Source organism: Melitaea cinxia, chromosome 22, assembly GCF_905220565.1.
Source record: "Melitaea cinxia chromosome 22, ilMelCinx1.1, whole genome shotgun sequence".
NCBI classification, from domain to species: domain Eukaryota; kingdom Metazoa; phylum Arthropoda; class Insecta; order Lepidoptera; family Nymphalidae; genus Melitaea; species Melitaea cinxia.
In genome coordinates this window covers 5,780,533-5,852,621 of record NC_059415.1, presented here as the reverse complement: position 1 = coordinate 5,852,621, position 72,089 = coordinate 5,780,533, and the positions used below count along the sequence as shown (strand labels likewise).

Below are 72,089 nucleotides of genomic sequence, written 5' to 3'. Positions count from 1 at the left end.
GCTTTGTCGCACCGAAGACGCTGCTCGTCTTCGGCCTGTGTATTTCAAAGCCAGCAGTTGGATGGTTATCCCGCCATCGGTCGGCTTCTTAAGTTCCAAGGTGGTTGTGGAACCTTGTTATCCCTTAGTCGCCTCTTACGACACCCACGGGAAGAGAGGGGGTGGCTAAATTCTTTAGTGCCGTAGCCACACAGCACTATTATACACACAAATTATATTAGAATTATTAAAATTAGTTCAAAAGTTCTACTGTTTTAAATAACACTGATACAAGCAAATCTACATTTTTTTCCATTATAGTTCACTTCATTACAGGTTGAAGTGTATTTTTTTTTCTATATATAATACTGTGTAAAAGTAGCAATGAAACATTAAGAAAATTAAATGTTTATTTAAAAACTAAACGACTATTTAAACTTATTGCATCTGTCTTTGACAATCTGTCATTCAATAAATATTTCGTTCGTTATGTACTCAATTGGCAATACCTTAGTAACTCTTTGAATGTATCCAAGTAAAACTCCACATTTACTAGAATTTATTGCGTCCTTCGATACACAAACTTTCACAGTTACTTGTTTGTTAACACTCTTTACTTCTCTAGGTTCGGAATCTACTTTACGATTCACTGAATCAGTTAAAACTTCGACTCGTACCGTTGTATTTTGAATTTAAGAAACATTTTTATTTACTTCTGTTATGATTGTTAGGAAACTTTTGTGATAATAATGATTATTGTCACTTAATAATGATGTCAGCAAAGGAAGGATATAATTTTGATTGATTTGACAAACTGTTCGAAAAAATACTATAGTCATAAAGGTCATTAAAACCGTTTTTTATTTATTTATAATATCAATATTCATTGTAACTTAATAGTTAATTATAAAATGTGAAAATTAAAACATGGCTTTTAATTTTGCACCAATTAAAAATGAAATTCGCGCGCGAATAAATAACGTTTACAAATGAATCGTAATGAATAATTCTTTAACGGAAAATGCGTTCTTTTTTCGTTAAAAGAGTTTCGAAATAAAACTGAAAAGTTTTATTAAAAGCTACCGCCATGATTTACTTATTTTTTATTTTTTTATTTTTTATATAAAATGTCATTTGATATTTTCCTTTTTGGAACTTTACTACTAAGATATATTATACGTGTGGAACCAAAACGCGAGGCGAACAGAAGTTGAGACGTAGATATAAGTTAGATGAAGCTAAACAAGTTTTACTTCAGTCATGTGGTCTAAAGCACACTCGTTTTTGAAGTAAAACTTCTTTACGCACGCTTAACTTGGGGCGTAAGCTGGTGTATCTGTGACGAGAGCGTTACGAAAAGCGTCATCGACCGAGGCGAACGGAAGTTGAAAGCGAAATATAAGTTAGATGGAGCTAAAGAAGTTTTACTTCATTTGTGTGATCTAAACAAGCTTATGAGATGTGCCTGATGTACATTTATATTATATCTTTTTTAATCACTATAAAAAGCAGGATGTTCTACCGTATTTTTAAGTGTACTACATCATATATTTGTACTGGTTGTATCGATTTTGATGATTCTCTTTTCAATCTAAATTTGGTTCTTGTCGTGTGTTATTAAATTAGATAAATAAGATCTGACAATCACTTTTTGAACTATCTCTAATAATGCATATATCATTGATTATTATTTTTTTATGTTAATGTAGTTTATTATCACTTTTATTTATTAATATAAATAAAAAAAGAATATAAATTAAAAATATCATATCTCATTCATGTTTTAACGGACGTCTTTTGTCGATGTTAATGAAAGTCCGTTTTATTTCGTACGCGCCATAACAATTATTGCAGACTTTCTTTGAAAGAGTAACCCAGACCGTGGTCGTGTGGCATTGCGAATATTATGAAATGTGACAATGTTTAGATGTGGTGACATGGCAATCTATAATACGTAGCACTCCCAATATTATGTTTTGTTATCTGTGACAGTTGAAATATAAGATTGATATATTACTTGTGTGCGGTGGGTTCTTTATCAACAGTAAGGTAAATATGTATGAAAAGAATCATATATATTATAATAGTTAAGTATAAGAAATAAGAGACTAAGGCAAAGATAACAATGGTAATCTCTAAGAAAGCATGATTGAGAGGAATTGAATATCATCATTATCATCATCATCATCATTTTAGCCTAATACAGTCCACTGCTGGACATAGGCCTCCACAAGTTCACGCCATACGCTGGGCAGGCGGGTTGGTGACCGTGGGGCCTGCTTTGTCACACCGAAGACGCTGCTGCCCGTCTTCGGCCTGTGTATTTTAAAGCCAGCAGTTGGATGGTTATCCCGCAATCGGTCGGTTTTTTATGTTCCAAGGTGGTAGTGGAACTGTGTTATACCTTATTCGCCTTTTAAGACTCCCACGGGAAGAGAGGGAGTGGCTATATTCTTAGTACCGTAACCACACAGCATATCTATCTATCTATCACAGCTAAATAACACTGGTCTCAAATAGTGTTCTATTTCTGTGGCAAGGCTCTCAGGCCAGAGCTCCTGGGAAGGCTATATGCTATAGCCTATAGCCTTCCTCGATACATGGGCTATCTATACCTCAAAGAATTTTTCAAACCTGACCAGTAGTTTCTGAGATTAGCGCGTTTAAGCCAACAAACAAACGGATTCTTCAGCTTTATAATCTTAGTAGAGAAAAATTTTCTGTTGTTTTTTTGCCTTACAATTTTCTTAATAATACGCTTCAGCCTGTAATATCCACTTTTTTTTACTTACTACTAGACATAGGCCTCTTTCCCCATGTAGGAGAAGGATCAGAGCTTAATCCACCACGCTGCTCCAATGCGGGTGGGCGGATATATTCCCTACTATGAGTAACGATCGCTATCAGGTGTACATAATAACAACCGGGACCGACAGCTTAACGTGCTCTCCGAGGCACGGTGGGAAGACCTACAAGGACTGCACAAACACCCAGACCACGGCAAACACCTGTATGGCCAGTACAAATGTTTGTCATTGCGGGGATCGAACTCGCAACCGCCAGCGCAACAGGCACAATCTATAGCTGTGACCTTTGCGCCAACGTCACATTATTTTTATATATACATATTTTATATTTAATAATAATATGATTTATATATAACTTAATTTTATTTCAAATTTAATCGTCACTAAATGCAAACAACGACAAAATCAATCAAAAACAAAATGTAGAAGAGTAAAATGTGTTAAAATATCAAATAAATAAATTAATGATGTCTAAATAAACAGCTAAAAACAAAAGCCGAAAAGTCTATTCAGTACTCGTGGCTTCAATGAGGTCCTTAACAGTAGCAATTAAGGGAACAAAAGGGGCGGAGTAAAACCTCTAATGCCCGGGTAGGAGACAATGTGTCAGGAAATTCAGCGTGAATTATTTTAAGGTGTTCGCACACTAGGGATGGGATTATCGATAATTGTTTATTGCAGCTTCCATTCGCGGTATTGGGAATATACGTTACGCTTTTGAAAATACTACAGTAGGTATTGTACTATGTACTACTACAAGTATATTATAATATAAGTCTTTGATGATTTGACTACTCACGTAGTTTTTAATTTTTAACACTACTGATCCTTAAGTATATAATAATACATATCGAAAGTTTGAGAGCAAAAAATGTCTTTTTTTACCTTAATATTTGCTTAATACGAATCTTTTGAATTTGGAATTGTTTTTTGATAAAGCAGAGCAATTATTTCAACGACTTGCTAGTGCTGTTATAATAGTGTCCACGGAGTATACCTACAAAATTAGAAATGTTTAAAGCTAGTATAAGAATAAACATGTAGCTTTATAAAGTAGTATATCTAATTATAGTAGGTAGTATAGTTATTGATATCAGATACTTCATTGGTATTGAATACGTAATTTAAATTGCCTAATTTTTCTTTTCAAGCTGTCACTTCTAACACCGCCTTAAGGCACGCACCTGTCTCAAAGAACATTAACCTTCTGACAAAATAGCTATTTTTCACGGAACACTGACAAATAACCACGCAAGTGTGTCTCGCTACATACTTTGTAAAACATCTGTGAAATTTTAGTAAATATGTGAACGTTAGTGATGTTACACATATTTAAACCAACCGAGGCGTTAAGGAGTTACAGAATAATAAACCCCGCATAGGTAAGTACAAAATCCCCGAAAGGTTTGGTTACTTTGTACAATAACGACAAATACCAAGTACTCGATTATGTAATTCGAGCCCCGCGGTCGAATCGTAAATTTTACAACAACCATTCGTTTTAGCGCGGAATAAAATTTGAACTTCTTTACAACATTCATCAAAACGTCAAGAGCAAAGCTTTTGAATAATAAAAACCATCGCCCGGAGCTTGCGAGAAACTGGAGCCGCGACATGTTCCTTTGTTACTTGCTTTATTACTTGAGAAATTTAATTCGAAGCTATTATCAAAATGTTAAATAAAATTTTATGTTGAGGTTGTATTTCACATGAGTGGGAATGCGTTCATAGTGCTGTAATAGTTTCTCATACAATATTCTGTACATATTACCCACACATCAATGTATTTTTTAACATGGTGAGTTCCAAATATTTTAAATTTGCTCGTATTTTGTATGCTACATTCGTCGATATGTATTTTTATATTCTACATAAAGATCTAACTTATATTTATATCACTATAATGTATATTTTTCATAAGTTTCCAAAATATATTATAATTTAAAAAAATTTATTAATTTATTCTATTTTAAAAATAAATTTTAGATAGGACTGCTTAGTAAAGACTTTAAGGATACAGAAAATGTTATTACACCATTTTAGTGCAGCTAAAACAGATAAGATATCAAACCTACCCATTCTAGACTCCATTCCCATAATGTAAATTACAGCCGCGCCGTAGTGAGTTAATACTTGAAAGTTGCCAGAAATCTAATAGAGTATTACAGTGAATTCGTTTTAGTATATTACAGAAAGTGTTATAACCAGTATTTGAATATCTGACTATTGCATAACAATTTTGAATATTGATCTTGTTAGTTTCAAATATTAAAATCTTGTAAATAACTGTCTCAACGTAAATTTAAAGTTTTTATTAAAAAGTAATTAATTTATTTATTTGAAAGAAATTAATTTATTTTATTGATTAAGAATATTATTTTATGTTTATTTTATCTGTATTTCATACAAGATATTACTACTTTCGTATTTTCAAAAGAGTAACTGCCTAGTTTTTTGCTGATTTTTCTCTGCAGTCGCTACATTAAATTAATTTTAATTACATTTACTTTTTTAATAACATTAAATTAAACTTTTAATTTGTAAAATGATGATTTTAAAGTGCTTTTGAAGCCTATTTGAATAAAGTTGTTTTTGATTTAGATCTTGATTTTGAAGTATAGGTAGAACACAAGAGCTTACTACATTTTCGGCGCGAACTTGTGGAGGCCTATGTCCAGTAGTGGAATGCATTAGGCTAAAATGATGATAGGGTTAGTTTTTGTAATTATAATGTTTATTATTAAGCTTAGAAAACTTTACCAATATCATGATATTATTATAGGTAAACTCTAGTTTTTCTGTCGTTCATTCATTTATTAAAGCAGTATTCATAGTAATTGTTAAATTATAAATATGTTAATACTTTATGTAGGACACAACGGTTAAACTCTATACACTACTTATCAGATAAATTGTATTTTTTTTTCTATAAATAAATAAACTTTAAATATTTAGTTAAAATTATAAATTATAAAAAAATAGCCACGATTTTATTTTTTGTGTTACCCACACATTAGGGATTCTAAACATTTTTGAATATCATATCAAAAATTGACCGCTCCAGCAGGGTTCGAACCCGCGTCTCCGACTGACCGTGTTGGCGCTCTAGCCATTTTCGATATGATATTGAAAGTGTTTAGAATCCCTAATGTGTGGGTAACACAAAAATAAAATCGTGGATATAAAAAAAATTGCATGGTGTCGTCTCCTGTCAAAGATTTTCATTGTAATATGAAACTTTGAATAGTTACGGGTTTCTGTAAAGAGCTCACTATAGACGGCGCCACGGTTCGCTTAAACCGAATATAAAAATCATCATATCAAAAATTTCGATCTAGCGGGTACATCGTTCCATAGCTTAATTGGCTAGAGCGCCGACACGGTCAGTCGGAGACGCGGGTTCGACCCCGCTGGAGCGGTCAATTTTTGATATGATATTCAAAAATGTTTATAAATAAATAATAATAATATAATAAATAATATAGTAATTTTCTTGATAAATTCTTAATGTATAACGCATTAAGTAACCTTTACCTAAAATATATAGCAGTGGACGAAAATGTTTTTGAATTTCGGCTAAAGGTAAGGAAGACTATATCCGCAACTTAAGTGATTAACTATTGTTTGGAGTTTGGAGGTTGGGAAGTACAGCGGAGTAAAAGTTTACGCATATTTTGGAACGTAAATGGGATCTTACGTTTATACACGCTGATTTAAAATAATTTATGAGATATTTCCTGTTTTATGCGTATATTAATATATAAAAAAACACACGGGCAACAATATATCACTAGTGCACGTACATACTTTTTCTAAACGAAACAATACAAGTTTCCTGTAAATACAATATGCAAAATGTCATCATTAAAATGCATGCGTCACAATGATTATAGCAAAGTTTCGCTGTAAGTAATTAAATGTTGTGATGTGTAAATAGGTGCTGTGTGGTTACGGCATTAAAGAATATAGCCACCCCCTCTCTTCCCGTGGGTGTCGTAAGAGGCGATTAAGGGATAACACAGTTCCACTACTACCTTGAGACTTTAAAAGCCGACCGATGGCGGGATAACGATTCTACTGCTGGTTTTGAAATACACAGGCCAAAGGCGGGAAGCAGCGTCTTCGGTGCGACAAAGCAGGCCCTGCGGTCACCAACCCGCCTGCCCAGCGTGGTGACTATGGGCAAAACAAATGAGTTCACGCAATTTTTGGCGTGAACTTGTGGAGGCCTATGTTTAGCAGTGGACTGTGGTAGGCTGAAATGATGATGATGATGATAATAATGAAGTAATTAAATACGGATTGCTTACAGGGTAGTGTGGTTCTATCATATAAAATGTACTTAAAGTTCTTTAGGTACATTTTATATAATGACTAAAATTATCTAATAATTGTGTTTGCTCGCAAACGAAAAAAAACCGACTTCAGTCACATCGACGAGTAAGTAATACAACGTAGATCGACGTAAAAATAGTCAAGTAACTACGCGTTATCAAAGATTACTCAAAAAGTATTTATCAGATCTCGATAAAATTTATATGTGACCACATGATAAATATCAGCTTTCGATTAAATTAAAAATTACCAAAATCGGTATACCCAGTAAAAAGTTATTGCAAATTTTCGAGAGTTTCCCTCGATTTCTTCAGAATCCCATCATCAGATCCTGGTTTCCTTACCATGGTACCAAACTAGAGATATCCTCTTTCCAACAAAAAAAGAATTATCAAAATCGGTACATCTAGTAGAAAGTTATGTGGTATAATACAACGTAGGTCGACGAAAAAAGCGTCAAGTAAAAACGCATTATTAGATATAACTCGAAAAGTAGTTGTTAGATCTCAAATAAATTTAAATGGGACCAATTGGCACACGCCACCTTTCGATTAAAACAAAATTTGTCGAAATCGGTCCACCCGGTCAAAAGTTCTGATGTAACATACATAAAAAAAAAAAAAAAAAAAAATACAGTCGAATTGAGAACCTCCTCCTTTTTTGGAAGTCGGTTAAAAACGACCAACGCTCCCTTTCTTTAAACTTTTCTTCGTCCTGTATCACTCAACACTTTTAAATAGATTTGCTCAACCACTTTCTCCTCTAGTATAGCGAATATTTATGAACAAAGTTTTTTGTATGAATAAAAATCGACATCTTATAACAAGGTAATTTCTTACAGTTATGAATCTAGTGGGCTATTTATTTACCCTTCAAAGCTATTACGAAAATTGATATTACGGTTTATCCTTATTACACTATATATAGTACACTATATATTAGTATCGACAAATTAACAAATTCTATTCAAGAGAGGGATTCAATATCAAATATTACTATTATTAATACTAAGTTATTAATATTAAGAACTAACCATTTCCATCACATATGTATTATCTTTATAAATGATACTAATAAAAGATGAGTTCTGGAAATATTCTCCAAGCGCTCACTTTGTAATTAAACAGGAATTTTGTGCAAATTAAACTTCTAGGCCTACTAAAATAGCTTATGCTATATATTTATATATATATAAACTTAGTAACGATAAATATTATGCAAGATTTTTATTTTATAATAACACAGTTTTTTTAATATACGTTCTCTCATTGCGACTCAGTGTTGACTTCACTCTTAATTACGATTGATTAATAAACAATAGAGTGTGCTTTAGTCCACGCGACTAAAGTAAAACTTCGTAACAATGTAACTCTCTCTCTTTCTATCTTCAATCTATATATATCTTAACTCATATCTCCTTCTCAACTTCCGTTTGCCTCGGTCGAACACACTGTTCGTAACGCCCTCGTCACGCATTCACCAGCTTACTACTCAAGTCAAGCATGCGTAAAGAAGTCTTACTTTAAAAACAAATAAAATTTTAATAATAATAATAATAATGATAAATATTTACACAATATACACACGGTCGTCTGTTCCTAAAGTAAGCAACTTAATGCTTGTGTTATAGGTTACAGCCGACTGTTATACAGCTACATATTTTTTTTTTGTGATAAACATACTTATAAATAATACATATATAAATATATAAATAAATATTTATATTACACCCAGACTCGGGGTGGGAATCGAACCCACAACCCTCGGAGCAGAAAGCAGGGTCACTACAAACTGCGCCAACGGGCTAGTCAAATTCAAAATCAATTTTAAATTGTAAAATGACGATTTTAAAGTGCTTTTAAAGCTTACTTGAGTTATGGTATTTGATTTTCATAGTCTCTTAGTTGATGTTCATTTTCGTTTAAGGTAAAGCTAAATATAAGGTAAACGTAAATGTATGTAAGCTTAAATTACTTTAAGCATCATTTCCTGATGTCGTGTAAGCGTGAGGTTAATGGAGTGAATCATTTTTAGTAAATTTGAGCTGCCGAAGTGGAAGGGAGATAAATTGGATCTCTATATTTAACCGAATAATAAATCGGAAGCTTATCTGTTTCGATAGATTTGGTATCCAATAATGTTGTTGTTAATGTATTTTTAAAGAGCTTTTTTATGTTTATTTAAAGTGTTTTTTAAGATATTATTTTGAACAAAAAATAAGATTTTATGTCAAAAATATTGTGTACGAGTATGCGAACACATAAAAATAATAACACGAAATTTATTAGTTCTATTGGTCTATACCCATCCGTCAACCCGCAGTGGAGCAGCATGGTGGATTAAGCTACTATCCTTTTCCTGCATGGAGAAAGAGGTCTATGCTCTGCAGTGAAATGAATACAGGATAAGATAAGGATAGAGGCTGAATGCAATGCTATAATATATTCCAAATTCAATTTTAGATATGAAAATAATGCATTGCGATAATAATTAATTTAATAATGTCATTATTATTATTATTAATAATAATAATAATAAATACTTCTAAAAACCTGACTTTTGATTTGTCACATTGTTGAATGTAAAAGATCGTGTAATTAATTTTCGGTTTTTGGAATAAATAGCTTTATTTACTTTATACAACTAGGTCAGCAAACAAGCGTACGGGTCACCTGATGGTAAGAAAATACCGTAGCTTATAGACGCCTGCGACTGAATATATTTGCCTACCCGTAGTGTAGCAGATTGATGGATTACTCGTAAGCTTCGAGCCTAGTCCTATATCAAAAAAGAGGTTTATGCCCAGCTGTGGGGTGTTACAGATTAAATCGTGATCATGATCAGATTCAGTTAGACGTTCTTTTTTGATTGATTTAGACTGCACATCCTTAGGTTATAAATCAGCTGAAATCAACTTATAAAAACTAAAATCAACTAACTAACAAGCTCAACAATAAAACTAAATCGTGTGACCTCTCATCAACATTTTTTTTTATTTCACTTCGTTTATTCAACGGAAACCAGTGCGGAATTGAAATGAATCAAGTTATTTTAAAAAACGGAGCAAAATTTTCTCTTCGAGAAAAACTCATCGCTATTTCATAAAATAGAAATAAAAAAGATTTATAAAACAAGATCGCAACAAGCACTCTATCCACTTTCGTGGTTTTTTTACCTTTTGCTATAAAACACTCTGCTCTCCGTGTATCGATATCTTTCAACACCACTTCTCTCACCGCGAAGATAATTAATTTTAACAAAATAACGGCTAATAATAATAATAATAATTTATTTCAGACGTATGTCCATATTTTTGTTAGTTACATTTTTTTTTTCCTTAACTATGTTAGCTTCAATAATTGTGACAAAACAAATAATATTAAATCAAAAATCCAATCAAACAACACTAAAATTAGAATCATCATCAATTAACTAAAATTCAATAATTACCGAAATTTAAATCATCACCGAATTCAATACTAAAATTCAATCAATATTATACAATATTTAAAATTAAAAACTAAAACAAATGCTAAAATTCAACCTAAATTACAATATTTAACATTAAAAACAGAATCAATACTAAAATTATATCTAAAATGCAATTAAAATCAAAAACAAAAATTAATATTAAAATTCAATGAAAATTAAAACTAAAATCGAAATTCAATCAATACTAAATTTAAATAACAATTTCAACTAAATTAAAAAGTAAAATTCAATCGATTAAAAGCTTAAAATAATGACTTACTCAAATTAATTCAAATAAAAATAAAAATATGTCAATAATAAATTGTCTCAAATTATCACCGTATTCAATATAAATTCAAAATTAAAATCATAATCAAATATCAAAACTAAAATCAAAATTAAAATTAAATAATAACAATAACAACAATTATAATTTATTTAAAATTTTCATGCATAAAAATTGTGTAAAAATGCTAATAAAATGTTAGAGAATTTAATGTATAAGAAATTGTTTGTATTTTATAGCGATAGTGCACAGAAAATATATCTTGCTCCGAGCTTTCGGACTGAGATAGGCTTTATTTGAGATAGGGCACAGCAGGAAATCATCATTACAGCCTATCACAGTCCACTGCTGGATATAGGCCTCCATAAGTTTACGCCAAAAATAGCGTGAACTCATGTGTTTTGCCCATAGTCACCACGCTGGGCAGGCAGGTTGGTGCGGTCACCAACCTGCCTGTGCTGTGCAGTGCTGGCTTTGTCACACCGAAGACGCTGCTGCCCGTCTTCGGCCTGTGTATTTCAAAGCTAGCAGTTGGATGGTTATCCCGCCACCGGTCGACTTTTTAAGTTCCAATGTGGTAGTGGAACTGTGTTATCCCTTAGTCGCCTCTTACGACACCCACGGGAAGAGAAATACGGGGTATACGGGGGTAGCTAAATTCTTTAGTACCGTAGCCACACAGTACACAGCAGAAACTATCCTGGTCGAAATCCGGAGTAATCCGACTGGAGAAGTAGCTTGACCTACCAGAAATTTACAGTTAAATAATACCGCTTTCAAGCAGTGTTATGGTCCTGTTATGACTAAGGACCAGGAAATGAGGGTAGGGTCGGCAACACGCTTCCAATGTTTCTCTATAAGCTACGTTAATCGTTCACGATCAGGTCAGCCGTACGTTTGTTGTTGATCTAGATGTATAAAAAAAAGTATACCTATCGAAAAAGTACGTCAAGCTTACAGAAGATCAAAGCCAAAACATAGTTCAAACGCCTGTCCTCAAAAGTATCCAACTTTCTTATATTAAAAGTGTTGAAGAATGATATCCCTACTAGAAGTATGATATATGAAATATTAAAGATTAATATCGTTACTAGGAGTAACAACTGGTACTTGGTAGTTGTTAGATATTAATAATAATAAATTAGATCGACAAACATGCTCTCAGGCAAACTCTGAGCACAACCTACAAGCACAGATCAGAACCAAATAATTGTACAAAGATCAATTCTCTCTCCGCACGGAAATTGGACACGTGACCATCGGCAAATACCAACTTGTAAACTTCCTTCACACCTGTGACTGAACTGATAAATTTTATTAATAACAGAGGTACATGCAATAATAATCATGATACTAACTCATTATATTTTGACAAATGAAATGAAGAATCCCGGAAACCTTAACATAAAACATTCAATATTTAATCTCTCGATGGATGTAAAAAAACAAACGACTCGACCCTAAAAGAAAAAAGGTCACTGTTAAAAAAAAAGATTTATATCATAACAGATATAACAGCTATTTGTATTATGAAGACCTTGTCACGAGATGATTAATGGCAGCTCTCAACTTTTGTCGCTTTGAGGGATCAGTTTTTAATGCTCCTTAGAATTTGCTGAAACGCTCTTATTTAAAGTTATTACAATAAGTATCAAGGGGAAAATATTTTCGAAGCCAAAGTGTGACTTTTTAATTAAATAATTTTGGAATTTCTTACAAGTTAAATTTAAATATGTCTCCTTTTATGTTACGTATCTCTACCAATATTTTAAAAATGGATATTTCATATAAAACTGAAGATTATCCAGCAAGCAAGTGTCCTACTGCTGGGCAATCTCTTCCTCATGTAGCGGAATGATTGGAGCTTGATGATCCACTGTGGGTTAGCGGTTAAGCTTACTGCCATTACTAACAATTGCCATCAGGTGAAGTCGTCGGAGAAATTTCGTTGACGCCGGCGATTCCAGGTGCGTTTTGATTTGTTTTTGTTCCGGGTGGGATCCTTGGAGCTGTATCATAAACAACTCGTAACGAATATTGCTGGAAAGGAAGAATGAAAATGAAAGAAATATTTCTGGAAAGTCTCCAATCCACAGTTAAGCATCAAGGCGGATTAAGCTTTAACCTTTCTTTCTATACAGAAGAAGATACCTGTGCCCTATAACATGAACCAGTGTTGGGTCGCATGAGAGTTAAATATGTACAGAATGCTTTAGTTAAATTCAGTTACGAAAAATGAATAGCCATTTTTAAGATATTGAGAAATTATTAAAAAAACTTCATTTTCTATTATTGAGAAAAAAGCATTTGTTTAAAAAAAATCAATATTTTTAGAGAATTTTCAATTTTTAGAGAATTTATTACCAATTAAAGGTGCTTCATCAATCTCATATAAAAGACATGTCAATGTGACGTAACAGGATGGTATGCTGTAATGCGTTGGTAGTAGAAAAATGGTGATGACTAGGTACTAGCTATATTTTATAAAAGAGTAACCTTTATGTTTCTTACTAATTACACTTAGCAGAATCAATTTAGTGAATTAGTGGTATCTCTACATAATTATTATTTACCGAAATAAAAAAAAGAATTCTATAACAAATTAACGTACTTTTAACCCTTAGTAAATAACTTGGTAAATAAATTTTAACTTTAAATTATGACTGACAGCCATCGGTGAGATTAAAAGAAGATGGATTGTGATAGATCTTTGTCACAATATAAATTTCATTGCTTAATGGGATAACTTTAACTAAAAGTAACGACTTTGTTACAACTTTTATATCATATTTTTTGAGATAGTAGCTAGTTGTAAAATGAATTCCCACTCCCAACACAAAAAAATCGAAATAATACTGATGAAAGATAACTGTTTGCCTAAAATCATAATTTCAAAAGGACGTTAAAAGTAATTTATCTCAAGCAACTCTCATGCTTCCACTTGTCAACGCGCTGACACTCTGCGTCTGTCAAAATAAAATGGACGGTAAACGTCGAAAGCGGAAAACCAATTTCACGTCGATCGCACTAAAACTCTTTCAGCGTTACGAGTTTTGAATAAAACTAACGGCTTGTTACTTATTTTGGTTTTGTTTTGTCTCTGCTTTGTTTTCAGAGCAACTATTGTTTTATACGAGTAGTTCGCGAGAGTTTAGTCCCAATAGTAACGTGTCAGACAAGACGTATTTATATTTTACAAATCATCAGCCTAGAAATATCGTTCTGTTGGACAACGGAATACTCTCCCAATAGAGAGACGATTAAAACGTAAGCCGTCACTATATTCAAGTTTCAGTTGACAATATATCCTTACATATATCTTATGTATAAAATCTAGTCACAATGTTACTTAAAATACTCCTCCAAAACGGCTGGACCGATTTTTATGAAATTTTTTGTGAGTATCGGGTAGGTTTGAAAATCGGCCAACATCTATTTTTCATATCCCTAAGTTAGGGGGGATTAATGGGATTAATAATATATATATGGCAAAACAACGTTTGCGGGGTCAGCTAGTATGTGTGTGTGTGAATGTGTGTGTGTGTGTGTGTGTGTGTGTGTGTGTGTGTGTGTGTATGTGTGTGTGTGTACCAACATCTCCCCATATTAAAAGTAGTCAAAATTTTATATAAGTAAAACATGTTATGTATTTAACACCTTAATTTTTTTTATTAACCTATCTATAATATGAAGTTTCAAAAGTCCATGAAAAAGAAATCAAATAGTTCGTAATATTAAAATAAACACGAGTCTCTTCTCTCTCTCGAATCTTTAAAATTTTCATAAAACAGAAATTATTGTTGTTTTCTATCACAAACATAGCAGCACAAATAACCAAAGCGCATAAACGGTTACGTGCAAACATTCACTTAACACAAGGGTGTGTACCCTTTCACTTTGAATATTAGTTGCAAACGCTTAACTGGAGGCAGCGTGGAACCCAATGATGCACTCTCCATGCATTTTCATTTTATATATTTTTTTCCATTTATTCCGAATGAAAATAAAATCCATTCACAAATATATTGACCATTAGATTTTGTTTTAAAATCGATAAAACCTATTTCCATGTATAGCTCTCACGCCTAACGTTTGTGTAAACGGGAAGTTGTGCGTTCGCAAATAGTTTGCGAATATATTCGAGGTACTGAAATTATTACTTTGCACATTTTCTTCAATATCGATACGAAAATTACGTTCTAAAAAGTAATCTTTACATTGAAATGTTATGAATGCATTTGTTTTCTCTATTGTATGATGTAGTACTAATAAACAGACATTTGCAAGTAAACAAATTAAGTAATTGTAAAAGTGAAACAGAGATTACTTAAAGCAATGTTAGTTTTTGATTTATATTTAAATATATTAGTATTTCTTTATCCTGCCACAATACAATGTATATATATATCAGAAGCAATTTGTCATAGCGCCTATTGAATATGGAGAAAATTAGATACTTCACACCTGGAGGGTTCATTTTTCAAAATATTCGCTATGCCTACAGTAAATCTGAGGAAGCGTAAATTATAATTCCACCATTTACTAATTGTCTTTTGTAGATATCCATATACACACATTTTTTTGCTGAATTACGAGAGTAGTGACAAAAGAAAATGACGCTTAAATGTTGACAGCCCTAATGATATGCGATATTCTTTTGCCTTTTGCGATATTATTTTTTTTTTGTCAAAATTAACAAAAATAAAGCAAGATATATAAGAGTTATTGAGAATTGTTTACTCCCTCTACTTGTAACCGGCTAATCATCATCAACGTATCACTCCTTCCATTCTATATATTGTACTATAAATTTATTCAGTGATTGAAAAACTTACTTCAGATTTTAATTACAAGTATATTGCATAATATAATATTGCATAATTATTAAAATATTTTATTTCATTCGCAATTTTAATACCAATATTTATATAAATTAGCTTACATTGCTTTATTGTTGTATAATTTAGCCGGTATAAAGGGATACTTAGATTTCCAGAAGACAATTGACAGGACACTTTTATTTGACATAGTTTGTTTAGTTGCCTTAAACACTTACCACTGCACGTTGTATCAGGGGTCCAAAGATTGATACTGGAACTTTAACGGAAACTTCGAAGATAAGTTAAGGTAGGTTAAAAAAGTCCGTTGTTTTGTTTTCTTGCTTATTTTCCATCACACATGATGTGGGTCTAAAGATGAGTCAGATGATTGCCACTGGAACTTTTGGATGGAAACTACTAAGATAGTCGAGTTTTTGGATACTCTATTTTGATGTAATGTGCACTTTCAACTACATTTAGTGACGAAGGTCCAAACATGAGTCGTTGGACACCAGAACTTCGCAATTGAAAATTCTAAGACAGTGAAGTTAGGCGTCATTTACCGGACACATTGTCCGTTTCATGCGACATTTCATTTATCGTCATGTGACGTTTTTTATGAGACGTGACGATTAGAATTCAAAGATGAGTCTGATACTGGATAGAAGACCAACTCCGGAGAAGTAGTTCCTTATTATATATGACCAATAACGAAAAAAATACCTAAAATAATTTTAAAGGTTATTAATATCACACGTAAAACTACACTTTTTAACAGTTCAAAAGGAAGAAATATCAATATTTTTCGTATTAAGCACTAGATTATCTCTGCTCGGACATCGAATGTCATTTTGTTTTTCACTCCGGCTATCTGTTTATGGTCCAACGAGTGCAGTTGTACAATTGTGTCGATTTATTTCTGTCCTCGTATTAACACATTGGTTACGGTTAACCAGTTTGAGTGATGTTTGCTTGTTGGTGGAAAACAGCTTGTTTCCTTTATACTTTGTCGGTATTTTGACTTGTTTTAATCCTTCTATGTTTCTTTTACAAGGATTATTTACTCGTTTATCCTGTTTTATGGCTACCGCTAGAACTAAAATGGCATTTTTGATTTAAACAATGTCACATGGGACTGAAGTTATACTGTGACTCTATTTACTTGTGATTAGTCAAAACTTTGTTTAAACAAAAAATAACAGAATTCCTACGAAATGTAATTGTAACAAATCCATTGCCAAATGTGCGATGTCATTTAAAATGCCCATTGGTTTCATGAAAAATAAATATTATTATCACACAAACAATAAAAAAATAAATAAAAACAGAACAAACAAAACGAAATTTTTATAACAATTCGTGTAAATATTAATAAAACAAACGGCGTGAACGAATTCTATTTCCAAAAACTGTATTTGGATGTAAAATAAAATCGCGACAGTACTAAAAACTAAAAATAGTTTTTGGCAACACAACGAAACGTACAACTAAAATGTATATCTGGATCACGTTCAACAGTATGATGCCGATACCACTATCGTATGCCAAAACACAACAGTTTTTCAAACTGACACCGATAAGGGGGAGTTTCACCCATCTCTATGAAATATAGTAAAGTGTTATCTCTTTAGTTTGACCCAGAGAGATATTTATAAAACGGAATGTTGGGGTAAGAACATTGAATAGTCTTGAAGATAGATTAGAGACGTGTATTATCTTTTATGTATTTATTAAATATTGCGAACTAGCTGTGCTCGCGACTTCGTCCGCGTAGAATTGTGACATTTGACAGCATATATCTTTCGGTTTTAGTTTAGACATCAGAATAGCTTTAATATTTTGTCTCTTGTCGCAAACTTATAAAACACTCACATAAACCTTATATATTTCCATACTAACTTTCATCCTCTATTCCCTATTATTATTATATTATGTTATTTTACACCCTTGAGGGTGAAACTTGTACAAACTTTGAATGTCATATTTATTAATATCGAATCAAACAGTTTAAAAAATAAGTTTAAAGCTCCTAGCTCTAAAAATGACGATACTTCCATATAACTTTCCATCCTCACCTTTCTTACCGCTCTAGACAAACTGTGTACAAAATTTTATTTAAATCGGTTCAATAGTTTTGGCGTGAAAGCGCGACAGAGACAGCCAGACAGATTAACTTTCGAATTTTTTTTTTATAAATAAATAAATGTCATGTAACATTAGTAGGATTATTAAAAGTCAGGATAAATTATTATTATATATTTTTATTGTTAGTAATATATAAACACTAAAACTTGAAATAGCTGGCGGTTTTTAAAAACAATATCGGATAGCATCACGCTAAAATTCAAACCTTTAGTTATTTCTTGAAAACGTTGATTTTAAAAAGTATCCAAATACGAATTAGTCAAATATTTCACATATCTTAAGAAAAAAAAAATTGTCTTACATCTAAAGTTAGTTTGAGATGTATTCGAACGCTTATATTATGTAAATATACATGTAAAACTAAAAGTAAATGTAAATTTAAAAGTAAAAAAAATATTATAAGAAATATTACTCATAAATATTTCAGTATTTTACGACCATATCCTTAAAAATATCAACTTTCAATGTTCATTTAAGTATATGCCGAAATTGATAAGAGAACCACGTACGCCTTACGAGAAGTTGACTGAAATATATTTACTTAAAACGTAACATTGTTAAAAGTTATTATGTTCAAGTGCTTCTAACAAAAATACAGCTTTCCTTGGTAAGTTTTGCTATTAAAAGTTTTACGAAATACAACATCGAAGATGAAAATACAGAGTGAAAATAACATTATTAACACGCTTAATGTGGCACATAGTTCGTCAACAGCATGTAATACATTTAGGACTTAAAAAGCACCAGTTGTTACATCTCTACTTGGGTTCTTTTTGTGCGGTCGCCTTATTCTATTTTTAAAATGAAAGTAACCGAGGCTATTTATTACAACATCAATTGTATGCCTTAGTGAAAGTTCTGTCAAACTTTTTCTAATCTTTTTTTTTTAATTCCATCTTTGACCGTTACAAGTGGTAGATTAAATATACACATATTTGTATTAACCTAAAGGTGTAACCACCTGTTAAAACAGACTTTACGTGATGTATTCAATGAAAATAAGCGAATTCAGCCTGTAAAACAAATATCTGAATGTCACCGATAAGGTTATATACAGTAATTTTTGCGGTTAAGTTTAAATTCTTTAAGAGCACTATTTAAAACGTAAAACTCGAAAACCGGAAACGTGATATCGCATAAACACATATCGTCGCGTATTAAAATAATATTGCAGGTTCTAGATACTCCAAATAGTATTCCATTCGTACAAACAAATCGTAAATTTGGAGATTTAAAAAGCTTTTATCTCTTTGTTTGCCGCGTTGCTCCCGCAATACGTCGAATAAAACGCGACGTTCAAAGTTATGGGTATTTTAAATGGTTTACATACAATTTTGTATAATGTAGCTCTATAGTAAATCTGATAAGAGAATATAAAACTAGATAAACCGCTTTTTACTTACTTAGTACATGTGGATGTATACATGGTACATATACCAAAATGACGTTTTTTACAATTTTTGTCTGTCTGTCTAGACCGACAGAAAGACAAAAATTGTAAACACCGCTAATCTCTGAAATGGCTGGACCGATTTGGCGGGACTTTCACCTGGTGTACTAAGGAGTAACTTAGGCTACTTTTATTTTAGAAATATCTTCATATTGTAACTCGTGTAATAAAAAATAAATGTAAAAGTCGATACGAGGAAATGTGTCATTATTATGCTATTTCATTTATGATGTAACAATGCTATTAAGTACAAATATCATTGACAATAAAATGATTAGTAGTATAAGATCTGAACTATACGTGATCTTCACCTATCTGCATAATGGATAAAAATTGGATAATTATTTGTAGTTAAAATCTTCTTCTTGGTTCTTGAGTGGTTTTTATTCTATTTCCATTTATTTTATTTTCATATATACAGAATACTAAGTCATAGCTAAAATAATAATCAGTATTAATTTATTATCAGGCGTTTGCACCTTCGCGCTAGGAATAGAAAATTGTACATTTTTCTAATAACAATATTACTACTGACAGTAATTAGTAACTTTACTCAACCAACATTTGCTAACGTTATACCCACTATCAACAGTCCATTCCCAAGAGTTCTGACTATTTTACTCACCACAGCAATTCAGAACTGCTCCAATGGTCGAGCAAGGTATTTCCTTCAAAGCCATACCTTAATGAAAGATACTTTACTTATGTAACCACTTTTGCAGTAACGAACAAATTATGACATTTTTAAATTCGCTTTGCTTCGTCAACCAGAATAAACAGAAGTGTGTGTTCAGCGTCAAATTTAACATTGTCACTATGTATAACAATGTATGCAACATTGTTTCAACGTTCCTCTTTTTTAAACGGTTTTATTTAGCTCAGCCCGTTTGTTTTATTTATTTTTTATTATTTATTCTTGGGTCAAATTTAGTAATTCAAATTTCACCCTCTTCCTGTCAACCGATTAATCTGAAATTTTGTATACACTTTGGATTTTGGTGACAATACAATTATGTTTATTCATTATCATTATAAATTCAAGATGGCCGCCGCTACAAAATGGCGGATAATTTATGTTTTATTAATCCCATCAATATGGGTATCAAATGAAAGGGCTCAACAAGCAGAATACAATATACTATAAAAAATTGAAATCCAAGATGGCGGCCGCTACAAAATGGCGGATAACGTAGGTTTTATCAATCCCATCAATATGAGTATCAAATGAAAGGGCTCAACAAGTAGAATACAATATACTATAAAAAATTGAAATACAAGATGGCGGCCGCTACAAAATGGCAGATAACGTAGGTTTTATCGATCCCATCAATATGGGTATCAAATGAAAGTGCTCAACCAGTATAATCAATGTACTATATAAAATTAAAATCCAAGATGGCGGCCTCTACAAAATGGCGGATAACTTAGGTTTTATCAATCCCATCAACATGGGTATCAAATGAAAGGTCTCAACAAGTAGAATACAATTTACTATGCAAAATTGAAATCTAAGCTGGCCGCCGCTACCAAATGTCTGATAACAATTTTTTATCAATCGCACCAATATGGGTATCAAATAAAAGGGCTTGACAAGAAGAATACAGTGCACTATACAACCTCAATATTTAAGATGGGCCTTGCAATAATGAAGCACTAAATGAATTAAACAGAATGCGAAATAAAAACTAAAAACTAGAAAATAAAAATAGGTAAAAAAACTTTTTAAGTTAAACGGTTTTATGTTAAACATACATTGCAATGTTTAAGATAAATGTACTAAAAACCAAAAAATAATAAAATAGATACAGTCGTGGGAATTATAAACATATGCATAGACTAGACTAAAATAAAACCGTGGGGCACGTCAATTGTCTACAAATTATCGACTTAATGTGCGATAGAAGAATCGTTTAATTCGTCGTTAAAATAGGCAGTTGGCCCGCAGACGGTGAGGAAATTACTTACTATTTTCTTGCTCATGGAAATTCCAATAGTTATACACTCCATGTAAATAAAAGAGATGTTTCAACTAGTTTATCGTTGGACATTCACACTGCTGGCTGGCGAGGAATCGTTTCACTGCTCGTAGTTTGTCTTTAATCGACAAAACATATGATAAAAGTACTACTCGCTCACCACTATGAAACCCTAAAACTCGCTTATAATCGAGCTTGCTAGCTTGTTTCCACATTGTAGCCCTACTTATCACACGTCCATCTTTGTCGGTTGAACAACTGCCTAATTATAGTGTAACATTACAAAACAAACATTTTAATCAACGATTGTAGACAATTGACGTGCCCCACGGTTTTATTTTAGTCTAGTCTATGCATATGTTTATAATTCCCACGACTGTATCTATTTTATTATTTTTTGGTTTTTAGTACATTTATCTTAAACATTGCAATGTATGTTTAACATAAAACCGTTTAACTTAAAAAGTTTTTTTACCTATTTTTATTTTATTGTCAGTTTTAGAATAATGACGTGAAAAACAACGTGTACTTGTAAGTGCTAGTTAAAATATTCTTATGCTTTAGAATAATATATTATAAAATTGTAAAAATACAATAACTTAAGTGTCTTTGTATTAGAATTTGTGAATTTAAAAGTAAAAGGTATGTACGGATGTATATTCTTTGCTAACAGTAAAGGTAACAAAACTTTGTCCTTAAGATTTTGTCTATTATTATTATTATTATAAAATGACAAATATTACACTTAATATATATTTTTAAACACTATTATTAATTTTAGAAATAAAATACTTAAGGTGCGTATTTTTTTGAAAAAATAATTATCGTTTTAGGATTACATAAGTACAATCAGTGGATTGTTAATCCGTATTTTCTTCCTTTGCACATTAAAATTGCTTAACATTTTTTTTATCGATTGGTTTTTTTTTTTTTTTAATTAGCAGTGGGGGGGACGGAACATAGCCGTTTACTTTTTCTTACGTTCTGTTATTTTTTAAATATAGTGTCTAGTTATGTATTTTATAATGATTAATATCTTTATATATCAGCGTGATCCTATTTTGGCCATATTTGTACATTATATTGTAACATACTAATGTAACATAACGCTGTCGGATTGCCTATGAAATGAATAAATAAATTACGTCCACGGGCTCAAAATGCCTATGCCTTTTGTTAAACATGCATTATAATTATATTAATACCACAGGCGATTTATCATATAAACTACAGACAGTCCTGTGACTGCCTAGTAAAACTAGGACGTGGTCCAACGCTGACGGTTTTTTTTCCCTTACAAGTACTCTTTGATCACTCATTATTCATTTATTCATAATTTCTAAACATTTTATTAATTTTCTTATTTATGTCTATATTTACACTTATTTGCCAGTTATCATATATGTTTTACCAATTGTTGACATACTCACGACCGATGAATGGTGTGACGACTGAAGAGTAATTAAACGAGTTTTAGCGCCTTTAGAGTCTAAGCATACAGTTCATATTTGCTCATCACATCACAAACGAGCAGGTTTCTGATTTTCGCAATCAACTCAAGTGGCTCCCGATTCGCTTTCGAAGAAATACTATCTTTACAATACTAGCATCGTTACAATATAGTACGATTTTGCACCCTGATACATATCTCTACCCAAAAGTATGTTTCCAATACCTTTGTACATCTCACGAATGTTCGCTAAGGTCTGACTCTACATAAATTTCAAAAATTACTTTCCACACTACTAATTATTTTCTTTTATCCTAGCTATTTATCTGTGAAGGCTGTTCAACTTTGGGACTCTCTTGTCTTCCTGACAAGCTCAAACTTTTATATCATTCTTATTACTATTTACTGTGAACTAGTTTAGACGCGATTCGTACTAATTTTATTATATTTCTAGCAAGTGAAATCAAAAACGTGTGTGTCTGTACTCCGACAGGCAACTGTTACTCCTTAAAAACAATGTAGTGTTCTATTAAATATATCAAATTAAAATAACATAATTTTAAATTCAAAACGTTGATCGGTTCATCGACGCTTGTTTTGTTTTTTGTATCGGTACAGTAACTGTTGGTATGTGGTTATACCTGTGTTTCACGAAGTGTCAGCGTCACACAGCGTCAGCGTCAGTTGTTTGACACGATTTCACTCCATATACATTTTTACTGCTGCTACTCATATTGTAAAATTGTAATGCAATGTTATGTAGTATGTTACTTTCAAAATCTGAAAATAGTTCGACAAATAAATAAATAAACTCTTCTGCTTTTTCACATTACAGTTAATCAAAATTTAATTTTGTTTTTTTTTTTTTTCTTGAAATATTCCATACAAAATGACGCTAGTACAAGTTTCAGAAATATTTTTTTAATAATAATTCTTTATTTCAGGTAACAAATGACCCATAAATAATAAACAATATTTCTTACAATGTATAAAATAAATACAACTAAAAATTAATAAAATTTTCATAAAAATATATTTAATTTTATATTTTAGTAAAAATTGTTTATACAAAATTGGTAACAATAATAATAGGTAAATCCCCTTTGAACCATTTTATAAATCTTTACTTAATAGATAAAAAAAAACCTAAGCTACCCCTAACCCTTCTGTCCGTGCTAAAGTAAAATATCGCAAGTTTTATCTTCATAAAAGTCTACAATTCCGCGCGGTGGCATATTAATTATCCTTAGAGAATTATGTAGATTTGTGTGATAAAAACTCGCTTATTTTTTGATTAATGTTGGGAAAAATAGCTCTACGTGAATTAATTTAGATTGTGCTTATATAAAGAGTTACCAGAGTCTACGGATTACTGGCATATTGGAGTTCGGAAGTATTAATAGTTATTTTATTTTATGTAAAATAAAATTATTTGACAAGGGGTGTCTTGTGGCGTACCCCGCAGGAGGCTTACGTCCAGCAGTAGACTGTAATAGGCTGATGACGATGGAAGATCACAGCATTATTTGTCCCGCTAGTTTAGTAGCAGTCAGCCACTTATTGTGACCGCTGCAGCAGTTCGTCGTCTATAGTGCAATGAATACCTAATTTCCAATTAAAAAAATTTGTTTCTTATGATAAATATTGTTACATTTTGTTTCTTAAACGACTTTATCTCGCATCTCAACTGGCGTTTAAAAATGAAACGCATTAACACACACAATCAAAAAGATCTTTTTTCTTTACATCGATTTAAATTATGAAAGCACGACTACAAAGTTATTCACCTATATGTACAAAATAATGATAACAATCTGAATGTGTAAATTTAGTATAAACTAAATATAATTGATTCCACTATTTTTATATTAAAAAAAAAATCAAAATTATAAATAAAATAATAAAGCTGAATTTCAACTAAAGAGAATTCTCATTTTATATACTGCTTCTGAACAAAAAGCAATATCAATCGTGTTCAATGATGCGTCAGACATTTTGAACGAGTCTTAACTTTCAAAAGAATAAAGCAGAAATCGGAAAATATTATTTTGTAGTGCATCAATAGCAGAATTGTTTAACTTCGGTACAAACTCTCAGTTCAAATGATATATGAAAGTATAATTTGATTTTGATATAAATTCTATGTTAAAAATTTAAAATCAAAAACACTTTAAATACTCGAACAATTATTTCCATACTTTATTTTTGCTACATACCGATAGATTATAAATATTTAAGTAATTTATTATGAATATCTTCTATATATATTAATACGTGAAGCAAAAACTTTTTACTCCTTTTTACGAAAATGCGCAGATGGAGGAGTATGAAATTTCATATACTTATAGTTTATATAGAGAAGAAGTGCAGTTTGCTAATATATTTTTTTTAAATTATGCATAAAAAATACATTAAATTATTCAAAAAAACATTACACACTATATAATTATACGCTTTTGTTTATTTTATACAAGTGAAGTCTTTGATAACAGGACCCTAATATGGTCCAACTTATAATTTAAATTAATTATAGTCTCAACTGGGTGACCACTCGTTTTATCATAAGGTTGTCAAGATAATTAACGTAATTAACTGTTGTGTCTTATCAAATTACAAAAATCATTATATTTTGTATACTTTTATCGATGTAGTACCAGGCAATCATAAACCGAAGAAGTATTAACTTCGAGATTTGAGCAAAAAGTAGCGATAACAGCGTGCCTGTCGTTTAACGTTATGACCGAACTTCTAACGAGCCGTCATAAACTGGATATTTACTTTCTTCACCTTAGAGAAAGGTAGAAATATAGCTACTGCGGCTGCTATCGTAAAATCTTATGTGAGAGATTGGAATCTAACAGTAATAAGCATCAAAATCGTAATGCGATTTTGACGTTTCCCGACACACAATACAGCTGGTTATACTGTATTTCATTCTGGGTTGTTACCTGTGCTTTGTGGGTATGGATAATAGCCATGCCAATGAGATCTTTCGTTTTTCAGTTAATCTGCTTCGCTTTTTTATGACACAAGCGGCTCGTAAAACAAATGCAATGTTTCGGAGAAATCGAAATAAAGCGGGATTGGTATATGTATCGGTACCTTTAATATAATCAATAATTCACGTATTTCAACTGCGAACATACTAATTAATTTAATTTATTTAATCAATTATATTAACCGAATAATCAAGTATAATATAAAAGATATTTAACATTTATAAAACTTGAATCATCAGCGGTTATAAATCTAATTTTATAGTCATAAATTTTAATTGAATCCTTAGATATTGTTAAATTCCAATTATAAACCACTACAGCTCCCGATCGTTTCAAAGTAAACACACAGATCCGTCTATCCCAATGGATTATTGAATCCAACTTTGTTATTGGTAGTTTGCTTGTTCACAGGTACAGTCAACACGCTCAAGTCTCTTCAAATTCACGTACCGAAAGCTGTTCTCACTGGTCGGGACGCAGAACTAATGTGTACTTACGAGTTGGAAGGCGCTCAACTTTACTCAATACGGTGGTACAGAAATATGATAGAATTCTATCGATACGTACCAAAGGAATCGCCGGCTACCAAAGTCTTTCCCGTCGCTGAGATTAAAGTCGACGTAAGTATATTACTGGAATCGATAGTCTGCTGGCAGATTGCGGTTGAACTTTTAACGGATTGTATGAATCTATTCAATTGATCGAAGTGAATTCAGACTGAATTTTTCTTTAATTGTACTAAAGAGTTCATTGCGATGATAGAACCACGTTAGTTTACTGAATTTGGAGCATATAACATAATATATTTTATAAAATAGGATTAACTAACATAATAGAAACAAATGTAAAACGCTTGATTGCAAAAATGATTGCCAGTACGAGGCGTATGGAATGTTTTTTTACCGATTTTTAACATAGTATAATAATACTATTATATATGTGGTGGTGGTGGTGGATAAGGAAACCAAAATCTGATGACGAAATCCAAAGAAATCGAGAGTACCCTCGAAAAACGTAGTGACGACTAGTGCGTTTGTTAATTTTTTCATCTTTTACGTTGTATTACTTGTCGACGTAATTGAAGCCGGCTTTTTTCGTTTGCGAGCAAACACAATTATTTTTAAAACTAGGTTGAAAAACAAGCGTACGGCTCACCTGATGGTAAGCGTATACCGCTAGCCTGTATTATTGTAGCCTATAGACCCCTACAATCCTATCCCTAATCCCTAATCCCCCCTAGAAGCTCTGGTCACGTTACTCACCTCAACACAACACTGATTGAAAGCAGTATTATTAAGCTTGTAATCTTCTGTGAGGTCGAGGTACTTCCCTCGGGTCGGGCGGCTCCAAATTTGAGCAGGATATTTCCAGTTATATTCAAACTCATTTTAAATTTGATTACGTATATATAATATACGTATATAATTATAATATGGGTATGTGCTTACGAAGATTATCACAACTTCCGACACACAAACATTTTAATGGTTTTTGTTTAACGTTTACCAAAAGACAGCGAAAATAGTTATCAAAATTATTCAAATTCCTTCTCACAATATTTTTACTTTTTCTGCTTTTCTCACCAGGTAGCAGCATCAGATCGAAATCGAGTGGTCCTGACGGAAGTGGACCGCTCTTTAACGGGAAAGTATCAATGTGAAGTTTCAGCCGACGCGCCTCTCTTCCACACGGATATAAAGTCAGCGGAAATGGTGGTTGTAGGTTAGTTGATGAAAATATAGTTTTTGAATATAATGTTTTCTTAAGTCTTTTCTGAATTACAACAAACTGAAAATATTTTGTAAATATTTTAACCTGTAGTGGACTTTACATCATAGCTTAATTGTACATTCTGTATAATATAATCTAAATATGGATGAAAAATATTTCTGCTGTGACAGACATAAAGACAAGACAAGTAATAAAATATACACAATTAAAAAAATATTAAAATAATTTGAAATAAAAGAAAATATATAAAGATTTGAAATAAAACAAATAGTAATAATAAAATGAAAGACGTATTTACTTATTTATTCAATAGTATTTTTAATTTTTATTAGAGTTCCGATTAATGAAATAAATTTGTATCAAAAATATTACAATACCTTCACTTTGAGAAGAAAAATTCTCTCATATAGAACGATTCGAACACACGATTTCGAAGCGAAATTGTGAGAAACATTTTGATCAATAAGAAAAAAAAGGAACAGGAAAAATCGAATACAGAACCGAAGGATTAAATTTGAATGGATCTCTTCTCTTCTACTCGCAGATATTAACTGGCAACGTTTTACCAGCCTCTGTTAATCTTTTTATCAACATTAAGATCATACCGTTCTTGTGTAGTTATCTAAATACCGTCATGCGTAGGTTTGATTCCTGCTCGGGGCTTCATATATATTTGTATAAATATTTGTATCTGTTAAATGTATATTCTTGTGAGTTCCCCCATCGTACCTTGGAGATCACGTAAGGTTGTCGGCCCTAGTTATTATAATAGACATTTGGTAGTGTCCGTGACTCGTGGGAGGGAAATTATCCACTAACTTGCTATGGAGTAACGTGATTGATTAAGCTCCGACTCTTTTCCTATTATATAGAAATAGGCATTTTAGTCTAGCAGCAGAATATTATTATATACTAGCTGTGACCGCGAGTTCATTTGCGTGGAATGTAACAAAAAAGTTATTGTTCAGTTCGTAGAGTTATAAAATATGAAATAGCTCAGGTTTAAAATAATTAAAATATTAAAATAAAAATAGCTTAAGTTACTCCGTATTACATCAGAAGTCTACCAGTGAAAATCCCATCAAAATCGGTCTAGCCGTATCAAAGGTTAGCTGGAATAAACTGACAGACAGACAGAAAAAAATATAAAAAATGGTATTTTGGTTTATACCGTGTATACATCCATATGCATTGAGTAAAAGCAGTTATTTTAATATTACAAACTCCAATTTTATTTATTTGTAAAGATTAAATAATAGAATAGAACAGAATATAACGAAATAGAACAGAATACGACAAAATAGAACGAAATAGAAAGGAATAGAACAGAATAGAATCGAATAGTATCTATCGCATAGAATCGAATAGGATGGAACAGAACAGATAGAATAAAGTGGAATAGCACAATTACAAAATAATTGATTTAAATACATTTCTAATATGAAAGTAGCTTAAGCTACTTCTGATTACATCAGCTATCTACTAGAGAAATTCCCATCAAAATCAGTCCAGTCATTTCAGAGATTTTTCTGGAAGAAACAAACAGATAGATGAAAATTGTAAAAAAATGTTATTTTAGTATTTGTATCGTGTATACATCTATATATGCATTTAGAAAAACCGGTTTATTTTAATATTACAAACAGACACTCAAATTTTATTCATTTGTAGAGGTTATTAATTATTATTCTGGTTTAATATCAAAGCATATTTTTTTATTTGATCGACCACAAAGAATAATTAATTCAATATGTACAGTTTGTATACTAGGACATGTCACAAGTAGTTTCAAAGAAAACACTATTATTATAAAGAAAAATGTATGATATATGATGTTGATGGATACTATCACAAAACTAATCTTCTTAATGCATTCTCTATGATTTTTTCATCTGAATAACATAAAAATAGTATTAAAGAAATAGAAATCAAATTAAGAACACTTAAACGGTGCCCTGATGAGAAGCAAGGAATAAAAAGGTAAATAAGGAATGACAAAGAAAAAATTTAGAAATAGGTAACCAATACATAAATGTACCATAAGTATATACATGAATTATAATCTAATAGTATATTAAAGTAGCAGAGAAAAAAGCGACGTTATATGGTTCTGAAAGTATTGAATATTAGGATCAACTTTGGATCTCAAGCGGTAACAGTTACGCTCGACATAAAAACGTTGCCTGATAGAACTACTACATTCTTTGATCTTCAATCAAGTGTACGTGTACTTGTAAATCCAATTGTATTTATCATATTTTGTGAAAATATATATTTATATTGTCAAAATATTTCTTTGTTCTCAGTTTCAAGTTATTTGGACCTAATACATCACACATCTTGAAATATTTAGAAGTTTTCCACTTGAGAATATATATTCAAAACAATAAAAGAAAAAAATACTTTGAACTGCACGTTAACGAACAATACCTTAGTGACACTATTTTACTTTTAAAAGTAGTATTTGACCGTAAAAGTTAAATTAGAAAAAAAAAAAAATCCCATTCGTACAAACAATAAATTAACTTTTATTTTTTAATAATTGATATTTTCGGTTAAAATGAGATTTCTAAAAAAAGGCGATAAATAACTACAAAATTAAACCAGCAAATTGACCGGTGTAATAAACCGTTAAACTATAGGAAATATTAAAGCTTTTAAATACAGCAATTTAGATTTCAAAAATATTATAAAATCAACTTAGAAACTAATTCCAGATATTATACAAGCCCGTATTTCGTAAAAAAAGTCCTTTTAAATAAACAAGACTTATCCCGCATTCTCAGAATTTTCCAGAGCCGGTAATTTACTGCTGTGTATTAAAATTTCATAACTGATTCAGATCGTGAGCGTAAATGAAACAAGCACTTTATTTCTATTTAATCTCTTAGTTACAATTCTGAAATGTAAACTTGAAGTTTTTACGTAATTACGGGATGAGTTTTAGCAAATGCCGCAATAGATATCAAACAAGTTTTGTTGACGAAAATTTTTGCTAAATCACAATCAGGCATAAGATTTTTTTGTGTTTTCTTCGTACTCACTTTCATTGATGTGGAACTTCGTGAATTTGGTTTTTTTTAAAACCATTTCTTGAAATTTAATTACGTCTAATTCAGCTTACAAAAGTTAGCATTTAAACCCAAACTCTATACGATTTACACCAAAATTCTACCTATAGATAATTTATAGGACACTCATACATATATACAAATAAATAAAATTGGAGTGTCTGTTTGTAATATTAAAATAACCGCTCTTTACTAAATGCATTGGGATTTATACATGATACATATGCTATGATACATATACCATGATACATATACATATAACATTTTTTACAATTTTTGTCTGTCTGTTTGTTCCGGCTAATCTCTGAAACGGCTGGAACGATTTTGACAGAACTTTCACTGGGAGATAGCTGATATAGTAAGGAGTAACTTAGGCTATTTTTTTTTTAAATGTATATTTTATTACTCTGCGAACTGAACAATAACTGTTTTGTAAAACTCCACGCGGATGAAGTCGCGGGCACAGCTAGTACATAATAAAGAGGAAACTTAATAACTGCAATATTAATTATTAACCAATTATAAATAAAATTTATATACAATATTCTTTAAAAATTCAAGTTAAGATTGTTCATCATAGTTAACATTTTTATATTGCTTGCCGATTGGGTAAAACCACGAAAACCCTATTTTTTTAACCGACTTCCAAAAAAGGAGGAGGTTCTCAATTCGACTGTATTTTTTTTTTTTTTTTTTTATGTATGTTACATCAGAACTTTTGACAGGGTGGAGCGATGTCGACAAATTTTCTTTTAATCGAAAGGTGGTGTGTGCCAATTGGTCCCATTTAAATTTATTTGAGATCTAACAACTACTTTTCGAGCTATATCTAATAATGCGTTTTTACTTGACGCTTTTTTCGTCGACCTGCGTTGTATTATACCGCATAACTTTCTACTGGACGTACCGATTTGAATAATTCTTTTTTTGTTAGAAAGGGGATATACCTAGTTTAGTACCATGATATGGAAACCAGGATCTGATGATGGGATCCCAGAGAAATCGAAGGAAACTCTTGAAAATCCACAATAACTTTTTACTGGATGTACCGATTTTGATAATTCTTTTTTTGTTGGAAAGGAGATATCCCTAGTTTGGTACCATGATAAGGAAACCAGGATCTGATGGTGGGATCTCAGAGAAATCGAGGGAAACTCTTGAAAATCCGCAATAACTTTTTACTGGGTGTACCGATTTTAATAATTTTTAATCGAATCGAAAGCTGATGTTTGTCATGTGGTCACATATAAATTTTATTGAGATCTGATAACTACTTTTTGAGTAATCTTTGATAACGCGCAGTTACTTGAGTATTTTGTCGTCGATCTACGTTGTATTACTCGTCGATGTAATTGAAGTCGGTTTTTTTTCGTTTGCGAGCAAACACAATTATTTTATTGTTTTAATTTACCTCCAATTCGATTTTCATTGAAAAAACTTAAAATTGAAAACGTTTTAAGTTTTTTCTAACTCATTTTCCTCAATTCATAGAGAATGCTTTAACCGAACAAAATAGCGTCCATGAATTTTTTTTTTGCTTATAAACGGATGAGCCCGATATTAGAGAATGCTTACTCTATCAACAGCGTTCAAACCATCTTCCTGTTTTCAGAAATTTTACCAGTTTCGAGGAATCCTTTATTAGGATTGCTGAAATATTGCATATTCACAATGCAGCTGGTATTTTGTCGAGGCTTTTGGTAAAAACAAACGGACCAGTTCGATTTCAATCTTCGAACATGACTATTTTTTTTTTTTGTTTTCGGTCTTTTTCTCATTTTAAATTTCGCATGCTTGCAAGTTTTTAAGAAAGAAGGTTTCATATACATAACACGCGTTATTAAAAAGTTTACAGCATAAAATTTTCTGCATACTTTCTGACATATCATCATACTTTTCCCATCTAGCAAAGCTATTGAACTATTACATAATGTGTAATGACGATCCGCTCCTTTTCAGGGATTTTCAATATTTTTTGTCGTTCTTTCAGAAATTTTAACTAATTTATTTCTGTTGAAGTCGAAGTCTTAAATAGACAATCCTCGTCGGAGCAAAGTCACCAAGAGTGTAATTTGACGTGGTCATCCACCAAATTCAATGAATTTGTCAAAGGTGGAATTTGCATTAAGACGGTTGAGAAGCTCAAATTGTTTAATCCGTGACCTTGAACGCGTGGTTGAATTTACAACTCGTACGTGCTCAGTCGAACATATTATACTCATATACGACCGTAGTCAAAGGGACGGTTCCTTGACTTTCATAATTCAAATTACTTGCAAAAGTAGAAAGTATTATTGAAGTATAATTTTCGTGTAATGAAACTCCAAAGCAGTTGTTTGTTTTATTGCATTCATTTCAAATTCGGATTATTTCAACCTATTGCAATCTACTTCTCTACATAGGCCTCACAAAATCCGATACAAGGACTACTATAGGCCATAAAATATTAAATTACGACTTATAGAATTCAACAAAACTAATCTAAGATAATCTTAAGAAACAATATTTACGACAAATAAACAATGTAACGTATTTACGTTATGTTTCTACATAAACTCGTACAATTTGAAAAGGGTAAGGGTCATTCGCATTTCAATAATCCTAGGTGTAGTTTAACAGGAAAAAAAGACCGTTGTAGGGTCATTCATCTGAAGAATAAAGACTAAGTCGGTAAATTTTGTTTTGTTCACAACAATCTGACAATTATAAAAAAAATATAAAGAGTTTAAAAAAAATATAGTAGAAATTAAAAGATAGGAACTTTTTAAGAAAATTAAATAACTATATGTTACTGGTGCTTAAGTTAAAACCTAATATGCGTCGAAATATATGTAACTATAAAGAATAAAATTAGAATTTTTAAAATAAATAGTACAAAAATGTTTTCGCAAAATTATTCTGATATTTCTAAATCAATTCAAAATTTCGTCGTCGCAGCAAATTGTAAACCTTAATAATAAAATAATTTTAAGGTTATAATTCTATAAAAATGAATAAATCATCAAAATTACAGCGTTAAATCGGACTTTATCATTAACAGGCCGTTTGACAAGCAGAATAATGAGTTGAAAAATCAATATCAATTTTGAAATTAGCGAAATAATATCGATGAACAATTCGGAGTAAAATTTTGTACGATAATAATAAATTGTTCTCCACTGAATACAATTATTAAGTTATATCTGTATTATTAGAGTATTTAATAAATTTTGTGAATTATATCTTAATTACTACGCGTTGACGACGCGTTGGCGCAGCGGTCACAGTACTGACTGTTGCGCTGGCGGTCGCGGGTTTGATCCCCGCTCAAGACAGATATTTGTGTTGGCAATATAGATGTTTGTCGTGGTCTGGGCGTTTGTGCTTATGTATCGTGTGTGTTTCCGGATTCCCGACGCAGGAGAGAATCCTACTGAGGGGAGGGGGGGGGGAAGCGTTTATTTATTTATTTACTACACAAGATTAACGTAGACGAGTTTCTTTGTTTAAATTACCTAATTGTATTTACTATTTTATTTGAGAGATTAAAATACCACAGCTGGGCATATGCCTCTTACTCCATACAGGAAAGGGTCGAAGCTTAATGCGCTACGCTGCTCTACTGCGGGTTGCCGAATATATTCCCTATTATGAGTAGCGATCGCTATCCGAGGCCTGTAATAAAAATGAGGCTTTTCAAGGCAAGATAGGAAGACCCACAGGAACAGATAACCAGATTTGAAACAAATATTTATATAAAATATCAATATCGATTGCAAGTGGGAATCGACCTCCAGGTGCCACTACACCAAAGTAAAAATTACACCAAATAATGGTGCAAATACACCACTACAAAAGATCAGTTGTTATATAAATATAAATAATAATTTGAAATATTATTTGTAGACACGTAAAAAAAAATCAAAATCACTGACTCAAGCGACATCTCGTTGGTTGCCTTACTAACTTATTTCACAAAATATAGACACTTTAAAAATTATATTCTTATGTTATATTTTTATAGTATTAAAATATAACATTGGGACACAGGAATTCGTGTTTAAGTAATATTTTATCGTTTCAATAACAATACATCCTCACAAAGCATTTTTTTCCACTAAAATGTTGAAGAACTTAATTTAAATGCGTTTCAGGAAATTAACTCGTGTCATGTTGTCCAAATGTGTAACAATGTCATATACGATACAGTGTAATGGTATTGACTTAATTACTAGTTTTGTTGATTAACTATTTACATTTTGTGTTTATTTTTAATTTAAACACCATATATGTCTTATAATGTGTATTGACGTTATATTACTGGTGTATACTAATGATTGGTCCTGGTGGGTCTCCCTACCGTACTTCTGGAATCACGTGTCACTATGTATTTATGGTAAAAAAGTATTATCTACCACATGTAGTAAAAATAACGTTAATTCTTCTCCTGAATTGAAAGGCTTTTATTCAGTAATGGGACGATTAGAGATTGATTTGTTTTTTCCTAGATTTATCTTCCAATGGAGTTTAATATACTTGTAAGTAGAACATTTGTTGAATTTTAATTTTAATGAAAGTTTAATTGCACTTTCATTGAGAGAGACGAAACGATCTCTCGAGACTTACAATTAACGTCTTTGCGATCAAGAAAACGTTCTACTTATAAAATTGAAGTGAATATGTAATCTATAATATATATAAAAGCGAAAGGTCACTCACTCATCACGAAATCTCCGAAACTATAACACCTACAAACTTGAAATTTGGCAAGTAGGTTCCTTATAAGACGTAAGCATCCGCTAAGAATGGATTTTACGAAACTCGCCCCCTAAGGGGGTAAAAGAGGGGGTGGAAGTTTGTATGAAAGTCCTATGTTTTTGAAGTTAGAGACTTGAAATTTAAAATGTAAGCTCTATAGATGGTGAAAAGGTGTCCAAATAACATATCTTTAGAAATCAATCCCCTTTTAGGGTTAAAACGAGGGATGGTACGCTGACTCACTCATCGCGAAATCTCCGAAACTATAATAGCTACAAACTTGAAATTTAGCAGGTAGGCTCCTTATAGGTTGTAGGCATTCGATAAGAACGGATTTTACGAAACTCGACCCCTAAGGGGGTAAAACGGGGGTTGGAAGTTTGTGTGAAAGTCCCATGTTTTTGAAGTAAGAGACTTCAAATTTAAAATGTATGCCTTATAGATGATGAGAAGGTGTCCAAATAATGTGTCTTTAGAAATAATAAATAATAATAATAATAAATACTCTTTATTGTACACCACAAAGAAACATTACAACAAAAGTGATACATGAAAAGAAAGATGTACAAAGGCGATCTTATCGCTAAGAGCAATTTCTTCCAGACAACCTTTGGGCATAGGACATAGCGAAGAAAAAGAGAAGCGGTAGGGAAGTGTACAAACAGTTGATAAAGAATTGGCATATAGTTAACAAGCAGTATGATATTAACAGAAATAAATATACATATACACATACATATATATACACACAATATACATACACATACATATATACAAATAAATATATACATATATACTACATAAACAAATACTACATAATATATATATTTATGGAGCTGATAATGATGATTATGAAGTATTTAGTGACAAAAAATGCGCCTTTAGATATTTTTTAAAACAGGCAAGAGATTGAGCTTTTCTTATAGAGAGAGGAAGAGAGTTCCAAAGTTGTACAGCTTTAACAGAAAAGGAGTTTGAATAAAAGGAAGTAGTATGAGAAGGAGTTTTGAGTGTTAAGGTTGAAGATGACCTGAGGGAACGTTCATGAGTGTCACAGAGAAACTCAAAGCGATTTTTTAGATAACGCGGTGTATCTGGATGGAAAAGTACACAATATTGTAAAGAAAGGATGTGAGTATTCCTGCGAAAGCGGATAGGGAGCCACTTGAGTTGATTACGAAAATCGGAGACATGGTCATATTTGCGAAGACCAAATATGAACCGTATGCAGAGATTCTGGAGGCGCTCAAGCTTATTTAACTGCTCCTCTTTAAGGTCTAGATAACAAATATCAGCATAGTCAAGAATCGGTAGTAGGAGTGACTGTGCTAACGCAATTTTGGTAGGCATAGAAATCAACTCCCTTTTGGGGTTAAAACGGGGGATGGTAGCTTTACTCGCTCATCACGAAATCTCCGAAACTATAACACCTACAAACTTGAGATTTGGCAGATAGGCTCCTTTTAGGGCGTAAACATTCGTTAAGAATGAGTTTTACGAAATTCGACCCCTAAGGGGGTAAAACGGGGGTTGGAAGTTTGTATGAAAGTCCTATGTTTTTGAAGTAAGAGACTTGAAATTTAAAATGTACTTTCTTTAGATAGTGAGAAGGTGTCCAAATAATGTATCTTTAGAAATCAACTCCTTTTTGGGGTTAAAACGGGGAATGGTAGGTTGACTCCTTCATTACAAAATCTTCGAAACTATAACAGCTACAAACTTGAAATTTGGCAAATAGGTTCCTTATAGGGCGTAAATATTCGCTAAGAGTTGATTTTATGAAACTCGATCCTTAAAGGGCTAAAACGGGGGTTGGAAGTTTGTATGAAAGTCCTATGTTTTTGAAGTAAGAGACTCTAAATTTAAAATGTATGCTCTATAGATGGTAGAAAGGTGACCAAATAATGTATCTATAGAAATCAACTCTCTTTTGGAGTTAAAACGGTGGATGGTAGGTTGACTCACTCATCACGAAACCTCCGAAACTATAACAGCTACAAACTTGAAATTTGGCAGATAGGCTCTTTTTAGGGCGTAAACATTCGCTAAGAATGAGTTTTACGAAATTCGACTCCTAAGGGGGTAAAACCGGGGTTGGAAGTTTGTATGAAAGTCCTATGTTTTTGAAGTAAGAGACTTGAAATTTAAAATATATGCTCTATAGATGGTGAGGAGGTGTCCAAATAATGCATCGTAATCTATATATATAAAAGAGAAAGGTCAGTGACTCACTCATCACGAGAACTCAAAAACCGCTGGATGGTCTATCCATCCAGGTTGGACAAAGATAAAGTTTAGCAGGGATGTAGATTATAGTTAGCAGACGTAGTCCGCTAAGAACGGATTTTACGATATTCCATCGCTAAGGGGGTTTAATTGGGGTTGATAGTTTGTATGAAACATATACAGCCTGAAAATAAAACCAAAAATGTGGTGTATGAGGTGAGATGTGGTGAGAGGTTTTATAAAAATAACTATTAAATTATACTAAACTGTGCCTTTTAAAAAGTTACTCAGTTTGATAAGCATTTCAAGTGACTGAAATAAAATAATAATTTGCGTTAAACATCTTAATAGTAATACATATCTTCATAACCACGAGGACGTAATCGCGGGCAACAGTTAGTGTATTATAAGTCCCCAAAAGTGTATGTGATCGATTCGCTCAAAATTTACTGAACGGATTTTCATGCGGTTTCAACATTGTAGAGAGGACTCCACCATTGGCAAGAGGAAGGTTTACGGAACGGCTAAGCCGATTTTGATGAGAGTTTCACTGGAAGTTTGCTGGCAAAACTTTGTGACACACTAATTTCAACGCGGGCGAAGCCGCGGGCACAGCTAGTATGAAATATAACTTAATTTTTCTACTAAAAAAATCACTTTAGCTAGTGGAAAACATACAATTTTAAGAAAAATTTGAGTATCTTTATGTAGGCAAAGGATTATTTATTTATTTATTTTATTTTATTTATTTATTTTATGTTTTTGGGAAACAATATAAACATCACATACAATTAAATTCCTTACAAAACACATTTATCAATAAAGTTTCCACCAACAATAATAAACAGACGTGTCATTTAAAAAGTCGACATTTTAAATTAACAGAATACAAATTGAATTAACTATCAAAAAGAAAAAAAAATCAGTTAGATTAAAAACATATGTGATTTAAAAAAAAAATACGAATTAATAATACATAGTTATATCAAAAGATTAACAAATATAATTCATTCATTTGTTTAGCAATACGTCTTCCTTATAAGCGCAAAAAGAATGATACAAAAATTATTTATTAATAAAATTTCCAATAACATTAATATTAAATAGTCAAAATTTAAAAAAAAAAGGTCATAAAATGTCATAAGAAGATGTTAAATGTCATGTTCAAAAACATTCAACTCTATACAAAGTCACGTGAAACAGCTGTATTATTATATTAAGCAGTTACACAAATGGTGTCAGCTAGTACATGTTAACACGAGTTTTTTTTACAGAACCACCACTGCTGAATCCTAATGTCACGTCAGATAGGATGACGTACATAGGTGGTGACCACATTCGGGCGAATTGCACTTCACCACCTTCGCTACCAGCTGCCAACATTACGTGGTACGTCAATGAACAAATGGTGAGTATAGTTATACTACAAGTATGTATAGCTATCAGAATATAACATATTGAGCATTACACTAAAATATTAAAATGTGTTAGGAATTAAAGATAAAATAATCTGCAAAACATAAAAGGTTTAGTTATATTAATATGTGGTAGTATTAACATTATTAGGTGCCACCCAATATACTATTTAATTGCATTTTTTAATCATAAAGACTTTGTTCCCAAACTATTAAAATCCACTTATATGATTTTAAAAATCTACTTCTTATCACAATATAATACTATTGTGCCACCAAATATGTAACTTATCCTAAAACATGAGACGTCCTTGTGCATAATATAATAAGGCAAGAAAAAAAAGGCTTGGACGCGCGTGATATATACAAATAAACTTAAACTTTTTAACTGAGGTAGGGCACAGCAGGAATTTCCTGCTCAAAATATGGAGCAGCCCGACTGGGGTAGTACCTCGACCTTACAGAAGATCACAGCAAAATAATACTGTTTTCAAGCAGTATTGTGTTCCTGTTGGTGAGTAAGGTGACCAGAGCTCCTGGGGGGATTGGGGATTGGGTCGGCAACGCGCTTGCGATGCTTCTGGTGTTGCAGGCGTATATAAGCTTCGGTAATCGCTTACCATCGGGTGAGCCGTACGCTTGTTTGCCGAACTAGTGACATAAAAAAAACAATAGCTTTACCTAACAGCAAACATGACTGTTATAAAAAAACTTGTGTCAGAGTTCAGCTTAGTCACACAATGTTTTCTGTCACACAAACATAATTTTTTGGAGTTTACTCCTTAATAATCAATTTTCATGTAAGGCAAAAAAATATCAGTTAGTCAGTCAGTCAGTTCAGCCTATTGCAGTCCACTGCTGCACATAAGCCTCCCCAAGTTAATATGAGGAGTAAAATCTACTAAACGAATGACCGCGATACGTTTTTGTGCGCCATCTATCGGAATCTATAGGTTTCCGATAGATGGCGTTATTTAATTTCAATATTTACCATTTGATACAGTATTATTATTTTTCTTAGACTGGTAAGCCTTTTTTGTGGCTATTTAGACAATCGAAATCGATCTGAAGGAGTAACGCCAGTCGTGCGTCGGAAATGACACACACATTTTTTATTTGTAAAAGTAAATATTTGTTTGTTTATTTATATTGGATGAACTAAAAAACTTGTTTTTTAACATTCGAAAGCTGCATTGCCCTGAAATGACAATGGCTTTGTTTGCACGGTAGGCGTAAAAGTCAATGCTAGTAATATCAAAGGGAATGTGTTGTGTCGTTGTAACTAAAACTCGTTACGATAAATCATACTAAAATCTAACCAGCTATATACCAACATAGTTATTCAATAACCTAAGAGTGAACTAGCTTTTAAACTATTAGTAAAGCTTAGTTTCCAAATCAAAATCAAAAATAGCTTTATTCAGTTTGATGGTGTGAACAAACTCTTTAGAATGTAAATCATTTTATGCCATGAGGAAGGAATATTACGATATAATAAAAATAGAAACATGAAATAAGTAAACAACTCCCATATGTTTTATTAATGGCTAATTTTAGTTCACCGCATAATTTAACTTTGTACTATTTACTTACTACAAATAAAAAACATAGCTTAAATTTAATATATAAGGTCCTTATTTTCTAAAAAAAAGTATATTTTTAATAAATTTGTTCAATTAAGTAATTAATACCTAATTTTATATTCTTACATTACGTGTTTATACGAGATAGTAAATGGACTAAATGTAAAATATAATTACCGAATTACAACCGAAAAATAGTAAAAAATCGTAAGATATAAATTGTGGTGATCTAGAACGTCACGTTGAATCTGTCCAATATAACCAATAATTTTGGTCCGTGGCAACGGTCAATTTGATCAACGGATCCCATTAAACCGATCCGCGGCTAAAAGCAATTTGTCAAACTCTGATATGTACCTCGTGGTCAGAAAGATGAACTGTTTTACGTTCAATTTAATATATGAAATTTCATTTATTTCATTTTGAACAAAAAAATTCAACTGAATTGAAAATGTGAATAATATTTTGGAAGGAATAAATGTCTAAAGCACGAGCTATAAAATCGATTTGTAATAGAAAAGGAAGTTCCTTATAAAAGTAAACTCAAAATTACGTAACGTAGTTCGTTTCTTAATTGCAGATTCATTTTATGAACAACCCCCTCTGGTGTAGTGGTGCGAGTAGTCGCCTAAAACACCGACGGATTGTGGGTTCGACTCCCGCTCGGGAAGGATATTTGTATTTGTACAAAAATTTCTTTCCGGTTTCGATATCTGTCCTGTATGTCACTATGTTAGATAAAGTTCAAGTTTAAAGTAGTAGAGGAATAAAAACAACAATGACTGTTGTTTTTACGCAAATGTATAATTAACTTAAATTCAAATTACACCGAATTAATTAAGTTTTGTTTATCTTAAATGTTTCAGAAACCCTTATAAATTTAGATAAATTCAAATATAAATTTTGTTTAAAACAGGTAACAGCATAACCGAATGAAATAATTATCATAAAAATCACAGAAATCAAAACTATAATCATAAATTTCAAAATTTCTCCAATATACCGCAAAAGGAATTTAATAAAAATACTAAGATGAAATTTCAAGAAACTGAATCAAATTAGTTCACCAGTTTACCCTCGCTAGTCAAACAAACTTAGATATTTTTGGTAAACTTTCATAACACAAAGCTCTAACTTTGTTCAAACTTACTAAACTTTGTTTAAGATTAAATAGTATTTTTCTTGTATGATTAAGTAACAAATTTCATCATAGCTTCTTCATATTGATATATTTTATTTTTTCTTTTATTTACGTGTGTGTAAGTACAGTTCTTGTACTATCTCTAGATTAATTATTAATTGTAATTTCTTGAATATTATTATTATTAGTATTCATTTGTATTATTAATATATTATTGGTAATAACAATACGTAATAATAATACTGGTAATAATAGTATGTGATTTAGATTAAATGTGAATTTTTTCAGTTTTTTTTACATGCCCGACGTTTCGGTTACTGGTGTATATATGGTCACGAAACATAGTTGCTTTAAAGTATCCGAAACGTTGAGCACATAAAAATTCTAATAAACCGCGATTAAATCCGAAAAAGTTGTTTCATTATTTAAAAATGTAAACTACCTAAACCCTTACTGAGTCCCTAAAATAGCCTCGCCATTAACGACATAACTTACAGTTTATGCATTCGTAAAGTTGATACATTGCAATTAAAACTAAAAATCGATGGTATCATAAAGAGGCATAGATTTTTTGCTACAGTATGTGATAGAACTGAATTAAGTCAACATTAAATTTTTATCAATCCTTAACTCCCTGTCACTCCTTGCCTTTAAATGTGGTCCCTCTGGAGCCATAAGTTTTTAAAGGCTTTATCTATAAACAACTTTGTTTTAAATTATATATATTGATGAAAAATAAAACAACGTGCTAGTTAACTGACTCGGAACGAACTAACTTTATTGACAGATAATAACTAAGCAATACATGTGATACTGAACACTAGGTGGCGCTAGGTGTATTTATATTTTATTTTTATAAAAACTAACACCCCCACTTTATAAAAATAATACAAGTAACTTATCTTTCAACTAAGCCAACAGCATTCACAAAAACTTTATGCTTAATTGAACTTAAACTTTTTGTAAGCAAATCAGCTGGCATATCAGCTGTACACATGTACTGAACATTTACCAACTTTTCAGCAATAATCTCTTTACAAAAATGAAATCTTATATCTATATGCTTAGATTTGTTATGAAAAACGGGATTAAATAACAATTTTTGTGCACTTTGGTTATCGTTGTACAGAATAATAGTATATAAACTGTCTGTAATTTCACATTGCAATTTTTGTAAATAAATAGCCTCCTTACAACATTCTGAGATCCCTATATACTCTGCCTCTGTACTAGAGAGTGCAACAACCTTTTGTTTACGGCTTTCCCAAGATATAGCAGCACCTGATAATTTAAACACATAACCTGTATATGACCTCCTACTAATAACATCACTGCCCCAATCGGCATCAACATAACCAATTATTTCAGAATTAAGTTTGGAGTCATATTTTAAAGCATAATGTTTTGTCTTTTTTACATATCTTAAAATTCTTTTTGCATGTCGCCAATGTTCTTTAGTAAAACAGTTATTAAATTGGCTCATGTAGCTAACTGAATATGATATATCAGGGCGAGTTAAAACAGATAAATACATTAAACTACCTATCAGGCATTGATACGGTATGCTAACATCACATTTGCTATCCATACTGAGATTCAGTTTACATTCCATTGGTGTATTTGACGTATGACAATCCAACATATTAAATTTAACTAACAACTGATCTATATAATCCTCTTGATCTAATGTTACAGAATTTTTATCGCACACAACTCGCATACCCAAACACTGTCTTATAGTACCTAAGTCTTTAATTTTGAAATTGTTTCCTAAAGACCCTTTTAAGTTTATTACTTCATTACAATCATTGGAAAATATAAAGAAATCATCAACATACAAAGCAATTACAGTTACACACTTCTCATTTCTCTTAATAAATAAACAAGGTTCATATTTAGATTTTTTATAACCAATGTTACACAAACAGTCATCAACCCTTTTATACCACATTCTTGAAGATTGCTTTAATCCATAAATTGCCTTTTTTAATTTTAAGACTTTACCATCATTTAAATCACCAAAACAATCTGGTTTTTGCATAAAAATATCTTCTTCAAGATGTCCATTTAAAAAGGCTGTTTTTACATCTAAGTGTGTCGTTTTAAAATCTAATTTTACAGTTAAGGCAAACAATAATCTCAAGGTGGAATATCTAACCACTGGAGAAAATGTTTCATTGTAGTCCACACCATGTCTTTGAGTAAAACCTTTTGCCACTAAACGTGCACGATATAAAACTTTACCATCCACATCACACTTTTTCTTTAGAACCCATTTACATTGAACCACACAACCACTATTCGGAGCATCAACCAACTCCCAAGCTTGATTTTCTTCAAAACATTGAAGTTCTTCTTTTAATGCTTTTTGCCAATACTCTTTTTCATGTCCGGTCAACGCCTCCTGCAATGTTAAATCTCCAGCTTCTGGAAGACAGACATTTTGTTGGCTACTGAAACCATATCTATCAGGTTGTCTTCTGTTTCTAAATTCCTTTGTAGTTGTTATAGTTTCCTGCAAACCTTTTTCTTCATCTTCATACTCGCTGGGTGCATACTCAGAATCAGAGTCATTTGTAGACTTTTCATGGAATGTGAAAGTATCATCCCCCACTGAAGGTGGCTGGTCTATATTTTTAATAGTTTCATTTAGTTTTTCTTTTTCCATTACAGCTATGGTAGTGTTTTCTTTTTCGACAACTATTACATCTCGACTAGTTGTTATTACATTTTTAACTGGATCATACACTCTATAGCCTTTGCTCTCATCAGCATATCCCACTAGAATACCTTTTTGGGCTTTTTTATCCCACTTTTGTCTTTTTTCTTTAGCTATATGTATCATTACCATGCTGCCAAAAACCCTCAGATGACTTATATCAGGCTTGACACTATACCACAGTTCATAAGGTGTTTTTCCTTGTAATATGGACAAGCCTGTGCGATTGTATAAATATACTGCCGTATTTGTAGCTTCAGCCCAGAACGTCTTACTTAACTGTGCATCAAAAAGCATACACCTTGCTTTTTCAATTATGGTTCTGTTCATACGTTCACATAGTCCATTCTGTTCAGGGGTGTATGGACATGTCTTTTGATGCACGATTCCCATTTTCTTTAAATAATAATTAAACTCGGTATTGCAGAATTCTCTTCCATTGTCGCTTCTAACAATTTTTATCTTTTTATTTGTCTGGTTCTCAACTAAAACTTTGTATTCTTTGAAGCTTTTCAAGGCATCATTCTTGTTTTTGAGAAAATAGATAGCCGTCATTCTGCTAAAATCGTCGACAAATAAAATAAAATACTTAGAACCTCCAATGGACTCGCTCTCCATAGGACCACAGATGTCTGTGTGAATAATATTTAACACCTCAGTACTTCTCTTGCTGATATGAGTAAAAGGTAATCTAGTTTGTTTACCTTGACAGCATACGGTACAGGTAGTCTTAGTAATGTCAACTTTCTCTTTCAAAGTTAATCCATCAACTGCATTTTGCATTTTATTCAGACATTCACTGTTTACATGTCCTAGCCTGCGATGCCAGAGCTCACCAGATATGATCGCTGCTGCAGACATAATTTCTTGAAGCTGTAACTTGTAAACTCCATTATTTAATAATGCGTAAGCAACCAGTGTACCTTCCTGATTATATATTTCACAAGCGTTTTTAGTAAATAGAACTTTATTTCCTTTGTGAATTAATTGGCTAACTGATAGTAAGTTTGTTGTTAATTTCGGTACGCAAAACACATCTTTTATGTCCACATCAAAACTGCAATCATTAACCATGGTAGAAATTTTTACATCGCCGGAACACGCAATCGGCACTTTTGATTTGTCTGCTATTACAATAGTCTGACCTTCTTTTTCGCAAGAAATATTCGTGAGCCATTGTTTATTAGGCGTCAAGTGCACGCTGGCTCCAGAATCGACATACCAATCCTGGTTGTTAAAGTTTCCGCTTAGAAACACTGCACTGAACACATTTATTTGTTTATTTTCATTTCTTTTATTATTCGACGTTTCAGCCGTACACTGAGACTTATAATGACCTGGTTTTTTGCATCGATAGCATTTAATTTCCTTCTTCGCCTTTGTTGACAACGTCGTTCCATGTTGGCCGCCATGATTGTTAGTTTTGCTAACCATAGACTTCCTGGCCGTCGATGAGTGCTGCCATCCTCTATAACCACTGGCCAAAGCGCCATTCGATTCATAGTTTGTTCCGTTCGTTCCGTTTCCGGTTTCCATATCGAGTAACTTACTTTTAATGGCGTCGGTTGTTATCTGAATACCCGAATGTTCGATGGCCATTATCATATTTTTCAGGTAGCCCTGCCAACAACAATGAACCAATCCATTCGTCGTTTAAATCGAATCCTGTATTACACAACTTTTGCCCTGTTTCTATAATTTGTGTCACATATGTAATCATGGAACCACAATTTTCGAGTCTTATAGAAATTAAATTTCGTAGTAAGTTTATTCTTCTGGCAAATCCGGAATCATCAAATAAGGTCCTTAGCTTCTCCCATAATTCCTTAATAGTAGAAACATTTCTTATATGTACATACAATGAAGAGTCAATCGTGAGAATGAGCTTCGCTTTTGTTTTTGCATCCTCCTCGGCAAACAATCTTACATCTTCCTCTGGTTTGATGCATTTCATCATCCCTTCCAGGATCAAGAAGCTTTCCGCTGCAAACACCCATTCACTGTAGTTTTCTCTGCCTCTTAACTTCGGTACATTAACAATGTAATTAGCCGCCATTTTTAGCTTACCGCGTGCAATCGAAAAAATACTGAGCGCCTAAGCTAGCTAATCTAATTATCCTACTGCGAATTATTATCACAACAACAACTTGATAACTTTTAAACTTTCGCGATAATTAGCTAAAACCCTTAGAAGGCATAAATCTGGGCCCATAACCTGATGAAAAATAAAACAACGTGCTAGTTAACTGACTCGGAACGAACTAACTTTATTGACAGATAATAACTAAGCAATACATGTGATACTGAACACTAGGTGGCGCTAGGTGTATTTATATTTTATTTTTATAAAAACTAACATATATGTTTCGATAAAACAAATATTAAAGAAAAATCAAAATCATTCTTGCTATACTCGTATACATATATTAGCGGACCCGGCAGACGTTGTCCTGCCCGGAAAATATTAACGGAGGTCAGCGCCATCTAGTGAAGAGTGCGCTACTTAAGACTGTCAACCCTATGTTAATGTGGTTTGTTACACTACCAAATTTGCCACACCGATTAATCTCCTTCGTGTCTTTTCCATTCTACGTGACATTGACGAAACAATCTGTGCTAATTTGGCACTGGTGGAAGCCATTAATCTGAATGAATGAATGAATGAACTACCGAATTTGATTACTTCCATATTGATAGCAGTGTCACCTACTGGATTTAATTGAGATAAAAACTAAACCCTATCTCCCAAGTTGGACCAAATTACAGATGCTTATAAAATTTGATAAAAATTGGTTCAGTAGTTTCGGAGTTACATACCAATAGCAGCGCCACCTATAGGGTCCAATTGAGACAAAAACTACCCTATCTCCCAAGTTGGACCAAATTACAGATGCTTATAAAATTTGATAAAAAATGGTTCAGTAGTTTCGGAATTTATCGCCCACATACATCGTTACACGAAATTTATATATAGATGTGTATAATATTTTGCTTACATATAACACTAAAATAGATAATGAAGTAATATATGCACCAACTAAAGTCGAATCGCAGTATTTCTTTGCTTTTTATTTGTTATATTTGTTTATTATTTGCTTATAATTGTTAAAATATATAATCATGTGGGTCGGCATATATGGGTCGGCAACGCGCTTGCGATGCTTCTGGTGTTGCAGGCGTCTATAAGCTACGGTAATCGCTTACTATCAGGTGAGCCGTACGCTTGTTTGCCGACCTAGTGACATAAAAAAAATCATTCTTCCTTTCATCATAACATACATTAAATTATATATTAAATTAATAAATTTAATTAATAAAAAAGCTATATATCTTTAGTATACAGTGTGTGAATATAAACTTCTAGTAGAAATTAAAAAAGTCACGTAAAATACACAGTTATATCGTACAAGGCTAAGATTACTTTTACGCCAACAATGATAATGTCATTACAGAGTTAGTTCGTAAGCCGCACATAGAATATCTTAACAATAGTGAACATTGTTACAGGTTCCCAGCTTTACAGCAAATCACGTACTGAACTTCAGCAACGGTTACGCTTCCAGCCTGTCCACTTTAGAATTAGAAGCAGCCGTCTTATCTCCTGTACCTACTCTTATGATACGGTATAAATGTTTTCTTATTGTAGATAAAATCCTCATTACTAGATATAAGACAATTTTAATTTCACACAACTAAAAAACTTTGAAAGCACTGGCATATTTTCAGAATCTATAGGTATATAAACAAGATATATCTTTTTACACACACAGACACACAGTTGTCTGTTACTAAGGTATGTAACTATATGTCTGTGTTATAAATTGTTTAAAAATATCTTTTATATTTTTAATGTCGATGTTTAGTCCTTACTGTACATTTTTGTGTTAATATTTTGAAATCAATAAAACTAAGTTGTAAATAAATCATGTGTCTGTCCTAGAGTTATATATAATCAACCGTGCTTCATTGGCACAATTGAGAGCCATTAAACCAATTAATCGACTAATCTTTTATATTTTTTCAACTGATAAAAAAATATACGATAGATACAACAAAAATATACGAAAGAAACAATAAAAAGGAAATACAATTCTGTTACTTTCACACACACAAACAAAACTCGAGACAGTTTACATGATACTTGATAATATAAAGGTATCCAAAGAATACGTAGTCTTCATACATAAAAAAATCGTTACGACTTAGCGCATCGTTCTCTATACATTCAAGATTTAGGGCGTAAAAATATGTAGGTCGGGTAGACTAGAGTCGTAAATCGTATTGAAATAACACATTGCAGATTAGATAAATATTTGAAATATTTTTTTCATTTCTCAGTATTATTTCAAAATATGTTCAAGATTATATTATATTATGTGTTTTTGTTTATTAATTATCAGATTTAAGAAAATTTGTTACTTACACTTCTGTTATAGTCATCGGCTGTTTATTAAAACAAAAAAAAGTCTAACTTGGTATAAATGATCTTAGCTTAGATGTAATATTTGTGTAGTCTAGATGTCTTATTATTACATACTATGAAACAAAGTCGCTTCCCGCTGTCTGTATGCTTAGATCTTTAAAACTACGCAGCGGATATTGATAAGGATTTCTTTAACAAATAGAGTGATTGCAGAGGAAGGTTTATATGTATAATACATGCATACTATAGTAGAGGAACATTGATAGTTTTTGCAACCGTGCGAAACCGGGGCGGGTCGCTAGTCTTTAATAAACATAGGTCACGTCATGCCTAACAAAAGAAGCCAATTTATTTAGCACTTCACCAATTAGTCAATTGGCGTCCAAACAACGTACAATACTGTGACGTGACTTGACTTCTTCATATAGATTGAGGATTGGAGCTTAATCTGCCATGCTCCTCCTCTGCAGGTTTGTGAATTAAAAGTTATCACTTTCCCACTACTGATAACGATCGCTATCAGGTTTCTATGGTAACATTGTGGCTTGGCGGACTTTTTTCCCTCTGTTTTTACTTATTTCGTTACTTTGACAAGTGATTTCAATGAACGCTAACTCGTTTTGTCTTACTTCGAAGATTTTTATGTTTAGACAAAAGGTTTTTTTTTATTAATCGTCCGTTCTTGTCCTTTGACTTTGATGTAATAGTATCGAATTCAAGCGATTTATGTAAAAAAGGGGTTCCTAATTGTATTTGTGTCCCAAGTTTTATGTATTTTTTTCTTTTTCTATCTCTATTCCTTAGCACCTTTTTTGGATAACACGCACATCATTATGTGAAAGGTACTTTCCGTGAATTGTAAATAGAAAATGAGATTTGACTCGTCTGAATATCTTACTCGGGAACTACAAAAGGGTAACATAACAAATTCGTATTTCGCATTAGATTTAAATACAGTTTTCATGTAACTTCGTTCGTAAAAAAACAATAAATATAATTAATTTCAGTGCTTTTCTTGAAAAAAAGTTTGTGTATACTTATGTACGCACGTAAGAAGTTAAGCTTCACTGGTTAGCTAACTTCACGTTGCTAACTTCTTCTTCGTTGACCAGCTAACTTCTGGGTGTCGTTTTTTTCGTGACTGTGTGTGCGCGCGTCGTATAAATTTACTCTCATAACTTTTCCCTAACGCACCAAAAGAAATATCTAAAATACAAGTAATTCTTTTATAGAAACAGTTAGTTTAATGTTAGTATTTTTTTTTACTTTATAATTAAAATATAGTAAAACAATATATTTTTTGTTTCTCATCAAATCATCTACTTAACGAGTTATCAAATCAGCTTGACACCATTTAATAAAATGTTTTTAAGAATTTATTGGTAAACTAACTAATCCATCACATTACATTGTTAAAATAAATAATTTTTTATAAGTCATAAAGTTTGAAACTACTATAAAATATCTACTTTTTACATATATAGCTAGTAATCTTGAGGTAACTTGTGAGGTAACTTGTCTAGTAAAACAAGTTACCTCAAAGTCATATATGTTTTTCTTCACCCATCAAATCCTTAAAATAAATTTTTAAAAATCTAAATACAGCAATATTTGGAATAACCTGGTCAACACTGGCTTAACCCTTAACAATTTAGGGGTGACGTAATAACGGTCTTATAAGGTGTAATAAAAATATTTATAAAATTGTTTTTACCGTTTTTATCCAAGTTTCCTAAAAAAGGGTTGCTAGCGACGTAAAAACATTTATTTGACAAACCTTTTTATTTCATATCTTGTTTTAAGTGAATTTAGTAGTTTAGTTTTTTGTTATTTATAAATAAATTGTTCATAAGTTGTGAATGTGTACATACGTAATACACATATTGTTAAATGTTCTAAGGGATAAAACTTAATATTGACTGATGATTAATCTATTATATTATTACTATAATAATAATAATAATAAAGCTTTATTTATTCCATACATATCTTAATTACAAAAAGATTTAAATATAATGGTACTGGAAGAATTAGTAAAAATATCAAAACATCATAGGTAATCATTGTAGCCATATATGACACATTTGATTTTTCATTATTACTTATGTAACCAATTAATACATTCAATCAGTTCATATTTGCAAATAATAATAACAATATATTGTTATTATTATACATTGTTCACATTAATCCTCACCATAACCATCACTACTTTACCAATCAACCACAAATAATTACCAAACAGTTATATACTTTAACAACCAGTTATATTATAGAAATATTAATACTGTCACTGACATTTGGTTTTTACAATTTCTCATACAATTAATGAATATATTCAACCAGTTCATGTTTTTATGTTTTTTTTTTTGTTTTTATACAATCATATATATTAAAAGCAATTTTTTTACCAACCATTGATACCAGTACAACTAACAAGCAAAGCAATAACAATAACATACCAACTATCACTACTTTTACAAATCAATTATAAATAATTACAACTCAGTTATATAAATTTACAATAAATTTCAATATATACTATATTTTTTAGTAAATAGATTTTGCGATTGCCTTTTACAAATTTACATTCCGTTCATTAGTATTTTTTTTTTTTCATTTAGCAACTATCCTCTATGTATATAAATTATGTATGGACCCCCTTCGGGTAAAAGCCTCCTCCAAAAAATGCTAAAATTCTTTCATCTTTGCTACATCAATCTAGTTTTTATCTGTATTTCTTTGGAGGGTTATGGTCAAACTCTCCCTCGGTGACCGGCCGTACTGGGAGATATAGATGAGGAGGGCTTGTCTGTGGCGGCTATATTGTATTTTGTTGCGATGGTCTTGGTTGTTGTTTGTGGGTGTGAAAGTTAATCTTTATTTTTGTATGAATAAATCCTTATTGTTGGCAGGTTTATTTTTCTTTAGTGGTTGTTTTTTTGTTTGTTTTCCTCTTTGGTGGTTGATAGTAGAAAATTCTGGAGATTCAGATAGGGTTCTCTTATTTGTATATTGGTGAGAGGTGCTTTTAATGTTGTCCAGTACAATCAGTTTATCATATTTAATAAATGCTGTTTTACCCAAGTCTCTTTCTATTTTTAGTTGGGTTCGTAACTCTTTGCGCTTGTTTCTGACCTCCAGTGTAAAGTCCTCTTTTATATAATAATTTGTGTTGCGTAAACATTTTCCATTGACCAAGTTCTTTCGTCTGATATGTTTCTCAAAATTATTTGTTATGACACCCAGTTCCTGAATTTTTCCCTCAATAACTTCATTTTTTTCTTGTAATTGTTTAAATTTCTCATTAATATTCTTATTGATTGTATTTATCAAGTCTTCTTTCATTTCTAACATTTCGGCTTTTTGTTGTCGTATGACTTGTTGCATGTTTTCTAAAATCTTTTTTATTTCTTCCATCTTGGATTGGATTATTAACAATAATCGATATTTATTTTAGTAAACAAAGTTTCTCAAACAGAAAACAAAATAATATAAATATTTTTTTTTATCACTTCACTTCATGCGAGGTTTGAACTATTATTACTATACTATTATTTATTATGTTAAAAAAAGGGCGAATTAAATATGTACATAAATGTGTAAAGATTTTTTAAATTAATCTTAGAATTTTTCTCAGTAATTGACAAGGAACTCTAATAACACTCAGACAGACGATAAAAATTTCATCCACAAAATGTAAAAAGGAAACAATAGAAACACAACGAAATGAACTAAAACCTAACTACTTCTCTTTAAACGTATTTTCGAAATACTTTCGTCGCAAGAGATGCCTTGTAGTGGCTCTTAAAGTAATATTGTCAATTGTTGTAGATGCGAGGCGTCTATTTTCGACGTTTGGAAAGCGACGAGCCACACAATAGTTCTTCGTGAACGAAGTTCGAATCCAGCCTCGGCTTTAGGCAGGAGTTTTACAGGTATAACGCTATTCGAACTTTGTATTACTTAGGAAAAATTATATACAAAATCTTTATTTATATTATTATACGTATTTTTGTGTATGTTTAATATAAATATTAGACTCTTTTTAAATAAAAAAAGACAATTTAGCAAACATTTTATAGTACCAAATAAAAAACATTTATGGTGCGCCGTTATCATTTTGCGTGCTTACGGCTTAGGCTTTTAAAGTTATAAGAAATATTATTTAAAACTCACAATATTTGGAGTTTTTTTGACATCATATACATATAGAAGGTTAAAATGTATTAGTCACTTGGTACTGATAACAAGGCAGATATAAAATAACTAAATATATATACTTCTTGGAATATTTAATTCAACAATTATAAACCTACTTCATTTGTCCCTTCAAGGTTCTTTTTATTCTTATTTACTATCAATTGTAAGATTTACTTTACGGGTATGGGACGTCATCTATACACTTTGACTTATGTATCACTTTGTAGGCTATAGATATTCTAGTGTTTGAGCCATTTGATATTTTAATGTCAGTTGAGTTCAAAGTCCAGGCTCGTTTTGGAGAGAATAGGTAAAGTGATATTAACTGAGGTAGGGCACAGCAGGAATTTCCTGCTCAAAATATGAAGCAGCCCGACTGGGGTAGACCTCGACCTTACGGAAGATCACAGCAAAATAATACTGTTTACAAGCAGTATTGTGTTCCTGGTGGTGAGCAAGGTGACCAGAGCTCCTGGGAGGATTGGGGATTGGGTCGGCAACGCGCTTGCGATACTTCTGGTGTTGTGGTGTTGCAGGTGTCTATAAGCTACGGTAATCGCTTACCATCAGGTGAGCCGTACGCTTGTTTGCCGACCTAGTGACATAAAAAAAAATGATAATTACTAAAAAACTATTGAACTAAAACGCCATTAATAGCGATGTTGCTTTTATTGTTACTTATTAATTACCTTTTTTACTACCAAGACTTGACCGACACCAATTGGTGGAACGAACCGTAGTCGATATTGACACAGAATAATTCTTAGACTGCCTTACATGTGTATACTCTAAAACCCGGTTTCTATATTTAAAAAGTGTCTCTGTCAGCTCAGATATGTGACTGGAGTTCGTTCTGTTATATTAAAAATATATCTTTCTCTTTCTCGCAAGAAACGTTGCGCGGTCACTCTAAAGGCGGATTCTTTACTGTTTTAAGCTAACTGCTTGTTTCCCTCTACATATTTATTGTACAACGGGCCTTATATCGTTTCGTAGTAAATTGCTGATTTTTAGAAAAAAAAACAATGGACATACTTGAAAAAATAACTTAAAATATTTCGTTTAATGTAATTTATTGAAAAATAATTTTTAAATTTTTTTTCACAGGGGGTGCCACAGAGACCTGCATACCAACAATCTTGGTACTTCTGTTACATTTCTTTTTACAATTCCTCTTAGAGAGCTACGCTGAGACGTCGATAAGATAGCTGATTAGCTTAAAATAGGTTAAGTTTATGAAGTATTCTATGTGTATTCTATAAAATATGTTAAAACTGTAGTCAGTTGACGTTCTCAAGCATTGTTTTAATAAATATTAAAGACAATACGAGTTTTTCGATGTTATTTAAATAAGTAGAATTTGATTTGTTCTGTAGTTAATATTTTAATCTAATCCTCACTATACAATATTAAAACAGGTTAAAAACTTAGTCATAAATTATAAATTAATTTATTGAATTTAGAAATAAATTTTATTTTAAATAAAAATTAGTAAAATTTATTTGTATTTCATTGTATATGTATTGTAATTATTAATTATTTTCATAAACATTTCCAATTAATCAATTAGAAAAAGAGCTTGAATTGTTTCGTAATTGTATTAATTAGCGGTTGAAATTAATTAAAATTAAAATAGACTGAATATATATTGTAGTAGTCATTTACGTTGTAAATAAAACACAATTTAATTATTGTAATAGCGACTGTGTAAATAATGTTTATTATTAATCGATTTGTATTAAATAATTGATAATTGTTTAATTCCTATTAATGTTAGTGAAATTGTAATTTTAATCGTGTATGTACGAGTATGTATGTGAGCGTTTTAATGTTAAATTGAATATTGAAATCCTTTTAATTTGGAATTTGAATGCATTGTAACATACACAACTCTTCCGTAGTTTGAAAACGGATTTTAAGAAAGATAAGAAAAAATACTGTGTTTATCCTAATAATAATAATTGTTTATTTATGACATTTCCATTTATTTTTTAACTTATTAATTTCAACTATCTGAGTTTAAATTCAATTCAATAAATTATATAACAAATAAAAAAACTGTGGAAAAAAAATTAATGCAAATTGTTTAAGTAAAAAATTTCAATGTTTTCATCTCTCTTTATTCACGATACTTTATAACCAAATCAATACAATATACCGATTAAAAAAAATACTAGTTTTTGGAGATATTAAAAAAAACTAAAATTGTTTAATTTTGTTACAGGAAGAATGCTTAATGTGTACAATTTTTCATTATTAAAAAAAATACTTTTGTCGAAATGTTGATGTAAAAATAAACAGTAAGTAATTTCCTACTAAGTTTATCAAACAACAAAATTTAGAGCACCCGATTCTGGGAATTGAAACAATTTTATTTAATAGGCAGAACAATAAAATTAATCCATGACTATATCTCAGCAAAAGAAAATCTTCTCAAATAGACTTGACGCGAACGAAAATATTTTGCCCTCAAAAATTATTTTCATATTATTTTATCTTTATAAATAATTAAAGTTATTATTGCTCTTTACAACAATTATATCTAAGAATAAAAGTTAATTTTTATCTAACTTTTTTTTAATTCGAACATATTAACACTAATACTTTTTTTTTTAGTTTTGTTAACGTCTACAGATTAAAAAGGTTTTTATACTATCTAGGAATAAAGAGGCTGTGTTTATAACTAGTATATAAATTAGTTAAGATTTGTTTACTTTCCATGTACAGACGCTAAGGAATAAAATTTTAATTGTTAACTTAGTATAGAACATAATTCGTAGCTTTTTAAATTAAGAATATGATGGTGCATTAAATAACAGTAATTTTTAATTAATTTAATAAATATAAAGTTACGTAATAATAAGACTGTAAATAATTAAATTAAAATATAATTGTAAAAAGACATGTTCGTTGGTAAATTAATGTAAATCAGTTTTCTTTTAAATTATTTATATAAAGTGCCTCGTGAAATTTTATGAAATTACTCAAGAATTAAAAACTTAATTATGTACATAATATATTGAATTGCGCCGTATTTATTTTGTAACATTTTTTAAAACTTTATTGATAACTAGTTGTACCCGCGATTTGGTTCGCGTGGGAGATTGTATCTGGACACTCATTATTTTTTTTAACAGGGTAATCTTGATCCCGTTTGAATTATGAGATAACAAATATATGTTGCCCCCTTTATCTGATTTTGTTATATTAGTTATTTTTGCTCAGAAAATTATCGTATTTAACAGAAAAATTTTTGGTTATTTCATATCTATCTGGGCGGTACGTACTGGCGCGCGGTAAGGTTTTCCCGCGTAAATCCTGATTTTGTAGGAATTTCGCAATAAAAAGTAGCCTATATGTTGTTCTACAACCTTTTCTAACCTTCAGTGAAAGTCTCGTAACAATCAGTTCAACCGATCCAGAGATTAGCCCAGAAAAATAGAAAGACAGACAAAAATTTAAAAAGCGTTTGTTTATATTTATGGTGTAAATATAACTATATACACTTTAAATACACAGTTATTTTAAAATCACAGATAGATATTTTAATTTTTTTGCACAGATTACTTGTACTGCTTATTAAAAAATATATGACTGTCAAAATATAAATTCATTCCATCACTTGGTTTACAACAGCTTTCACTGCCAATTCACTATAAGTTGACCTATAACTACCTATTAAGGTTGAAGAAAAAACAACCGTCTCATGGAGGGGGGGGGGGGGGGGGGGAGGAAAGGCGCCAGAAAAACTACGATATGAACATAGCTATTGAAGATTTGTACATGTCCGGTTGAAAAGAAAGTTAACGTACGAACTTTTTTGTTTGACAGCTGTCAAATTATGATGCGTAGTTTTAATATTATTATATATATGTATACATACAAACTATTTGTTTAATCGATTGTATTTTTTATTTTTTTTACTGATAAATTTTCCTCATGATTCATTGTGTAACAAATTGGAAGTGATTCTAGTATATAAAATGTTAGTTCGTAAATAAGATGTAAAATAAACGATGTAATAATGTGATGGATTTGTTTTCTTTTTCACACAAACTCTTTTTTTTCAATATAAGGAAATACAATATTTTTATTAAAAAACATGTTTTAACCGACTTGAAAAAGGAGGAGGTTACTCAATTCGACCGTATTTTTTTTATGTATGTTCGGGGATAACTCCGGCGTTTATGAACCGATTTTGATAATTCTTTTTTTGTTGAAAAGAAGATATTCCTAGTTTGGTACCATGATAAGGAAACCAGGATCTGATGATGAGATTCCAGAGAAATCGAGGGAAACTCTCAAAAATCCGCATAACTTACTGGGCGTACCGATTTTAATTATTTTTGATTTAATCGAAAGCCGATGTTTATCATGTGGTCAAATTTAAATTTCATCGAGATCTGATTACAACTTTTGGAGTAATCTTTGATAATGCGTATTTACTTGACTATTTTTTCATCTAACTACGTCTATCTTCGTCTACTTACTTGTCGATATAATTGAAGTCGGTTTTTCTTCGTTTGCCTGCAAACACAATTATTGAATATTGACTCGAAGTGGCACAGAAGATAACAAACAAGTGAAAGAAAATGGCAGCGGGCCTTAATCTAGCATAAAATCATTGTCAAATTCTAATTTTTAATTAAAATATGTACTATGTGACTAAATTAAACACGGACTATAGTAGTGGTATTTAAGATGCAATTTTCAAAAAACAACAAATAATTACGATAAATATGATGACATTCTATACATTCTTGCCAAAATAGACTGATTGTAAAGTCCCCTCATTCGTAACAGTAAAAGCCTTTAAAGAAAAAGAGGACTTTGGATAAGTTGGGTAAATATTTCTTTATTTATATTCATTGTAATATGAAACTTTGAATAGTTACGGGTTTCTGTAAAGAGCTCACTATAGACGGCGCCACGGTTCGCTTAAACCGTAATTTAAAATTATCATATCGAAAATTTCGCTCGAGCGGGTGTATCGTTCCATAGCTTAATTGGCTAGAGCGCCGACACGGTACGTCGGAGACGCGGGTTCGAACCCCGCTGGAGCGGTCAATTTTTGATATGATATTCAAAAAAAAAAGTTGGGTAAAGGTAAAGAATAAATGGGCAGGACTGGGAGGTTGTTATAGAACAGTATGTTTAAAATTTGAATGACAACAATGACATATTTAAGATTAGATATTTTTCGTCATAAGAGATAATTTTCATGAAATTAGTTCAAAAAATATTTAAAACTTCCTTTAAAATCAAACAGAAATAAAGATAATTATGTTTAATTTGATTTAAAATTTTATAACATTATTTACCCTAAATTAAAATAAATTATAGTTATAATAGTGTATTATAAGTATGAACTAACATCAAAAACAAAGTAAAAAAAGAAAATCAATTTAGTTTACAATTTATATAGTCAATAATACAAACGCCGATATTTTTCAAGACTACCAACTGCATAGAATAAAGATTACGAATTGTCATAGCAACGTATCCGTTACGCATACAATATGGCTGCCATTTCCTGAGTTGTAAACTAGTTTATACGTCAGACCGTACTCTCACTAGCGTGACATAAGCCTTTTTGTCTCACAGCCATCAGTCAATGTCCTCGCCTATACTCGGTATCAAAGTCGAAAATACCCAAAAACACATAACGCTTTTTATGGAAGTTAAAAAGTTCACTTGTTAGAGGAAAGTTAAATTAAATTCAAAATCAAATAAGTACGTAATAAAGTTATACGATTATTTAATAAGTCTATAGACGTGAAGCAAAAGCTTTGTACCCCTTTTTACGAAAATTGCGTGAACGGAGGTGTATGAAATTTTGCACACCTATAGTTTATTTAGAGAAGGAGTACAGAATGCTAATATATATATTTTTAATTATTCATAAAATGTACAACAAAATAATAATAAAAATTAATAATAAATCAATAAAAATAAAAATAAAACATTACACACACTACCATGTTTCCAACTTATAATTTAAATTAATTATGGTCGAATTCCGGCCACTGGGCGGCCACTGTTTCTCATTCCACTTACAAACAAAATAAATACACAAGTTCAGATATTTCATTTCTAAATAGACTTACACATATAAATGTTAAGTTACTGAAAAAGTAATTATTAATTTTCATTATGTAATCAAGAAAAATATAATATATTAAACTTAATAAAATTGAATAGAATAAAAAATCAAGTTTATCTGTTCTTCATTATTTTATCTCATATAAAAAGTATTTCAATCCCTCAGAAACGTATAAACATTTCGAACAGAAACGTTTCAAGAATGATGCGACCATTCTTCAACAGCAATATTGCAAAATCGAAAAAAGTACATATATATCAAAAAGAAACGAAACACCGCACAAATCAGAGCGCTCACATTTTGAATTATTCATAACTCGTATGAGCAATAATAGCAGGTGAATATTTTCCTTTTGTGTTCACTCGGTGAGTGAATTGGCCTGAAGCCTGCTAGCGAGTGATAATAATTCATCGATTGTTTACTAGCTAACTGGAGGGTTGAACCAATAAATCCGATGTCGATTTTTTAAGCCTCACACTCCACTTAAGGATTATCTCGGCGATGGGAAATTTATTTTAGCTCTTCTGTACGTCCATTTTGATAAGATTTTAATTAAATTCAGATAGACTTAGTATTGTATTTTTCTAAAAGATTTTATCGCGGCTATAGTTTGAACAATGTCAGATGAAATGAACTTTCAATTGTAGAACTTGTTTAAAAATTCATCTTACATACGTGTGTATCAACATAAATTATTCAGAATTCGTTTTTTCACTGTCCAAAGTTTTTTACTGTTGTTAATTATGCGACAATTTCAATTGATGGTTTTTAATTTTGAACTTATTATTCTTTGTAATTTCTCATGCAGTTTAAATTACAAAGTCCGCAGAATTTGTAGTTCTGTTTTCGGTGTTGCGTTGTAGCGAGATAGTACATCCGGGCCGGCGACCAGGATTTATTGTTGTTTGCTCAGTATTCTGCGTCAAGTTAACCTTACCATTTAGCAATTTTGATGTCAGATTAGCCATGTAATGGCCTTAATATCCACGTTATTAAGGATAAAATTAATTTGTATCCTGATATGGCTTCTTTTACGGTTTCAAGTATCAATTACGTGTTATTCAATTATCAATAACGGTCTAGTAATATTCAGTTTTAATCCGAAATTTGAGATATCAAGTTATAATCCACTTGAAGTTTTGCGGAATTCAAGATGATGTAGATTACGTATATATATTAAATTTTAATAAAATAAAATAGCTATTAAAATTATAGACTAAAGTCATTTAATTCAAACGCGTAATATTTTATATACTTTTAAACTGCTTGTTACTTCTAATCGGCACTGAGAAAAAGGCCTATGCGCAGCAGTGGGATGTTGTAAGATGAATCAATCAATCAAGAAAAAAAGATAATCCCTAGATATAAAAAATAAAAAAAGATAAGATGAAAAAAGAATACATAATTATATAAACTTAAATGTAGTTACAATGAATATTTTTATTTAATAGATATATGAATTAAATTAATAGATATATGAATTAAAATTACTTGACACTTACATGTTTACACGTTATGTTTGTATTGGTCTACATTATTTTAAGATTGTCAGCACATTCATGTACTTTACTTTTCGCGCAACCAAAACATCCACCTGCGAAGCCTATTTCACCTTCGAGCTTCCCATGTTTATTTACATAAAATTCGCATAAATAATCTTCATCAAAATTATTTAGATAGAAAGTACCTTCGTATCTTCAATATTGTTTACTTTGAAACATAATACCAAAAAAAAAAATAAGACACCTTTTAAGAAAATAAAAATTTCAGCGTATTTTTATACATCATATTTTTTCTTTATTTTGTATTAGAGTATTTTTATTGTTATTATTTTTACAGTTCTACGATTATAAATAGTTCTAGTGTTAGTCGGGTTGGTAGCCGAATTCATAGTTTATTCCAGTTTTAGCACTAAAATATAAAACAAAATAAATAACCACACTTCCTATAGCATATCCCTGTTGATCTACTTTTGTTCCAAACTAAACACAACAGAGTTGAAATATGCATAAAGCTCTGGAAATAGCGCCTTAATCCTTCTAGCTTTAGTTAACGGCTTCTCTAAATCATCTACGAATCCAGATGAAAATATGAGTCGAACTTCATTAAACGAACGAGATGTTAAAGTGTGTACCGCAAGTTTATATTAATTTATTTGTGGAGTAAACTGACATTTATCACCTACACTGCCGATTAGGAAGTTGTAACATGAAAAGTTTTAGTCGTTTAATTTACAAGATCGTTGCGATATTACGAACAAGAGTTTTATTAAAGTTTTACGTTCCTTCGAATATTTTTTTTTTTCGAAATGATGAGTCTGCAGAAAAGTGTACCGTAGAATCTGTTGAAACATAAAGAACACACTAAGACTAACTACACTAAAATTCCACGTTGATTTTCAGTGGCCGCCTTTGAGCCTACCACGCGAACCGTAGCTGCTACTGCAAAGGAGATGCTAATTATTATTTTTTACAATTTTTTTTTACAGTAAAAAGAAAAGAATTTTTAGTTTGTTACTTTTCGTTTATAAAAACAATTTTTTTTTCATGAATAAGAAATATAGTAATTTAGTTAATAAACAACCAATTTTACTTCTGTCTTAATTTGTTAGAATGTAATAAAAAATACAATCGTTTTTGCGACCATCATCCTGGGTTTTGTACCACAGAATCGACACGCTCGAAACTAATTAGTTTTTGTTGCTACAGCTATCGAAAGTTAGTTGCAAGCTTCTTCTAACTTTCGTTCAATAGTACCTTGCGAAGAAGAATTAGTTTAAATAGTCTGAACCTTGAAAGTTTACTTAAATAATTGATTTAGTCGAAGTTTTTTCTTCAATTTTAGTAATTCTTAAAAAATTAAAAAATAATATATTGTAATACTATATCCCATTTACTTGCTCTTTCATCATTATTGCTTGATTAAAAATTTTAATATTTCTTAGTTTAGGAATCAGTCAGCCCAACCTAGTAATTTTTTTTAATTTTAGAATAAAATATAAATAATGAACAATAAAGGTCGCAATACTACTGTTATAGTATCAAAAACTACAAACAGTAATCACGGTTGATTTATTTCAAAGAAAAAAGGTGTCTAACATAACACATACACATAATTTAGTAATAAAATAAAATAAATTATTCAAGTAGGCTAGAAAAGCACTGTTGATTAGAGTTAATACTCTATAAATGTGTAGTGAAATATTAGTTAAATATAATGATTTTACTCATACAATAAGTGATTTTATACACACAATTAGAAATGAAGACGAAGTTCCTGAAGCTCGTTGAATAATAAGTTAACTTCATTATTCTTAAAAATTTAATACACCTCGAAAATATAAAATTTTCTCTTCTGTGAAATCGGATTAAAAATCATTAAAAGTTCCGAAAGAAGGACGTAAGTTTTCATTGTACATTATCTATGAAAGTTCAGAAACAGGAAGTTTATTTTAATTACTAAAGTCAGTCACTTTGTTTAACAGTGAAAATAATACGAAAACTGTTCATTGCGAACATTCGTTATTTACTTCTTTAGAGGTAGTGATGTCTAATTAGCTAGCGTTAATGGTGCTACTGTTAAAGATTCTTCTTCATTTAGTTTTTTGTATATTTCAAGTTTAAATTCCTATTTATTTTTAACTTTTTACCATAATTATTATGAAACTGTGGTAAAAATCGTTGGCAAGCTCGTCATTAATTTTAAAAAAGTTAATTTAAATAATTTGATAGCATTATTCGCTCTAAATTATATTTGTTCTTAATTCAAATTACGAGTATTAGTTTTCTTTTATTTTTCGTTATTAAATGCCGTGGTGCTTACAGATTATGTTTACAAAGTCTTTCTTCAAGTTTGGTTATACATTCTTGTGAATATCATAGTACAGGAAAAAACATTGCTAAGATGACATCCAATTTCGCGACACGGGAAACATACGTAACAAGAAACTAGAATACCGGAAATCCTACAAAAACGCCCAGACCATGAAGAACATCTGTACACTCTGTTTGAACATATGTCAGGAGCGGGAAAGCTGATATAATCACCAGTTTCTATAAACTTTTACAAAAAAAATATATCATTATAACTTATTTATTTATATATCTTATGGAATGTGTATATAAACTAGCTGGTCCCGTAAACTATGTTTTGCCATATATGTATAATATTAATGCCCTTCATCCCCCCTGTTATAACTTAAGGGTATGAAAAGATATAAGATATTGGCTGATTCTCAGACCTATAGATATATTTATGCACACAAAATTTCATAAAAATCGGTCCAGCCGTTTCGGAGGAATTTGGCAACAAACACCGTGATACGAGAATTTTATATATTAGATAGCACAGCAGCAAAGCTGCATGAATTTTCCATTGCATTATATTTTAATTAATATTAATTTACGTGCTGGTGGTACCAGGTGTTGTTGACTATCGTATATCTTAGTTAAAGAAATGTTATATTATTCCAGGCAGAAAGAAAACATAGTTATAAAACACAGAATTTAATCAAAAAAGATAGATCACCTTTCTTTGAGTATAATTACTAAACATATATTTAATAACTTAAAAATAATTGAAAAATATTTTTTACTCAAATACAGTTTTAATTAAAATTGTACATTAACACAACTGCTGCGCAGCGGAATCACGGGCGGGATAAGGCACGCGCGGGGTGGGACGTGCTAGACATCATCGCCGACGATATTTTTTTCGCCCCCGCCTGTTCTCTCTAGCTTCCGTGACGTATGCTCTTTCACTTACATTGTGTATGAAACGATATTTCCAAAACCTCACGTCCCGTTCGTTCCGGGCAAAAACACATTACTTATGCAATGACCCCATGAAATTCATGGTTAATTTTATCTGATATGTCTTTTTTATTAGGTCTAAGCTTAGATAAAAAAATCATTACACTTGATTAAAGTTAGTTATTACAAGTGACGTAATAATCAAATAATTCAAAGGTCCTTTGGTTACGGGGCTGAAATAGAATATTTTAGTGACTCTTCTAAGTTCCGAAATTGAGGCTGAGAAAATTTAGTCGGTCAGTTAACCCTTGTTGACACAAGGCAAACGTGTGTTCTTGAAGTAAATTCTTTATGTAGTAATCAAAAGGCGAGAAATTCTGGGCAGTATAATTTTAACATTACGTAATGATTGATAAACTAAATTTAAGCATCTGATTGTAGTTATTTAATTATGAACGTAATAAATTGATAAAGTTGAGTGTGAAACGTTTATTTATTTAAATTAGCAACAATTTATTTTATCATCTCAATTTTATTTAACATGTACAACATGTACATGTACTAGTGACCTTTTAAATCAGACGCAGTGTGTACCTACTATAAATGACTTTATTCTCTTCATTTTATTATAACGATACTATTTTTGTGTCTACATGCATATTTTAGTACGCACATATTGTTCCGTTTTCAACTTTCAATATTCTATTACTTTTAAATTTCCGCGCGCTTATTAATTCAACCAATGCTATGTCAAAATGTCGTCTAAAATGGTGCACAATTGTGTATTTGACAAATGAGAGCTCTCGAATAACCGGCGCGCATGCGCATTCGAACCTCACGAAGGAAACAGCGCCCGCGGCGGCCAACGACTACATCTATCATGTAACAACACGCGTCGCCATTGCGTCCGTTGAAATCGAAAACTAAACCGACTGTTCTAAGTATACTCTCTCTAGAGTAAAGTTTTTGTGTAGCGTGTTTAGTGGAATATTCATACATAAAACGTGGCTGGCCGGCATATATCCTAAAAGTTGCAACAATATTATCAAGAACCACTCCGTCTTCCGTTCCTGCTGAGCATATCTCTTGTTCATTTATTCAAGTCGTGTAACGTTTATTTACCGGCGAGTGCTCGATCCAGACTGTACGCAGAATGACGTTGCATTATTATAAAAGTACCGCATTCGTTTGCGTATCCATATAATATTATACCTAATATACTTAATGAAATAAAATCAAAAATTTCGTCAGGTCTACTGCGCTTTCCTATACATTAATCGGTTATATACCAAAATACTTTTTGCATCATAATCGTGTTAACTTTAGTAATATTACATGTTTCAAAACATTGCGCTAAGATGCACGATGCACTACAATGCGATGCACTACAAGTCTGACATTTAGGAATAAGCGCTCGGTTACGAGATTCACAATTCGGAATAGTTACAACAATTATCAAGTAATCTAATTATTATAGTCGAAATTACAAAAGGCGACAAGTTAGCTGATTATTAAGAAACGGAGACCAATGTGGCACGATTAACGTTTAATTTAAATGGGCTATCTGACTCAGAGGAATTTTTCCATTCGAACCAGTAGTTAGATTAGCGCATTTAAACAAACAAACCAATATTTCAGGATTATAATATTAGTATGGTTTAGTACACCTACACATACGTACATTAATTAATTTCCAAAAAAAAGCGATAATTTATTTTTTAGTTGTGGGTACCGGTAGAGCAAACTATTATCAATAAAACGATATATTATAATTTATGTGGAGTAATTGATAAGTTTTTTCTAAAAAGAGAGGCTAACATGTTAACCCTAGCGTATTAATATATATGATTCAATAATGATTTTTCAATCTTTATAATCAGATTCTTAAGAGTTCTACCAGTAAACAGAGTATATAAATCTATAGGGATATAAGCTAGTTGATTAAATCACGTTTCGACTGCACCTGAAGTAATACCATTCGCAACTGACCAACTAACAACATCAATCAAGTCGTAGATAACGTTCGCGGTAAAATCTAAAATCTTTCCCAAGAATTGGACATTTTAATGAAATTATATCGATGTAAATAAATAAAATTGGAGTGTCAGCTATGTAATATTATAATAACCATTTTTCACTAAATGTATACACGGTACATATACCAAAATAACATTTTTTACAATTTGTGTCTGTCTGTCTGTTTATTCCGGCTATTCTCTGAAACGGCTGGACTGACCTCTGTTTTAGAAATTTATTTATTTTTTAACTTTGCGAACTGAACAATAACTTTTTTGTTAATTCTACGCGGCCGAAGTCGCTGGCAAAATCGTTAATGTTTGAATGTTCAATTTCAAAGAATCGGTGTTTGCAGGAAATAAATAATAATTTAAATATAATTATATTACACAAACTACATATACACACACAAAATACATATATTACACAATATTCATTATTTTTTCTTTAGTTTACACTAATTATAAAATTTTATCTCTTAAAACTATCATTTATTTAAAATAATTTAGTAATTTTAGAAAAGGAAAAGTTAATTAAACTTATAAACCTAAAATCAATACTTTTGGCGAACTCCGTAAGTAATTAAGTTTTCAATTTATTTTTTAAAGTCAACTTAACTTTTTCATCAAAATTAAATTCTCTAAGCCATACTACGTTATTAAATATTTGAGATACCAAATACTGATTCGTATTCGTATTTAGTCCTAAGTAAAAAAATTGTACGAAAATTAGAGACGCAAAATATATTTCTATTTAACGAAATTGAAATTGGCTTGACATTTTACGAGGCAATCACTTATATAACAAGCACGTGTAATTTAAACATAAGATTTAATATGACAAAACGTAACTATATATAGCAGTATCAACTCAGAGTACAGTCACGCAGAACGGAATGGAAGAACGAATTATTGTAAGAACATTACACTGTACACATTCCTTGCGGTAGAGCTTAGCAGGAAATACGGTTAAACCTGTAATATTCGACTGCGGGCATAGGCCTCTTTCCCCACGTAGGAGAAGAATCAGAGCTTAATCCACCATGCTTCTCCAATGCGGGTTGGCGGATATATTCACTACTATGAGTAACGATCGCTATGAGGCGTACATGATAACAACCGGGACCAACGGCTTAACATGCTTTCCAAGACACGTCAGGGAAACCCACAAGGACTGCACGGTCAGGTATGATCGAATTGTCCAGATCAGGGCAAACATCTCTATAGCTAATACAAATTTTTGTCATGTACGGGGATCGAACTCTCAACTGCCAGCGCAACAGTCACAAATCAGTGCTATGACTTTTGCGCCAACGCGTCGTAGTTAGAAATATTCTGTTTAAAATTTGAAGCAGAGAGGTGGGGAAGTACCTTAACTAAACAGCAGATCAAAGCCTATTAATATATTTATCTATTTGCACAATCCCGCACTTTGGTACTTATAATCTCCTTTTACCTGAGGTTATCTGGAAGAGATTGCATAAAGCAATAAGACCGCCTTTGCGTGCTGTCATTGTAACTACTTTTTGTTTAATTTTATTTCTGTACTGTTGTTTTTTTTTCCTTTTTTTACTACGTAAAAGTGTTTGATTATATCTATGCAAGAAGTAACAAATAAATAAATAAATAAAATAAATAATATCGCTCTCAAGTATTGTTGTGTTCCTGTGGTAAGTAAGGAGACCAAACCTACCGGGGAGGGTCGAGGGTAAGGTTGGCAACACGTTTACGATGCTTCCGGAGTTGCGGGAATCTGTAGGCTATAGTAACTGCGTACTATCAAGTGCGTTTGATGCCTTTTTGCTATGCTTGGAGTATAAAAAAATAACGTGTAAAGACGTATGTTTCAATTACCCATTTTCATTCCGTTCCAATAATGTAGATACCTTTGTATAATAATTAGCAGACCCCACAAACGTTGTTTTATTTTTATTTTATTTATTTTCTTTTATGTATTGATAAACCTAGTAGTTCCTGAGATTAGCTAGTTCAAATAAACAAACAAACAAACTCCTTAGATTTATAATATTAGTATCGATTTAGTTTTGCCATATATGTTATTAACACCTTAGTCCCCCCCTTTATAACTTAGGGGTATGAAAAATAGATGCTGGCCGATTCTCAAACCTACCCGATATGCAAACAAAATTTCATAAAAATCGGTCCAGCCGTTTCGGATTAGTATGTTAACTAATATTGTGACACGACAATTTTATATATAAGATAATAATATACCATTTTTTTTTTCGTTTAATCAAGAACAAGTTATAATCATTTGCCGCGATGAAGTGACCAGAGCTTGTGATTAAAGGAACAATGGATGAAATAAATTAGGTTCGCCGATCGACCGTTCATTGTAAGCAAAAGCTAATTTACCTCAAAATAATATTTTGTACAGAGATAACCATTTAATATCAGATAGTGAACATGAAATATTATAATGTAGAGTATTTAAAATAGATTGAACCGTATCTATGTAATTAACTTCTTTTCCCTGTATCGATAGTTTTTTTTATTATTTATATTAGTACTGTTTTAATATTCTTTATATTCATAATTAAACCCTTCTGGGAAAAAAATAATATTTGTACACTAGCTGTGCCCGCGACTTCGTCCGCGTGGAATTAAACAAAAATGTTATTGTTCAGTTCGCAGAGTTATAAAATACATAATCTATATTTTCTTAAATAAAAGTATCCCAAGTTACTTCTTACTACATCAGCTAACTGCCAGTGAAATTCCCGTCAAAATCGATTAAGCCGTTTCCGAGATTAGCCGGAACAAACAGAGAGACAGACAGTCAGACAAAAAAAAATGTCATTTTGGTATATGTACCGCGTATACACCTATATCATCATCATTACAGCCTATACAGTCCACTGCTGGACATAGGCCTCCACAAGTTTACGCCAAAAATAACGTGAACTCATGTGTTTTGCCCATAGTCACCACGCTGGGCAGGCGGGTTGGTGACCGCAGTACTGGCTTTGTTGCACCGAAGACGCTGCTGCCCGTCTTCGGCCTGTGTATTTCAAAGCCAGCAGTTTGATGGTTATCCCGCCATCGGTCGGCTTCTTAAGTTCCGAGGTGATTGTGGAACCTTGTTATCCCTTAGTCGCCTCTTACGACACCCACGGGAAGAGAGGGAGTGGCTAAATTCTTTAGTGCCGTAGCCACACAGCACCTATATACACCTATATACATTTAGTAAAAAGTGGTTATTTTAATATTACAAACATACACTCCGATTTTATTTATTTGTATAAGAGATATTTTTGTGTACACTAACCCTATACTATACACAAAACTAAAATCTATATACCTACTGTCACATGTAGTGGAAACAAATTAATAGCGATAAAGCAGCCGAAACAACTAAATGTATGTATGTATAGATGTGTTTTTTTTATACAATCCCACCGATTTGGGATAGGGCTTTATTAAAAATTACTTAATTTGATTTTCGATTTTGATAATTTGATTATGAGCTGTAAGATAAAAATTATTAACTCGTTTATTTTAACATACAACTTAGCTAATCTTGTACAAACTCATTTCTATTTTCATATTACTCGAAAGCAATAAACTTAAAAATGGTTCATAAAGCAAATCATATAAAATAAATTTAAAAACAGCAAACAAGGTAAAAATTTAGGTCAGATTCGGTATAAACTCGTCTGAGTGCCCTTTTTCGACGAATTGTACACACCGACTCTTTATGTACACCGCTGGAGAGAAGGCCCTTAATACGTTACCATAAGGCTTAAAATTCAATATTAATGTTTAAACGTAGCCTACGGTTCTGTTATTTTTCCTTAAAACACCCTTAGTTGAAACTAAAAGGCACGTTCGAGCTGTTTTTATTGTGTAGTTTCTCACCTAAAATTCCTCGATATTTCTCGACTGAAAATTATTTGACGTATAAAGCGTTCCAATTAAGATGAACACTACAAATTTAAAAGTTATTCAATAATTTATATAATACCAATTTTCATGACAGTATAACATCTAATATATAAAATTCTCGTGTCATGGTGTTTGTAGTTAAACTCCTCCGAAACGGCTTGACCGATTCTTATGGAATTTTGTGTACATATCGGGTAGGTCTGAGAATCGAACAACATCTATTTTTCATATCCCCTAAATGTTAAGGGTAGTCCACCCCTGATTTTTTTTTAATTTTTAGATAAATTATTTATTATTTATTTTATTATGATTTGGCATTGAAAAATACATACAAATCTAAATCTAAAGGGTGAAAACCCTTCTACCAGCAACCCCCATTTTTAAATAGCGTTTAGCGGCAAGACAGCGTTTGCCGAATAGGCGATAATATATTTCAGCTAATATTTTAATAAAATAAAACTCCTGTCACTCAACGTCATCCAGTTGGATGAAATCGAAACTTAGGGTTCCTGAAACAAACATACAACCACAATATATTTTTGACCTAAATAAACATTTGTCGGAAGCTAGTATCGAAGCCGCAACCATTAACATAATATGAAATTACCGTGACTAATTTTCTAACCCGTCATAAATAAATAAATAATTAATAAATATCTACACAATACACACACGGTCGTCTGTTCCTAAAGTAAGCAACTTAATGCTTGTGTTATAGGTAACAGCCGACTGGTATATAGCTATATTTTTTTTTTCGATAAACATACTTATAAATAGTACATATATAAATATATAAATAAATATTTATATTACACCCAGACTCGGGGTGGGAATCGAACCCACAACCCTCGGAGCAGAAAGCAGGGTCACTACAAACTGGCTATAACTTTAGGATTAATAGCAATTTATTTTTTACTTATTATACAATTGTTTTAAATCTCCCCAAAAGAGTATTACTTACAAAGTAACACAACACTGTGAGAAATTTAAACGTATATCCTTTAAAGAGTAAAAAGAAAGAATAAAATGTTGTTTTACATTAGCAACAATTCTAAACACCATCCGAGCGAAGCATAATAGCTTAAAAGATACACACGAATACAGCGATCGGTGAACAATATCGTAACAATAATATTGCTAAAATACAATATTACGACAACAAAGATAGAATATTACGGTAACAACGACAGACTTAGCTACCATTATAAAAGTTTAAAAAAATATTTTGACATTCAGATTTTTATTTTTTATGAGATTTTAGGCTATAATATATCGTGCAGTGATTAATAAGGACGTTTTAGTTGTCATAAATTTTAATGCCGCTATTGGAGATAAGTCGTCTTAAAGTCTTGTAATTTAGAAAATAATCCGCTTTACTTCTTTGCCTATTCATTTGTAAAAAGTAATACTGGAAATAGAAATTCTTTATGAAAAGAATTAATTACTTTCGTACACCTAATTAACATCACTAACACATTAACAAAATTTTAAAAGAACAAGAAACCTATACACGTTTCGACACGACGAATAAAAGGCGATACAATACCTCTAAAGTTGGCCATTTTATCGTACTTTAGTGTCCCATCTTACATTTCCCAGTTCAATGCCTGCAGCTGCATCCAAAGGGTTATTTCTCAAACGAGCCAAACCTAATGGCGATCATTTATACCGCTGATAGCTGTCATTCGATACTAAATATATTCCACGTTAAATACAACAAGGTGCTTAGACGTTTAGATTAAATTTACGAGAGCCTACTTTAGAAAATATCCTTTTATTTTACCACAGTAAATTTACTTCCTATTGATTTAATAATAATAAGCAACGCATACACTAAAATTGTTTATTAATACAAGATATTTTACTCTATATAGAGTTCAGATATATTTATAGTTACGAGATAAGAACATACTGTTATTTTTTTTTGTGTTATTGAGTAAAAAAACGAACAATTAAAAGCCTCACACTTAAATACTCTTATTAGGAAGAAAGTGTATCGGGTGTTTGGAAACTTATGAGGGCATGACATAAGCGGGGATTGAAGGCGCTGTTTCAACTGCTGGCTTTGAAATACAAAGGCCGAAGATGGGCAGCAGCATCTTTGGTGCGACAAAGCCAGCCCTGCGGACACCAATCCACCTGCCCAGCGTGGTAACAGCATATATCCAGCAGTGGACTGCGCTAGGCTGAAGTGATGATGATGATGATGTAATGTTCAACGCGCTGTTTAGAGCTGTAGCCAGTTGCTATGGCTTGTGCGGTATCCAAATTTCAAAAATGTACATTATATAATTATATATATTCGATTGGTAAGTAAAAAAATCTCTTAGTCTAATTTGTTCTATGC

At 31.5% G+C, this 72,089-nt stretch overlaps 1 protein-coding gene across 1 annotated transcript; it reads left to right on the top strand.

Annotated features, from left to right (window-relative positions):
* Nucleotides 1-26,188: 26,188 nt before the first annotated feature.
* LOC123664713 lies at nucleotides 26,189-54,292 on the top strand. Its single transcript, XM_045599213.1, has 6 exons — nucleotides 26,189-26,338; nucleotides 27,305-27,440; nucleotides 38,758-38,891; nucleotides 47,849-47,964; nucleotides 52,599-52,702; nucleotides 54,075-54,292. Exons 1-6 carry the CDS (start codon nucleotides 26,204-26,206, stop codon nucleotides 54,173-54,175), a joined length of 726 nt encoding a protein of 241 aa, XP_045455169.1. The 5' UTR covers nucleotides 26,189-26,203; the 3' UTR covers nucleotides 54,176-54,292.
* Nucleotides 54,293-72,089: the final 17,797 nt, after the last annotated feature.

Coding starts and splice junctions, on each gene's coding strand:
- LOC123664713 (XM_045599213.1), top strand. CDS start 26,204: ATGTGTACTTACGAGTTGGAAGGCGCTCAACTTTACTCAATACGGTGG. Junction 26,339..27,304: donor TCGCTGAGATTAAAGTCGAC/GTAAGTATATTA, acceptor TTTTCTCACCAG/GTAGCAGCATCAGATCGAAA. Junction 47,965..52,598: donor GTACCTACTCTTATGATACG/GTATAAATGTTT, acceptor CAATTGTTGTAG/ATGCGAGGCGTCTATTTTCG.